At 40.1% G+C, this 72,089-nt stretch overlaps 3 protein-coding genes across 3 annotated transcripts in view; 1 reads left to right on the plus strand and 2 right to left on the minus strand.

The window, feature by feature from the left end:
* Positions 1-1,714: 1,714 nt before the first annotated feature.
* Positions 1,715-4,012, minus strand: LOC104600283 (pentatricopeptide repeat-containing protein At1g19720-like). The gene has a single exon (XM_010263148.2). It carries the CDS (start codon positions 4,010-4,012, stop codon positions 1,715-1,717), a length of 2,298 nt encoding a protein of 765 aa, XP_010261450.1.
* A 6,861-nt stretch (positions 4,013-10,873) lies between these two features.
* LOC104600284 (uncharacterized protein At5g41620) lies at positions 10,874-28,241 on the minus strand. The gene is made up of 3 exons (XM_010263150.3): positions 27,358-28,241; positions 19,804-19,929; positions 10,874-12,702 (listed from the first exon to the last, which is right to left on the minus strand). Exons 1-3 carry the CDS (start codon positions 27,694-27,696, stop codon positions 11,179-11,181), a joined length of 1,989 nt encoding a protein of 662 aa, XP_010261452.1. The 5' UTR covers positions 27,697-28,241; the 3' UTR covers positions 10,874-11,178.
* Positions 28,242-71,738: 43,497 nt separating this feature from the next.
* Positions 71,739-72,089, plus strand: part of LOC104600281 (F-box/kelch-repeat protein At3g61590-like) — a 3,417-nt gene continuing 3,066 nt past the window's right edge. Inside the window, exon 1 of the mRNA XM_010263146.3 lies at positions 71,739-72,089. This exon is cut by the window's right edge and continues 320 nt beyond it. The gene's annotated coding sequence lies outside the window, so the exon portion shown is untranslated.

Raw genomic sequence — 72,089 nt, forward strand, 5'->3', positions numbered from 1 at the left:
CTGGGTAAGTAACTTACCGAAATGCGAATAGGGCCTAGGTGGAAAAGTTATTTATCCATATAGTAGATGGGTATCACTTACCTTGATACATAGGAAAATAAACTTTCCTTAGTCTCCACATAAATATGAAAAAAGAACATGGAATTTTTGGTCAATAGGAACCAAAATCCTATTGGCCAACTTTCCCCCCTCTCAAAATCCCAAAAGAGAACACCCCCCAAGGTTTATCTACAACTCCAATTATAACATGACTTTGGTAGCTCATAGCTGCAAAAGACCCGATAAATGGTCGAATATATGTTGTGCCATGACTTGTGCTCCAGCCTCCAGACGGTCAAGGTGAATCCATTTCTTACTTTTGTTAATTATGGAAATACAACGGACTGGATTTTAGAAATAAAATAGAACAGTGTTATATTTTACATCCCAATTCCCAAATCAATTAAGGGTATCAATGGATTAGGTTTGGATTGGACCCTGTTCAAATCAAAATTAATTTGAGCCAATTGGACGGATCAATAAAATATATTGAATTTAGACCAGCCCATACCTAATAATGGTCCAATGTTCAAAGTATTTATTGGATTTGAATTGGATTGACTCAGATTAAACCAATATCTGGTCCATTGACATAAGATAAGAATATGGGTGCCAATGGATCAGGTTTTTGTTGGACCCAATCTAAATTAAATCTAATTCGAACCGTTTGGACAGTCCACAGCCGCATGATATTATTTATATATTTAACTATATATATGCATGTTTTATATCATATCATATTGTATAATGAATATAAATATTATAAACTGATACAAATATTATATCTTATGGAATTAATATAAAGTTTTATATTATACAAAGCTTAATTAAGATTTAAGCCCAAAGCGCGAAACGGCCCATACAGACACAAGCTATAGCCCTTATTATAGGCATATAACCTAATTAGTATCCTAAATAAAGATAAAAAACTAATGAGAATTGATGCATGCAGCTCAAGTGGGCCTTACTCATTTGGACCATAGGTCCAAACTTATATTCATTTGACCACCCAAACTTACTGAAGTTTGCCGCACCAAGAATGACGTAGACATAACTAGGTTGAACACCTCAATATCATCTCTATCAGAAATTGCTTTTGGATCCATCATCATCTATATCATAAACTGATGCCACGTGGCAACCCCTGAGACCGGGCATTTTTCAAATAAGCATCTGACTATTTGAGCAGTACTCACTTGTTATTTGTACGAAAGAAAGATGAGCTACTGACAATTTGACATGGATCCCAATTACTTGTCGACAACAACATACAAATTATACGACATACAAACATGTCCTGTCAGTGATATCAATTCTACGAAAGCACTACAGCTGTAAATATCATAGTGTCTGGTTTATTGGTAAGAGGGGCACCATGATGAAACCTCTCCACCATACCCTAACTTGAGACTGAAGAGTTGAGTGCTCCATATATATAACCGTGAACCGCCGGCAGATATATAATTTTCAAACTTTGTTTTCATTGTTACGTATTCATGTTGTACACAAGTAGATGCATAACATACAAAACTACATGCTATAGTTTCCTTTTGCAACCTCTCTGCTTTGGAGCTTTGCAGGAGGGGTTTGTCCACTGCCCAATGCTCATACATGATAAATCCCCAGATCATGGAATTCCAAATTAAGGTACAGAAGGTAGGAGCTTTTCTGAATATTAGATCATACTACCACATTCTAAATACATATTCATGAGAACAGCTTGAACAGATGGTTCCCTCTCCAGTCCAGTCGTAATTGAGAAGCCATGGATCTCTTTTGCAATCCCCAGCATTCCCAAGTTGGCACAAGCTGTTGAGGCAGCTATAAGAGAAATTGGGTCAGGTTGGACACCTGCCTGAAGCATTTGGGTCCACACTTCTAGTGCTAAATCTGCATTGCCGCACTTTATGTAGCCCAACATAATCGATGTCCAACTAACTACATCCGGACTTAAGTTAGTTGATCTCATTTCATGGAAAAGCTTGTAAGCCTCATGCATCTGCCCACATTTAGCTAAACCCGAAATCATTCCATTCCATAATACCAAGTTTGTTTTGGCGGTCACAGCAAAAAGCTTCTGTGCAGAATCCAAAGCATTTGACTTGATATACATCTCAAGGAGAGCACTGGTTACGTACTTGTCCTGAGTTTTCCTTCTTATAATCCATCCATGTATGGATTTTCCAATTCGAAGAGCTCCCAGAAGAGCACAAGCACGAAGAATGCAGGAAATTGTAATTGGATCCACCTCGAACTCACGGATTCTCATAAAGCGAAAAGCCTGTAGTGCCTTGACCCCTTTGCCATTTTTGACATGTGTAGAGATCAGTGTGTTCCATGAGCAGGAGTCCTGCTTGCATCTTGCGAACTCTGTTTGACCTAAGAGCTCCACTGCATCACTAAGTTGCCCTGCCTTTGCATAGCCCTTTAAGAGGCTGTTCCAAGAAAAAGAGTCGGGCAGAAGGCCAAACGACTGCATAAGGTCTACTATGCCCAACGCTCCATTCATATCACCTTCTTCGACATAGCAGTTGATCATCAGATTCCATGAAACCAAGTCCAGCTTCAAGGGTTCTGCTTGCAGCTGTTGTAGTAGTTCCTTTGCTTCCTTAATGTCTCCATTCTTAATGTATCCAGAAATTAAAGAGTTCCATGAGACAATGTCATTCTTTGATAGGAGGGGTTTAGCACAGTCTAGCCTCCCACATTTAGCATACATGTTTACTAGAGAAGTACTTAGAAAAGTTCCATTTGAAAACCCATTTCTGATCATATGACCATGGATTTCTCTGCCTTGTCTGATAGCTTGCAGGCCAGAACATGCCTTCAGACTTAGAGAATACATGAATTTGTCTAAAACCAAACCAGAACTTTGTATCTCTGAAAACAAATTCAAAGCTTCAGCAAAATAGCCTGAATTCACGTACCCTCCAATAAGGGTAGTCCAGGAGATAATATCGGGCTCCAGACCCACAATCTTCATCTGTTGAATGAGTTCCAGAACTTCCTGAAAATATCCATCTCGAGCCAGAGCAGAGATTAATGCATTACAAGAGATCAAATCTGGTTTCATTCCCATGGATTGCATCTTGCAGAAACAGTTCAATGCTTCTTTGGAACATCCATGGGCTGCATAGCCTGATATCATTGTGTTCCAAGTAATCAGATTTAATTTCAACCCCTCCACTGCTTTCATTTCCTCAATCAATCTAATGAATGCAGGAAACTCTCCAGCATCACTATAACCTTTCAACATAGAATTCCATGATGCAATGTCTCTGAGATACATCCTATCAAATAATTTACGAGCATCATCGATACGACCCCACTTCCTATAAGCGTCAAGCAAACAGTTGTTTACAAAAATATCAGATTCATATCCACTCCTATAAGCAAACCCATGAACCTCCCTTCCCAATCTAAAATTACATGAACCAGCACAAGCTTTGACAATATTACTTAAAACAAACCCATCTGCTCTCACATGGGTACCACTAAAATCACGAACAAGGTGCAAGGCATCATCGAACTGACCATTTCGACAGAACCCAGTCAATATCACAGACCACGTGTGCAAGTTCTTATCGTTAACAGCATCGAATACCTGTAATGCAGCATCCAGACTACCGCATTTAATGAACATGCCGATAATTTTCGTTCCCAAGTAACAACCCCTGTGCAAATCAGAACCCTTCATGTGGCGGTAAACCTCGTTGGCAAGAGACAGATCTCCTACGGAGGCAATTGAAGAAATCAAAAGCTCGTACATACGAAGCCTCTCTGGAGATAAAATTGGTTTTTGAAACAAATCAAGAGTACTAACAGCTTCTTTTAATCGATTCTCCGAGCAGAGCCTCACGATATTGGGAAAAAGTTCTCCTTTACCAGTGGGCTTGAGAATTCTGTGCGGAGACCCATGATGGGTCTGCAAATAAAGGGGGTTCCTAGGGGTTTTGAGGATTGCAGAGGCCATAAGCTCTGCAAAAGTTTGGAGCTTGAAACGACGGAAAAGCTGCACATTACGAAATTATCTTTGCTTTGTTGGAGGAGTTGGATAGGGAAGAAAACACAATATGGAAAGGATTTGAAAGGTTGGGAAATTGCCATTTGCGGATGAAGTTTTATGAAGCACCGGGTCACAAACTTCACCATCGGTCCATCACCTCACCATAACCTGCAAACGGATCGGATAAGATCCGGATATGGTAATATCCAAATCTGATTCGTATCCGTTTATATTTGGATTATAAGCGAATCTATCTCTCGGATTGCGGATTCGAATCGCATCCGGATTGAATAGAATTTATAAATTAAACTGAAAATAATCAAAATGTTAAATATATATTATTAATAAAATAAACCAGCTTTAATATTGTACTAACGGCCCCATGCGATGCATGGGATGGGGCACTCCTCCCTGTCCCTTGCCCCCGTAGTCAAGACATTCTACCATCTCTACCTCATCCCTGGTGGTGGGGCGGTTTCGAGACGAGGCACCCATTCCCTATTAGGGATAGGGAATCCCCAAATTTTCCCCACTCCAAGGCAACCACCTAAAAATAATCTAATTTGTGAATGTTTTATAAATAGGATTATGGGAATTTGGGGGTATTGTAGGAATTTGGATTATGACAAATTTGGGGTATTTTATAAATGGAATTGTGGAATCCTAAGATTATAACAATACGAGGAAAACTTAAAGATATTTTAAAAATCAATATTAAATCTATTGATAGTTTACTAATTTACCATTGGGTTTGGAGAATTATATGCAAATTCCATCCCTGATTTGGAGTAAACATATTTTCCCCATCCCCACCCTATCTCTTCACCATCCCTATTTAAAATTCGAGAAAACTTGCCCCGTTCGAGGTGGGGCAGGGTAGGGCCCTAGTTTTATAGGGAAAATTGCCATCCCTATAGTTCTAATAATTTTCTATAGTTAATTAACAAATAGTAAATAACGGTTCCGTTTCTAGGTAGATTTTTAAAACCTTGAATAAAAGTAACCAAATAGTGGCTTGCAGTTGCATGTGTACTCCTCAAAGGAATCAACTTACGAGCCTGTCCCTTGAAAATAATAGGGCAATTTACTTAAACTACCCCTACTATTTAGCTAATTGACTAACTCCACTCTTGTTGATTAGCTATTGTTTTAAAGTACTCTTAAGTTTTTTAACAATTATCTAAAACCTCCCTTGCCGTTAATTTTCCGTCATACTTCGTTCACATGTGACATCACATGAGTGGTAATCATTTTAAAATTCCTAAAATACTCTTATTATTAACTACCATTGTTGGAAGATGCAGCGGTGGCGGTGATTTTGGTAAAAAACAAAGTTGAAGGGAGTGGAGGAAACCCTGATCCCTTTTCCCTTTGTTTTTCATTGTAAAAGAACCCTATAGCAGTGGCGGAAGTGATTTTATCATCGAAAACTCTATGTTCCTCTCGAAGTCAGAAACCCTTGTGATGCCTTTGCCAGTAAGGGAGATGGAGATGATGAGGGAGATGGTGTTCCACCCCAAACCAAAATTGAAGTCATTTTGGGATTGCTCATCTGAACTAAATGCCCGAAGACTGAGCACTATTGTCGTGGCAGGAGATGGCGGCTAGTGCAACTTCCAAACGGCAAAAGTTTTGTGAGAAGGTGAAGAAGCTATTCTGAGCTATAAAGCATGCTTGCAGTTTTTTTTTTTCTTTGATTAGTCAAAGCTCTTCCAATATATACCTTACCGGCATTGTAGATAGGGGTGCTCATCGTGGGCCTTTTTTCAAATCAAAGCAGTGTATCGCTTCAAGGACAAGGAACAAGGAGGGGTGCCACATCCCGTGTATCGCCACTAGTTATAATTACTTTTGTACTTTTGACATTTTTTAAGTTATAACATAATTTTGTTATTTAATTTATTTTTTCTTTTTGAAATAATATATAAGATATGATTTAGTTATTAATATTATTTAATTGTTTAAATAATACCATTATTTAAAATTTTAAAATATTAATTATTTATTAAATTTAATAATCCATGAAATTATAATATATACTATTATTACATAATTATTATTCTATTCTTAAGATTTTTTTTAATTTATTACATAATTCTGTTATTTTAACTATTTAAAATTTAGTTGTGTTAAATATTTCATTATTTAAATATTTAAATAATATGTAAAATCTTTAATCTTTTTTATTTAAACTTTACTCCTTTAAAGTAATTATGTAATTTTAAATATTTTGTTACATAATTATTTATCTATTTTTAATATTTTGTTATTTAAATGTTTTTTATTTATGTTTTAAAACATTATTTAGTTATTAAATTGAACAATCCATAAAATTATATTTTATATTCTTATTACATAATTTCATTATGAATTTCATAAAAATACAAAATTATTAATAATTTTAATATTATTAAACCTACTGTAATTATTTTTTGTGTTTTTAATAAATATTTTAAAGTTATTAACACAATTTCATCATAATATTTAAATAATTATTAAATGTTTTAATTGAAGCTTTCTTTAGATAGATATAGATGAAAAGTGTGGAGAGGATAAATAGGAATTAGAGATAATTTAGGAGATACATAGGATTTAGGGAGAGAAAGAGATTATTTAGGAGAAAGTGGGGGATAGTTAATTTCCTAATAAAAATGAGATAAGCCATATTAGGTGGCAACTCCTAGTGCTTCTAGAGGGAATCTTGCACCTCCTCTAGAATTGTTCGTTTGGGTAATGGAGCAAGGAGAGAACTGTTGACATGGCAAGCTCTACTTTAGTATATATATATATATCATTGATAAAATATATTAAAAATAAATTTTATAAATTTGAACCAATGACTCTTTACTAAAAGCAATACATTCAAATCAACTTAGTAATTTTAGTATATATTAATGTTCGATTTGAATCAAATTGAATAATATGTACCGGATAGAGGTGACCAGTATTCGGTCCAACTATAACAGATCAATTTGGATCAGTCTTGATAGGATTGAATCATGTGGAACCTACCAAATCACCAACGTGGTATACATGGTAAAGGGTTTTAATTGAACAATGTAGAGAAATTATTGGTTCCTACTTAGTTGGAGGATTTGTATCCTATCAAAAGCATTTTTAGCTAAAATTTAGGGTTTTAAGGTTAGAAGTTATAGATTTAGGAATTTTGGGTTTGGAGTTTAGGTTTGAGATGCAACTTGCGAGTGCTCTATCAAGCTCCCAAATTGGTTGGTGCCACATAGAACAAGGTGTGTGCATATGTAGCAAGGAAATGGAAAAGTTGTCTATTATTAATAAAAGCAATGTTTTTGAACCGCCATTGACCCGGACAGTCAAACCATTTGGGACCAAAAATCGTCCAGGTGACTGGTTCCGTTTTACCCCAAACCCAGTCTTCAGTAAAAAATCGTTGAATTAGTCAACGAACCGTTGACCGTTGAATCGTTCGACCTGGAGAATGGTTTGTGGTTTATTAAATAAGAGCAAGATTCAAGAATGAAAAGATAAATCTCTCAGATCTGAGATCTGAGATCTACTAGAGAGAGAGAGAAATCAGTTGAGGGAGATCTGAGATCTGAGATCTACCAGATGTGAGAGATAGTGAGAGAGAGATATGGGAGAGAAGGATAAGAGTTTAGATGCCAGATCTGAGAGAGAGATTTGAGACCAAGAGAAATCTCAGATCTACATTCATTGCCGCCACTGTAGTTCGCCATTGTTGTTGCCGCTGCAGCCAACCTCCTCCTCCTCCTCCTCCTCCTCCTTCTTCTTCTTCTAAATCTCAGCTACCAACAATTCTCACACCACTTTCATTAGTCAAACCCTTTTTCTCTTCTATTTATATGCATCTTACTCTAATATTCCAATCTAATGGGTAAGATGGCATATCAACATTTATAATAATTAAACCGTTCGAACCTTTGACCCAGACAGTCAAACTGTTGACCCAAAAATCAGTGGCCAGAACGGTTCCATTCCTGGGTTGGTTTTTAAAACCTTCAATAAAAGTAACCAAATAGTGGCTTGTAATTGCATGTGTACTCCTCAAAGGAATCAACTTACGAGCCTATCCCTTGAAAACAATAGGGAAATTTCCTTAAACTACCCCTACTATTTAGCTAATTGACTAACTCCACCCATATTGTTTAATTATTGTCTTAAAGTACCCTTAAGTTTTTTGACAATTGTCTAAAACCTCCCTTGCTGTTAATTTTCCATCACACTTCGTCCACATGCGACATCACGTGAGTGGTAATTATTTTAAAATTCATAAAATACCCTTATTAATCATCACCATTGTTGGAAGTTGCAGTAGTGGTGGTGATTTTGGTAAAAAACAAAGCTAAAGGGAGCGGAGGAAACCCTAATCCCTTTTTCCCTTTGTTTTTCGTTGTAAAAGAACCTTGTTGTTAGCGATAGTGATTTCGTCGTCAGAAATGTTGTGTTCTCTGGAAGTCAGAAACCCTTGTGACGCCTTTGTCGGTAAGGGAGATGGAGACAACGAGGGAGATGGTGCTCCACCCCAAGTCCAAATTGAAGTCATTCTTGGATTGCTCATCTGAATTGAATGCCCAAAGACTGCAACTTCCAAACAGCAAAAGTTTGGTGAGAAGGAGGTGAAGAAGGTTGAAGAAGCTATTCCGAGCTATAAAGCATGCTTGCAATTTTTTTTTTTTTTTGATAATTTTCTAAAAGGTTCGCTCATGATACCCATAAAAATTTAGAATCAATCAACCAGTATCGTAGAAGTGGTAACCCATCAGGTGGAATTCATCAAAATTCATTTGGGGGGAGGGGGTTGATTAGTCAAAGCTCTTCCAATATATACCTTACTGGCATTGTAAATAGGGGTGCTCACCGTGGGCCTTTTTTCAAATCAAACCAATGGTACCATTTTTTGGAAAGCTGGTAATCGAAACTGAACCAAAGCCAATTAGTTAACCGCTGGTTTGGTTCATCAGTTTTTTGATTTTTGGTTTTCATTTTATTATGTATAATAAATATTATAATTTACAAATATATATTTATAATATAGACAATATAAAATGTATATAAAAAAATATATATATAATATACATAAATATATATATATATATAATATAATATAATATAATATATGTATATTAGTCGATTCAGTTAACCACTGATTTTTTATATTGGTTAATTGAAACCGAACCGATACCTTCGATTTTTCCAAAATACCAAATCAAAACTGAACTGGTTGGTTCAATTAACCAAAATTTTTTATTCGATTTTATTAGTTTGATTCAGTTTTTTGGTTATTTCTTGCTCTCTCCTAATCGTAGATTTATCCTTTTCTCCATTTTCATTTCCTAAAATTTACATAGCCTGGGCCTTTTGGCCAAGAAGGCCCAAGCCATTCAAATTGGGCTGGACCTGTTCAAATTTTAACAAATTCTTAATCTACTCGCGCTAAGTTCCCTATCCATTTTCCTTTTTTAAGTTATATGTTGATGCCCTATTATACATTCTCTGATTCTCACTCATTTCCATGGATCCGCTTCAAATGACACAATGCTCAAAATGAGTGGTGTAGGGCATGGTTCAAAGTATCAATATGATTGTTACATAGATTATTACATACATACAGATATACAAAAATAAATAGTAATTATAATCAGTATTTCTATTATTTCATATTCACATAAAGGGCCCGTTTCGTTTGCTTCCTGAGCTAAAATTGGAATTAAAATCATCTGGAATGAGATCTCATTTCTAAAAGAGGAGAAGGAAATGACCATTCCCTTAAATGGGAGAATGCCATTCAAACAAGAATGGGAATGGGATTCTGATTCCACCCAATCAAATGGTTGAAATCAGAATGGGTCATTTCAATTCCAATTCCACATCTCTATTCCTACAAACTAAACGGGCCCTAAATTTCTTCTCTATTTATAAGTTAGACTGTTAAGAGTTGCGCATACCTAAAGAAAGGGATGCACTATGGGAATCCAGGACTGCCATAATTCTTAATCAAGACAGGTCCAACATTGAATGGTTCCTAACAATAGCTATCGCTGTGCTGAAAATCAATTCTTTCCGACATTTTGGTTCAATTAGATTTTTAACCACCTGATTCTATTTGTAGATTTTTTTTTTTTGAAAGTAACTTTCCTCTACCATCGGTTTAAATGCAATATTTTAGAGGGTTAAAGTCTTTATGTATAGACTGACAAAAAAAAAGTCTTTATGTTAAGATCATTCTTGGCCTGGCTAAGGCTGGGGCCTAGGGGTGATTTGGTTGATCATTTCTAACCTGGTCCAACCCAGCAGAAAAAAAAAAGGAATAATCAAAAGCACCAACTCGGGTGCATTAGATTAGACTAAGCATATCAATTAGAACCAAGCTAAGTTTTTAAGGAGATAAGTCCTTATGGCTAAAATGCCCTTATGAATACTGCTGAGTTTTTAACTGCAAAAAGGAGATAGGTCCTTATGGCTATGTTTGGTTTGAAGGAAAAAGTAGGAAAACCTATACAAGGTTTTTAAAGGCCTCTCCCTTTCCCTACTTTTTACTTCAAACCAAACAGCTTAAAATAAGGAATGCTTAATTTTAACCACAAATAAAGGCTGGCACTATCGCATTACCTTGTCAAGAGAAAAAAAAAAGTCAGAAACCTCTGTTCTTTGATTAGCAACTCAAAAACCTTCCCTGTTTCAGCTCTCAAGTTGATTGAGTGAAGCATGGATATAAAGTCTACATGAGGGAAGAAAAAAAAGAGTTTTACATGTCTAAGGATTGCAAAATCAATAAAACACACAATGAGGAATCAGTGAGTTAGAACAGTTAGTCAAAAAAAAGAGGGATTTATAGGGAAGTTGGGCTTTAAAACAAAACAAAGACATAGAAGAGCATATTAGTGGTAATTCAAATTCCAGCTGCACTGGGATTTCCACTTTATCCGTGTAACCATGCCATAGCAATGCATTTCTAACATACACAAGGAAATTCCCAAAAAAAAATAATATATATATATATATATATATTTAAGAAAAAGATCCTGCATAAATAGAAAATGCATCACTACAGGCTGCAGCATTCATCCGTGTACTATGGTCACTATACACAACTGAGGATCCAAGTCTAAGTTGAACCCACTTTTCCAAATAACCTAGGAGGAACCTTTGGAAGAAGCTTTTAGACGAGAGTGCTGCCCCTCCAACCTTGCTTCAAGCAGCTTTTCTTTCAAGGTATTCCCTTTAAAACCTCTTGGCCATTTCGAAGAAAGCTCTGATATCTCAAGATCTGGGGATGCAAATCTGGAAATCCATTGTTGTACTGGACTAGCATGACCCTTACATATAGATTCACTGCATGGTTCTTCCTTACAATCATTTTCAGGTCCAAATTTTCCTCCTAGCAGTGATGGATTTCCAGTCAAGTTGTCAACCACATTGTTTGAGTTGGATCTACGAATCTCATCTCGTTTACTCTTTCTCTCTTGGTTTCCATCTTCTGTATCTTCACAGATTTCTGACTTACGGGAAATGCTTATTTCTACCAGGCTTGCATCTTCACCCACCTTCATGGACTCCCCATCCATGAGGGTGGTATTTCCATTGCATGATGCTGCCCAAGGCATTTGTTCTTCAAGCTGCACTTGTGAACCTTTGGTCCTTTCATGGGACCCAAGTTTCTTCTTATTAGGATAGCATTTTGTTGTTTTGTCAACATCTCTCAAATTTTCTTCTGCATTGGGCTTAGAGAAACCATTGTTTTTCTTGTTGCCAACAACTTTGTTTAGTTCAAAACAATGTGAGTCACAACTCACAGAATCTTCATCACCTACATCTTGGGGTGCACTTGTAGCCTCATTCAAGTGAATGGACTCAAGAGAATGGCGATGCAAGGTACAATTCGGATCTTTTGCAAATAAGATATCATTGCTCTTAGAACTTCCAGATCGTTTAGCTTGAAGGAAGGTCTCTATCTCAAAGCTTAACTTGTCAACTATTGTGTTCTTTTCAGCAAGACCCGACTGAACTTCAGAAAGCTTCATCTGCATCCTTTCATCAAGCCATGCCTCAGAAATATGAAGTATCAACCGATCATGGCCATTCCTGTCATTATGATCCATATCAAACTTGTGTTTAAGGGACCGCACCTCCTGATCATAGTCTCCTATTCCCCTAGCAAACTCATCACACAGATCTTCCAATAGTGCCCTTGCTTTCCCCTCTCTTTCTAGCTCTTTCAGAGCTTTTGAGAAGGCAGTCTTCACCTCAGAGAGCTCTCGAGCTAGTTTACGGTGCAGGTTCTCTGAGTGCTTTCTTAACTTCCTCTCATCTTCTAGCTCATCCCTCACAGACTGAACTGCAGCCTTGATGCGATCCTGCTCCTTGCTCTTTCTAACTAGTTTTTCCTCTACAATTTGTTTCATTAGTTCATCCATTTCATGTCTATCTGTTTGCTGTTCTTTTAGCAACTCCTTGATCCGGGTCCGAGCATGGTCCAGCTCAATTTTCAGTGCTTTTACCAATGATATACTGGATGCATGCTGTTCCTCCAGGCTCCAGATCCGGTTCAATACTTTTAGCAACTCTGTAGAAGTTTTAAGACTATACCCTGATTCCCCAACCCTTCCCTTAATGTCCAAAGAACTAGTAGGAGTAAGAGGAGGGTTATAAGCCGCCACCTACAAGGAAAAGGTATAATGAGTTATATATTTGGTACAAATAGGGTGTAATTGTTAGACATTTGATGGTAAATGGTAAAGATTGCACGGTTGCAAGATTTTGGTAAATCCATTTTATGGATGATGATAGAACTATAAAAGTTGGATACATACATTCAACTATGTTTTTTTTTGGGAAAATCTCTTAAAATACCCCTAAGTTTTAGGAAATTGACTTACTCTACTCCTACTGTTTAAAGATTGCCTTAAAGCATCCTCAAGTTTTCTGACAATTGACTAAATCCTCCCCTGTCCATTAGTGCTCTATTACAATCCGTTCACATGTGACATCACATGATGTATAGAATTTTTTAAATCCCAATATTACCCTTTTGTGGTTGATTTTTCCCTCCATTATTCTTCAAAGTTTCAAAATAAAACAGAACAGATCCAAATTTTCAACAACACCTCTACCATTACAAACTTGGAATGCCATTAATGGACCATCCCAAAGCTTGGGCCATCATTATTAGTCAGGCCCAAGGGGCATTTATCCAAGGACGACAGATAATTGATCAGACCCTAGTTGCCAATGAAAGTGTGGAGGAGATGAAGAGGTCTAAGCAAAGAGGCTTTGTCTGTAAGTTCAATCTTGAGAAAGCCTATGGTTTGGTGGATTGACAGTTCTTAGTAAAGGTTTTGAGGAAGTGTGGGTTTGGGGAAAGACGGTGTGGTTGGATGTTTGGTTGTGTTAGCTCTTGTCACTACTCCATCTTAGTAAATGGGGTGGTAAGGGATTTTTTTCCAGCTAGTAGGGGTATTAGACAAGGGGATCCACTTTCACCTTTTCTCTTTACCTTGATAGCTGATGTGTTCAGTGAAATTATCACAAGGGCTGATAGGGAAGATGTGATAAAGGGATGGAGAATAGGCACAAACCAAATTCCAGTAACTCATTTGCAGTTTGCGGATGACTTAATGATCTTCTGTGGTGGTGGTGGTTTTAGTGAGAAGGTGGGAAACTTGAAAGAATTGATTAAAGCCATTGAAGGAGTGTCCAATTTGAAAATCAATTTAGAAAAGAGCAGAATTGCTGGAGTCAATCTGGACTTTGAGAAGGTTGAGGCTATTGCAGATTGTCTTCAGTGCTCCATTTCTACTTGGCCTTTGTCCTATTTAGGGCTGCCTTAGGGGCAAACCCTAGGGAGAATAGGTTCTGGACCACAGTTATAGAGAAGTTTGAAAAGAGATTAGTTGTGTGGAAGAAAAATTACATCTCTTTGGGTGGGAGGATCACCTTGATAAGAGCTACCCTTGCGAACCTACCTACTTACTACCTCTTTGTCTTTAGGATACCATCTAGGGAAGCGAAGAAATTGGAAAAATTAATGAGAGATTTTCTTTGGGAACCGGGAGAAGGTAAAAAAGACCACTTAATCAGTTGAGAGGTTGTGGGTAGAAGCAAAGAGGAAGGAGGATTAGGGCTTGGGAATGTGCTTAAGAAGAATTCAGCCTTGTTAGGGAAGTGGTTGTGGAGGTGGCCTATGGAGATAGGTTGTGGCATGAAGTGGTGAAGAGTATTCATGGATGCTCAGAGAGTAGATGGGATGTTGGTGCTTCAAGGAGGGCTAACCTAGCAACACCTTGGAAAGCAATTCACAAAATTCTTCCGCAGTTCCTAAGTTGTATAAGGTATTATGCTTGTTCTGGTAACTCTATTCGGTTTTGGGAGGACATTTGGGCGGGAGATCTTCCCCTAAAAGACCTTTTTCCGTCCTTGTACTCTATTTCCTTGTATAAAAAAGAGGTGATTTCAAAATTTCTTCCTTCAATTTTAAATTTGTTGTCTTTGTCTTGGGACTTTGGTTTCCGTAGAGGGTTAAGGGAGGAGAAATTGATTGTTTGTTTGCTCTTCTTGGTCTCCTCGATAAGGTTTGGTTAGATCCTTTGAAGCCTGATAAGAGGATTTGGGCCATTCACCCTAATGGGTCTTTTTCTTATGGCTCCTTTTTTAATTTTCTGTGCCAAACCTCCTCTCGACAAAGTTTCCCTTCCAAAGAAATCTGGTGTAGATCGGTTCCCCCCAAGGTTATGGCTTTGTGTTGGGAAGTGTCACATGGTAAAGTAAGCACGATGAAAAACCTACAAAAGAGAAGACCCTTCCTATGTATTTCTCCAAACTGGTGCACTCTTTGCAGATCTCATGGTGAGGACTATTATCACTTATTTTTATCTTGTAGTGTCACTGCAGAGCTTTGGGTTTGACTTCTATCATTGTTTGGGTGTAGATAGGATATGCCAACAGAAGCAAGTACAATCTTTAACCCTTCTATGTTCTATTGGCCCCATAAAAGAGGAAGGAAAATGTGGAGGTGTGCACAAGCAGCCTTGTTATGGACAGTTTGGGAAGAAAGAAATGCCAGGATCTTCTAGGAAAAGGGGAGAAGCAGTTAGGCCTTGAAGGACTGCATTTTGTATAAGGCAATACATTGGTTAAAGACTCTGGATTTGTTTGATCATTTCTCCTTTACTGACTATTGGAGGGATTGGTTATCATCAGTAGCAAGTTGTTACTCCTCAAAGATAAAGGTAACGACAAGTTGGGTCCCCCCTTCTCATGGTTCTTTGAAGCTGAATTTTGATGGAAGTAGCCAGGGCAACCCGGATCCCTCTGGTTTGGGAGGTGTACTGAGGAATGAGCCTAGAGAGGCTGTTTTACTATACTCTGGCCCTTTAGGTGTTGGTAACTCTATTCGGGCAGAGCTATTAGCTGCAATACAAGGAATAATTCTTGCAAAAGAAATGGGTGTGGAGCAGCTTTTGGTTGAAGGGGACTCTAAGACAGTGGTGAACTGGTTAAATAATCCGAAGAATGTCACGTGGGACTACAAGAATGAGATAAAGAAATTCAAATGGCTGACAAGGAATATGTCTGTAACAGAACAGTGGGTTAGGAGATCAACTAATGCATTTGCTGATGTCTTGGCAAAACAAGGGACAAACAGGGAAACATTGTTCGGGGTGCAACTATAATTTGTCTTTTGTAACAGTCATGCACTTCTTGATGTAGTTTTTGTGTTTTCTGTATGGAGAGGCAGCACCTCGCACCTCCCTAAGGGGATTTTCATGTAACCGATCTTTGAATTAATAGAATATGACTCTTTACTTATCAAAAAAAAGTACCCCCCAAGTTTTCTGGCAATCGACTAAATCCTCCCCTGTCCATTAATGGTGTTCCATTACAATCTGTTCACATGTGACATCACGTGATGTATAGAATTTCTTAAATCCCAATATTATCCTTTTGTGATTGATTTTGCCCTCCATTGTTCTTCAAAGTTTCAAAATAAAACTCAACAGATTCAAATTTTCAACAACACCTCTACTGTTGCAAACCTGGAACGCCATTAATGGACCATCCCAAAGCTTGGTTTGAGCATTTGTTGATACCTTCTCAATCCCTTTTTTGTGTCTCTTGGTTTGAGCATTTGTGGGCTTTGTTTACAAGTTTGAACTGCATTTCTGGTTTCAAATGCCATTTGATGTTTATCATTCAGCACTGCTGATGGTAAAGCTGAATTGTAAAACTGGAAGAGATGATGGCCAGGGGTGTGGGATGACAAGTTTGGTGCCTGCATTTCCGTTAACAGCAGGTTTGTTCAAATGTTTCATTTTGAAAATTTAAAGAATGATGAGTAAAATACCTGGGGGTACTTTTAAGGCAATTTCTAAACAGTAGAGGTAGAGTAAGTCAATTTCCTAAAACTTGGGGGTATTTTAAGAGATTTTCCCTTTTTTTTTGGGTAATTATACATTCAAGTATGGTTAGATGGCTAATAATCTGACAAACAGATATATCTGCTTGACAAGGGACTTTCTCAAGTAAGAGGTCTACTTGAAGGCTTGAAGCTCCAAATGGAATCTGACAAGAAAATTTTGAGTAGACTTCCAAAATATCTCAGTAAATTATATCTTCCATGGTCATAAGCAATTTATTGACAAAAGGAAGAATGAGTGAAATGCACAAGCAGAGTACAAAATTGTTGGTATTTGTCAATTTAAAAATAAAATTATTTTTTTTCAAAGAATCTATTGGGTTGATATGTGTGACACTGATACTGGAATGAACATATTCCCCAGTGAACACTACCAGCACAATGTGGAGTACAAGAAAAAAGGACTGCCAGGTGCACAAGGCTTCCACCAATGCAGGATCTGAGGAGGGACAGATTTTCGCAGCCTTACCCCTACACATACAAAGAGGTTGTTTCCAAGATTTGAACCCTGGTCACTCAGGTTGCAATGGAACAACCTAACCATTGCACCAAGGCCCACCCTCACTATGTGGAGTACAAGATATAGTACTATAACATAAGTTGGTGCTAATATTGTAGATATGTGGAATAACAATGTTATTACCTACCTAACTTACATGACTACCACTTTGAGCTAGCTCAATATTCATTTTAAACATGAAGTTAAATATTAGTTTTTGTTTGTGTAATAGATTATTTGGTTGATCTATTACAACCATTTTAAACATGAAGTTAAAATATTAGCTTTTGTTTGTGTAATAGATTATTTTGTTCATAGGATAACTTCAGAATGTATTCTTCTGTCTATAACCTTAGTTTCTTAACTTTGTTTAATGATTTTGAATGAGATAATAATTTAAAAAGGTGCACCCATGCTCCTTTTATCATTTCATAAAATATCAATCTATATTTTGCATATTTTACAATGTTTTGACCATGTCTATAATTTTTACAATATTTCCATACAGTATTTCTGACATTTCCAACATGTTTCTAATATTTGGGCTATCAACATTTCCTCCAAAACTGACATTTTAAACCTTGCCTAAGAGTCCTTATCACCTCTAGATGGGGGTCTATAATAAACCTTTCAAAGATTTAAGGATGCAAATGGATTGGGTCAAATTCAAATCCATTAAGGATGTCGGAAATTCAAATATGATCCGATCCGATTTAATTTCTGTAAAATTTAACAAATTATTAAAAGGAAACATCACAGATCTATATAAAGAAAACAAAAGATACAACAATTTTTTCAAATATTTTTATCATATATATACATGTCTTTTTATTAAAATTTGTAGAGAACATTAATGTGGACCCCACTAAGGTGGTCCCCACTGTTCGTATGTCCGCAATAAGTTATGATTAGGATGAGTTCTTTATGATAAGATTAGAACTAGTCTTTTATAAGATTAGGATTAGTCTTTTTTCAGCCTTATCTTATCTTATCTTATCTTGCCATGTAAGCAATTCAGTCCTTTTACAAGTATGATACTATGTATATAAATTTAAGAGGGGGGCAGCTGTTTCAAACATCAACCCAACTCTCTTTTATCAAAATCTCTCTCTCTCTCTCTTTTCTCCCTCTTATTTTCTTATTTTTTTCTTCTCCTTTTAAATGTCTGTTCAATCTTGAGCGACTACTAAATTTTCATGTTGCTTCCTCAAATGTTAAGAAGACTTATGGACCTAAAGTCTTTTAAGTTCACAGCCCCTCAAGCAGAGAACATGGTCCAGAAGAATTGGGATTGCAAGAATGAGAACCAATAGCATCAATGCAGACCCGGGCTCCAAACAGGTAGACTGGACTTAATTTGAACTGGAATGTCCCAATTCATTAACAAAAAGAAAGAATGGGTGAAACCCACATGCAGAATACAAATAAGCAGAATAGATTGATTAAACAAAAATAACAGGAAAATGAATCACGAACATAACTACTGCCATAAACATTGGAATCCCATGAATTAAGAAATATTGTTACTTCCCAAATCGATGACCAACAGAATAACAAACTTCAATCATGCAAAACTTGAAATTTCTGAAGCAACTCAGTAAATTATATCTTCCAAGGTCATAAACAATTCACTGATCAGCAAACCAACATATTGCTAGTTCCTGCCTAATCATGCTCTATCATCTACTGGACAAAGGAAAGACTAAACTATGCTGCCATATATTACTCAAAGAATCAGCAAATCAACATAATTTGTTTTTCCTAATTGGATGATCAACCACAAAATATATTGCTAATTCCTGCACACAATTTCCCCCTCATTTTAGTTTTATTTCCTAGACAGAGAATGTGGTTATGCTACATACTCCTTGCATGTAGGAATCAAAAACAGAAATTCTGGATATAAAGTCATATTTTCCTAACTTTATTGGACTAGATCAATGTTTCAGGCTAGGGGCAAACTGGGAATGGCAACGAAGTATCCACATTTCTCCATAACATCACCAACTTGCTTGAGAGGGCAAAATAAGTAATGTATGTCTACATGGAACTCATTTTAGATGACTCCAGCATCAATTTTCAACCAAAGGGTCGCATTTTGTATAGGTTGAGCCAACACAAGCAAATTTGAGTGCAATGGAAAAAAGAAAAGAAAAGCATACCAAACTTGTTTTTGTCACACTGGACTTGATTTAGTTAATAAAACTAATTTTCGAATTGTAATTTGGAATTCCCAAAACCCTTAATATATATCATTTCCAGTGTTTTAAAAGGTATGGAAGGCGTGCCTCCAGACAACGCACCCCTAAAACGCCTTGAGGTGTATGCCAGAGGCGTATGGCTCAGGTGCAAGAGGCATACGCCTCATACACCTTTTTCATGAGGCATGCTAAAGGCGCCCCTCATGCACCTCATACAAAAAGACAAAAAAGAAAGAAAAATAAATGAAAGGAAAAGAAAAGGAAGGGAAAGAAAAAGAAAGAAAAGTAAAAAAGAGAAAAGAAAGAAAAGAAAAAGGGAAGGGAAGGTTCATATGCATCTTCATTCTTCTTAATATAAAATATTTTTATTAAAAATAAAGTAAAATGAGATCCTCTTTCCTCTTCTTCCTCCTCTCCCCCCTTTTCCTCCTCATCTCCGTCCTCTCAAGGAGGCTTGTGTTCGGGAGGCTTATGCCTCTTACGTTCTGAAGTACACCTCACGCCTCTAGGTAGTGTAATGCCTCTTGTCACACCTCCACATTTTAAAACAGCCATCATTTTTTTTTATCAAAATTCAAAAGACATTTACCTATGAAAAGGAAAGAATGAAGAAAATAAAAAGTAAACAGCATATGTGGATATTTACCTCCATTGAACTACAATAACTAGCAGGAGATAGAGGCTGTAAAGCACAGGCGTTCATTTCAATTGATTGATGGTGCTGCATCAATGATACTGCAACATGCCTCCTCAGACTACTAGCACTTTCTGGCTGTAAGAGAAACAAGCTAATGATTAGTTATATGAACCTTTTCTTTTCTTGAATGATGCATAACCTTAAAATACATTTATTAGTTGCTTCCAGTAGGGTAGTAGGTTCATATGCAACCCAAGAACAGCAAGACATCAGCTAAGCAGTAGTAAACCAGGTTGATTTGGGTAAGGATGATTACTTGTGTCACATATTACAACTTCTTTCGAATGAACTAAAGCTGTATTTGGTTGCACACAAAATGAAAGAATAAATGATTGCCTTGGAAAATGGTATTACGACGATGAGTCATATTCCTAATTGTCCTGGTGTTTCACTTAACTCTGAAAAGAAAACTGAATAGTTGAGAAATATACAAGTGTCTACAAGATATGAATCAAGAAAACAAAAAATAACTTGTGGAAAATTAAAAGAAATGTCATTTTCTTAAAATTAGTAGTTTAATATTTACTTTTTCAAAAATGTTCATTTTCTGCAGCCACTTTACGTGCAACCAAATAGTGTCTAAAAGTACATTAGAGAGATCTGAGAATTAATAGTCACATTTTTCCATGTCTAAAGAGTTGCAGAGATGCTCTGATTCCTAAACACTTTAATTCTTTATGTTTTCACAGTTTTACATGCACATGGAAGAATTCACCCTTTGAGATATATTTGAAAGGTTTTTCCCAGACTTGAAGTTTGTAAATGACTATATAGCTATCTCATTTTAAATTTGTGATCACCAGACCAAAGTTCCTTTAATGAGATGCATGTCTACCTTTTAACAACAGTTGGTGGTGGTTCCACTATAATGTCCTACATATTATAAATCTACAGGCTTGGGTCCCCTAAAGTGGTAATGCATCAACCCAAGTTTGAAAATGCCCACTCAACTTGATGTTGCGGATGCATTCGTTGGGAAGAAATACCGCCGCAGGCAGCAGAAACAGCAGTAACGAAGTGTCCACACAGGAGTCCACATAGGATTAGGCCACAGCTTATTTCATCTTATCTTTCACAGTTATCTTATTTGTTTTTCTCATTTATCTAGTCCGATAAGGTTTAATAGGGAGTCTTATAGTAGGAGTTTGATTTATCTAGGGAGTCTTATCCTTCCCAAGATAGGGATCTTATCTGTAAGAAGTCGAATCCAATAAGGAGTATCCCTACCTCTTGTAATATCTTATTTAAGGAGCTGGAATTAAAGAATAAAGGCATCAAATTTTCGGTCAAGAAAGGAGTAAAGGAGAGTTAGGGTGATCTCTTGGACAAATCACCATTAGGGCGCCAAGATAAGTTCCTCAAGGAAAGGGAGGAACAAGGAAAAATAGGAGGTTCTCCCCGTGGACCGATCCGTGACACGATCCTACGCCCGGGCCCATAACATCTTGGTATCAGAGCCTACCGTCATGGGAGATCTGGAGCAGCTATCATCCAGGGTCCACGAACTAGAGCATAGGCTCGTGGAAACCAGCGTGGAGGTTCGTGAGGTCAAAGACGATGTCCGGGAGCTGCGACGCTTGCTGGAATCATATTTCTCGAACAGGGAAAGGAACTCTAAGGGAACCGCTGACCAGACTGGGCAGAGACGTCCGACGAACAACAGACCGCCGCCCCGGCAGCCACGGTTGTTCCCAAGTATAGCCGACTAGAATTTTCGTGTTACAACGGAACCGGAGATCTGTTGGGATGGTTATATCGCTACGAACAGTTCTTTTGCAACCAGCGCACAGATGACAGAGACAAGGTCAGTTTGGCCGCCTTCCACCTAACGGAAGAGGCACAACTCTGGTTCTACCGTCTGGAGCAGGAAGAACCCGGGCTTAGTTGGGGACAGTTTAAATCTTACTGCCTCCTCAGGTTTGGACCTCCGTTGACGAGCAACCCGCTGGGCAAATTAATTAACCTCAAGCGAAGTGGAACCGTGGCTGAATACCAACGACAATTCCAAACCCTTCTCGCCAGGGCAGCCTCGGTACGACCAGATCAGCAAGTAGATATGTTCACCGCGGGGTTGGCAGAACCCCTAAGGGTGGACGTGGAGATGCAACACCCTCCCAACCTGGTCACAGCCATGAACCTAGCACATGCCTTCAAGCGCAAACTGCAACTCACCCGTGAGACCTTCAGTGTAGGTCAGCTGGCAACGACCTGGGCACCTTCGAAGACAACCGGAGTGTCCCTTTCTTCAGTATCCAGCAGGGAACAGAGGCCACCTGCCAGTAACACTTCCAGGACGGCATCAAGCATGGGGAGCAGCATGACAGCACCACCCATTAGACGGTAGTCCCGAGCCAAGATGGCAGAGCGTCGTGCAAGGGGGCAATGCCTTAACTGCGATGATTTGTATTCCGTCGGGCACAGATGCAAGAGTCTATTCTGTCTTCTGGTAGACGAACAGGAAGAGGACGAGGATGAACCCGCAGCATCAGAACCCGAGATCTCCCTTCACGCAATCACAGGGATAAAAACCTCACAGACCATGCAACTGAGGGCGCAGGTAGCGGAAAAACCAATATGCATCCTCGTTGACTCAGGAAGCACGCACAACTTTGTCAATGAGCAGGCAGCACGCCAGTTAGAGTTACCTATGGAAATCAGGCCACAACTACAGGTAGCCGTGGCAAACGGGGAAAGAGTTCACAGCCCCGGAATCTGCAAGAACACCAAAATTCAGGTCGAATCGGAATCCTTCTTTGCTGATCTATTTGTGTTGTCCTTCGATGAGTTCGACATCGTCCTAGGAGTCAAGTGGCTGATCACTCTAGGACCAATCTTATGGGATTTCAGCGACCTAACAATGAGATTCCACCTGAATGGAAAACCAGTTACCTGGCAAGGAACCAGGATAAGGGCAAAAACGCAGTTTCATACACTTCAGGGCGAGAATATGCGCGCAGCAGATATGGAGAGGCTCCTCACGGATTTCTCTATTGTATTCCAAGAACCCAAGGGGCTTCCACCCTCCAGAGCTTGCGATCATCGGATCCCTCCGATAACTAGATCGAACCCCGTCTTCGTCTGGCCCTATCGCTACCCACACCGACAGAAGGATGAAATAGAAAGGCAGTGTACGGATATGATGCAGCAGGGAATCATTCGTCCTAGCCGCTCCCCCTTCTCCTCGCCGGTTCTGTTGGGTACCCAAGCAAGATGGGACTTGGAGATTTTGTGTGGACTACAGAGAGCTTAACAACCGGACAGTCAAGGATAAATTTCCTATCCCCATCGTAGATGAGCTATTGGACGAACTCCATAGAACCCAATACTTCTCAAAATTAGACCTCCGGTCAGGTTACTTTCAGGTCCGAATGACTTCCGAAGACGTGGAGAAAACGAACTTCAGAACACATCATGGCCATTTTGAATTCATAGTCATGCCATTCGGCCTCACCAACGCTCCTTCCACATTCCAGTTTCTGATGAACGAGGTATTTCAATCCCACCTCCGCAGATTTGTCTTAGTATTTTTTTTATGACATCCTAGTTTATAGCAAGTCGTGGGTAGAACACGTGCAACATTTGCGGACCATTTTTGAACTCCTGCGCCAGCACAAACTCTTCCTTAAGCGATCCAAATGCTCCTTTGGGGAACGCCGGGTCCTTTACTTAGGACATGTGATCAGCGGGCAAGGGGTCAAGGTGGACGACTCCAAGACTCAGGCTATCAAAGAATGGCCCAAACCACAGCCCGCCAAGGCTCTCCGCGGGTTCCTAGGGTTGACGGGTTACTACCGCAAGTTTGTACAAAATTACGGACTTCTGGCAGCCCCACTAACCGATCTGCTCAAGAAAAATGCCTTCCATTGGGATAAGGCAACCGATGCAGCCTTTGCGAGTTTAAGAGAAGCCCTCTCCTCCACACCAGTCTTGCAGTTGCCAAACTTTGACCTCGAGTTCACAGTTGAATGCGATGCATCCGGCTCCGGCATAGGCGCCATACTACAGCAACAAGGGCACCCGGTCGCCTTCTTCAGTCGCAAACTGGCGGACCGCCATCTTAAATTACCCACCTACGAACGCGAACTGATTGGGTTGGCCAAGGTAGTACAACACTGGCGGCCATACTTATGGGGAAGGTCCTTCGTCGTCAAGACGGACCACTACAGCCTTAAATATTTGTTGGAGCAATGGCTTACCACTTCGCTGCAACAGCATTGGGTCAGCAAACTGCTTGGTTTTGATTTTCGGGTGGACTACAAGGCGGGATCCTTAAACCATGCCGCAGATGCCTTGTCTCGCCAAGAAGAAGACAATATGCTCCTTCATGCGATTTCACAACCCCGAGTCACCCTACTGGAATACATTCGGCACACGCTGCCACAATCACCGGAATGGAGAGACCTTGTTCAAAAGATACAGTCCGGGACAACCGACTACAATTGGTCCATTCACGATGAGCTAGTACTTTACAAAGGACGTATATACCTTCCGGTTGATTCTTCCTCCATCCCCACAGTCATCTCCGGTATACATAACTCCACTCACGAGGGCATTCAAAAGACACTACATCGTATCCGAGCGGATTTCCATTGGCCAGGAATGAAAACTTCTATCCGGGACTTCATCAACAACTGCCCCACGTGCCAACAACATAAATGGGAGAACCTACATCCAGCCGGCCTTCTTCAGCCCCTCTCAATTCCTACGCAGATTTGGGTGGATATATCCATGGATTTCATTGAGGGACTACCCAAGGTGGGAGGGAAGTCGGTTTTGTTCGTTGTGGTGGATCGTTTCTCTAAATATGCCCACTTCATCCCTATGGCACACCCATACAGTGCCATTTCAGTCGCCCACATTTTCTTTACACATTTTCTGTCTACATGGATTACCGGAATCCATCGTCAGCGACAGGAACCCCATTTTTACCAGTACCTTCTGGAAGGAACTATTCCGATTACATGGTACGACCTTGGCCTTCTCCTCCGCCTATCATCCTCGGACAGACGGCCAAATGGGAACAGTCAACAGCACGATCAAAATGTACCTCCGCTGTTTTGTAGGGGACCGACCGCGACAGTGGGTGGATTGGCTTCCCTGGGCCGAATATTGTTACAACACGGCCTATCACTCGTCCTTGGGCATGACACCCTTCCAAGTAGTCTACGGCCGAGATCCTCCTCGCTTGCTATCATACGAGCCTGGATCGACTCGACTGCACGAGATTGACCGTTCCCTCCAAGAATGTGATGCCCTCCTGGCTGAAGTCTCTCTCTGCCTGCAACAAGCGCAATTACGCATGAAGCACACCTATGACCAGCATTGACGGGAGCTAACGTTTGAACCAGGTCAGTTTGTGTGGTTGAAGCTCCAGCCCTACCGACAACGATCCTTGAGACAGCAGGCTGCTCCCAAACTGGCTCCTAAATTCCATGGACCGTTCAAGGTTTTACGGCGGATCGGCCCAGTTGCATACCAGCTTGAGCTACCGGTGAACAGCAAAATCCATGATATCTTTCACGTTTCCTTGCTCAAGCCATTCACAGGAGATCCACCAGACCAGGTACCCGCTCTGCCGCCCCTCAAAGACGACAAGCTCATCCTCCAACCCCGGGCCCTCATCCGCTCCAGAATCAATCGGGGTGTCCTCGAGGTCCTTGTGGAATGGGACAACTTTCCATCAGCCGAAGCCACCTGGATGCCCTTCACTGAACTACAGGACACATATCCCGAGCTTGAGGACAAGCTCGTAGTCCCGGAGGGGTGTAATGTTGCGGATGCATTCGTTGGGAAGAAATACCGTCGTAGGCAGCAACAACAGCAGTAACGAAGTGTCCACACAGGAGTCCACGTAGGATTAGGCCACAACTTATTTCATCTTATCTTTCACAGTTATCTTATTTGTTTTTCTCATTTATCTAGTCCGATAAGGTTTAATAGGGAGTCTTATAGTAGGAGTTTGATTTATCTAGGGAGTCTTATCCTTCCCAAGATAGGGATCTTATTTGTAAGAAGTTGAATCCAATAAGGAGTATCCCTACCTCTTGTAATCTCCTATTTAAGGAGCTAGAATTAAAGAATAAAGGCATCAAATTTTCGGTCAAGAAAGGAGTAAAGGAGAGTTAGGGTGATCTCTTGGACAAATCACCATTAGGGCGCCAAGATAGGTTCCTCAAGGAAAGGGAGGAACAAGGGAAAACAGGAGGTTCTCCCTGTGGACCGACCCGTGATGTGATCCTACGCCCGGGCCCATAACACTTGACCTTAAGATTGAGTGTGTTCAGGTGAAGCCAAAATTGAGCATGGCCAAGTTGTGCCCCTACTTTCAATTACAGATTGCTGAAAATTTTCCCCATGCTAGAACTTTTCCTTTTAGCCTCAAAAAACATTATCCGTAGTTTGGAATGCTAAGGTAATATATGGTTTTCCTTCTTGTTGGTAATATGCAGTTTAGGAAGTAGTTAGCCAAATCATTAGGGCAAAGGGGTAGACTCAATCAACCAAGTTCTCAATTGAAGACAATTTGAACAACTTGAGGAATCACAGACAGTTGAGAACAGAAACCTCTACAGGTCCAAGTGCCAAATTGGAAACATTAAAAACCATAGTTTGCACCATCCTGAGGTAGAAATTGAAATTTTAATTTCTCAACCACAAAGCAGAAAACAGTTATTCCATCTAGTCCTCTACTTCCCAATGTAATAAGACCAAAATCTACAATTTTTCTTATCAATTGGGCATCAAAGATAATTACAGTACCAGTCCTGACAGAGAGACTCACTAAGATCAATAAACAACACAAAGGGTATCCTACAAGGCTAGAAACATCAAAACAATTAATAAAAGGAACAAAACTAAGAGACCAAAGCCATGAAATGAATCATAGAATTAACTGATATGATTTCTTTCTTTAGAAAATTGTTGTTTTTATTGTTACACCAGCCAAAACAACAGCGGCAACCATAAAGACAATAAATTAAGCATCAAAATCCCTAAGAACTCGAAGACCAGAAGGTAAAGAACATGTTATCTTAAGAGGCCAATTTTTCAAATATGGAAAAAATAAATAAACCAAAATTAATAAGCGGAACTAAAATGAACAAAATGCAATGAACCCGCCACCCGAATAATAATAACAATAATAGTAATAGTAATAATAATAATAATAATAATAATAATAATAATAATAATAATAATAATAAAACAATTAACCTTTCTGTTTATTTTATTGAACAGGAGGGAAAAATCATAAAACCAAGAAAGACTACAAGACATGCAATTAAAGAAAAGTAAATTCAAAATATCAATCAATAAGAATCCTGCAAACATACTTCCCTTTCGTTAAGCAGACGAAATGGAAAAAACCACAAAACCCAGATAAATCCAGCAACCCAAGAGACCCCAAGGAATTAAAAGAAAAAGAAAATAGAAAATAGAAAAGAACAACTAACGCAATCAAAACAGCCTATAAGATGAAAGCAAGTGAATGAGTGAGCGTTCAACCTGGTCTGGCGGACTATGAGAAGGATCGACCAAATGCATAGGAAGCTCAAGATGCTTGTCCTTGTGGTGGCGAAGCCTAGCACCTCCCTTGCTCATTCTGGGAAGCGGGTGGTGCTGTTGAATCTCCCAGAGGTTAGCACCAAGCTTTCTAGCAGAGACGGTGGAGGGCAGCGTGAGGGGGCCTTTGATGGTGTTATCCTGCGCATCCTCCAGTTTCCAAGCGGGTACTGGAGTACAAGGGCCCCCTCTTTTCCCTACCAAAATCCCGCGCTTCAACTTTATCCCTAAAAATTCCTGCTTTTCTGTTTCTTCCTCTCCACCTTTTGCTATTCTTTCCATCTCTCTTCAAACTTCAAACTGCTTCTCCTCTCTCACCAGTCACCACCTCTTTCTCTTCATTTCTCTTACATTCTGATCTTTATTTATTGTTCTTCGAATCTTCTCTCACTGTGACGAGAATTTTATTCTTTTTGCTTCAAAAGTTCAAACCCCCGAGGCCCCAGGCGCAACCCCTTTTCCAGTTTTTCTGTCTCCTATCCTTGGAAAAGTTAAAACGAGAAATCATTGATGATGGGATGATATGATGGCATGTGTTTAGTCTCGAGTCTCGATTCGGGTAAACGAATCTTTAATTAGCTCTTCTAATATTGAAACCGATTAACCGCTTTAACTCTGCAGATTATGGAGTCTTGGGATACCCTCTGGTCTCTGCTGGACTGTGACTCTCGCTCTACCGACGGTACGGTGTGCAATGTGGCCAAGCCAAGGTCCCTTCCCTATATATATAGAGAGAGAAAGAGACCGAGACAGAGACACTCCTGCTCCTCGTGATGTGAATAGTGAAGAGGAAAAAGCCGACGGAGCAATCAAACAGAAGCACCTCAGCACGGAAAATCTGATATGCAATTGTCAAATGATTTAAATCCAATTTGGCATTTTGGGTACTCCCTCATACCTCCATCTCCACTTCCACTCCATTCAAAACCATAAACAGTAAGCCACATATTGTGGTCCAAGGTCTAAGGATTTGTGTGTTCTCCACTCGATCACTCCCATGCCTAGTTGTTGTATGTTCCCAACGAAAAGTTTTTATGAAAAATCGTGAACGTGAACTTATGTACTGAATCTACTCTAGGGCTGAGGGCTGTGTTGCTCTTTTGTTACTACTTACTAGAATTTTTTTTTTTTTTTTTTTTATTCTCTCCATCAAGTTACAAGCTTCATGGTGCATTTAAATTAGAGGCCCATCTGAAGTTTAGCTTTAGGCCCATTAATCAGTAACTGGGTCAGGTGTATCAACAAGATACTGTGCAGCTTTTATCAATTCAAGTGTTCAACTTCATTGGATGCCCATCAAATAATGGTCCAAAAAGTACATGTATGAATATGATGTATCCAACGGTGGAGGACCAAATGGGGATTAAGGACTACATCCCTTTTCTTTCTTTAAAAGTTCTCTCTCCATATCATCCACCGTCTTTGTCTCCTTGCACCTCCTTTTCTTCTAAGAAGAATGTTTGAATGATCTGGGCCGTCCAATTTGAATGTTTGATATTAAAATCTATCATTCTCACGGATGGGATCAACCAACTGTATTACCTGATCAATATGATCAAGTCATTAACTGTTGAGTACTTCAATTGTAGAGTAGGGGGAATAGACCCACAAGCCACAAGAGACAACAAAGTGAAGGATGCTGAGAGTGGTCCAGTTGAGTCCGGTCCATGAGCTGTGACTGAAAGCACGATCATAATATATCACCCAATGAAAATCTCCTAGCATTATTTGGTTTGTTGATGGCTGACAAGGCAAATCTAAACCCCAGTGGGTGCATATCATCACTGTCCTACCCCTACCTGTAGGGTCCAATACACCCATAGCTAGCCTGAATCGAGATGATTCCAGCAACTTCATGAGCCACTACCCAGTAGCACACTACTGGTCCCAGCTCTACCCTTGGCTAGGTTGGGGTGGACTGAATATAAGGGTGGTTAAGGTTGCATTTGAGAGTGTTTAATTATATTAAGTTTTATTGGGCAAAACACTTAAAAAAAATATGAATTGGTGTTTAATAAAAAGGGAAAATTCTCGATCTTGTACTTTGAGTTTAGTGTCATTTTGGTCTCTTAACTTTAAAATGAGACAATTTAAAATCTAAATTTTTAAAATGTATCAATTTAATTAATATCTATCGTTAACCAGTTGTTAAGTGGCATTTAAAAAGACACAAATGTCTTTCAAGTGTCATCTAATTTTTTATCAACAATTCAAACATTGACAAAAAATGAATAGTTCTAAATCTTTTTCTCTTCTATTCAAAAAAGTTGGGATTAGGACTGTTCATGGGTCGGGTTGGTCGGTTTACTGATGTTTTTCCAACTGACCCGACCTGGTCGGATTACTTGAAATTGAAACCGAAATTGACCCTGTGTTAAGCAAAACCGACCTGATCGGTTTGAGTTGGTTTTAGTCAGTTTCAGCTCTACTTAGTGGTGACTTAGTTGTTGTACAACCTACTTAGTGGTGACTTAGGTTGTAACTAGGATAGAGACAACTTAGTTAAGTAGGAACTAACTAGGTTGTAACTACTAAGTAGGAACTAACTACTAAGTTGGTTCGGGTCGGGTCGGTTTCAGTTTTCGCACATGAAAACCGAAACCGAACCGAATCATCAGTTTATGATTTTTTATAACCCGAAACCGACCGATGCTGAAGAAAACCCGGCCGACTCAGGTTGGGTCGGCCCGGGTTGGTTGGTTTGGCCGGGTTGGGTCTTCTTATGAACGGCCCTAGTTGAGATCACGTCTCAATAGGCATTCTGGTGACCCCAATTTTCTTGAATATAAGAGATAAGGATTTGGGATTGTTCATTTTTTGTCAACGTTTAAATAGTTGATAAAGAAAACTAGATGACACCTGAAGCGAATTTGTGTCTTTACAAATGCCAGTTAATGATTGGTTAACAATAGGTATTAAATTGGCACATTTTGAAAGTTCAAGTACTGAATTATCGTATTTTAAAGTTCCGGAACCAAAGTGGCACTACGCCCAAAGTACATGATATATTCTACACTCCAAAATCTGAGTGGTGTAGAATATCATCTTGATTCTTGATCATGGGATGATTCCAAAATCAAGAATAGAAAAACAAATGCCAACAAAATGAGCCCATGTTGAATAGACACCACTGTTAGCACTCACCAGATTAAATAAGTGCCTCATAAAAAAAATTGCCATTTTTTTTGTCGCAAAAGTAAAGAAGTCTTTAAAGTTTAAACAGTGGAGTCGTTCATAGTTGCCACCAAAAGTTAAAACCTGGTTTCATGACTTCTTTATTTCCTATAAAAATGCATGAAATAAAAAAAAAGAAGAAAAAAACTACAGACCTAAATATGTCAATAGGCCCATTACAGTTTCTATCACAAAAGAAAAGCACTCAGTAAAAGAGGAGAAACAAAGTTTACTGCAACACCTCTCTGCAAGTGATCCTGCTCCATATAGATTATGGAGCGGAAACTCATGATGGTTAAAAAGCTAATGATTATGATTATGGTTGTAGCTCATTATGGTTAAAAAGCTAATGGCTACTCATGTTCAGTGCTGAATAAGAGACGAACTGTCAAGTACTCAAGAAAGAGGGATAGATGTTTTTCTTCTGTTATTGAGTAAATTTATCATCAATCAAGTAAATGAAACATGTGTTAGTTTTAGAAGTTCCATATTAAATTGGTTAACATTCTTCTACTCTGATTAAATTCCATATTAAATTCTATTAAGTCAGTAGGCTAGTAGCAAGCTGAAGTTGCTTTGAAAGTAGAGAGTTTGAGAGCAGAAAAATCACGCATACCTTGCACTCCCAGGGGGTGGAGCTCTTATATAATGGAGTCCTCGCGGGTTTCGCGGAGTGGTTCCGGGATCCTCGTCATGATAAGATCCACTTCCGCGTTAATGGGGGATAACTGATAGGGTTTATCGAGTCTGCCCGAATCAGTCGGGGGAGATAACGCTGGCTGTTACACGGCGTGATCCCGTGAAGTCCGGCAACCACCGAAGGGATTTTCGGGATCACCACGTAGTGGCGTGCTGGTATCCCCGGACCGATGTCTTTAAGTCCCGAACTGGGTTAGATGCCGGAGTGCCTTGGCATCGGGCTGTTCTTGTTTGCGATCTGGTACCGAGTCGATCTCGTCCCAAGGTGAGCTTGTTCCAAGGTCAATTTAGCTCGGGTGGTTGGGTACCCAAGCTCAATCTGCTGTGGACTCGTTAAGCTGAGTTGTCATCTTTTGATCAGGTCATATCAACGTGTCCCCCTGTTACGAGGTCGAGCCTAATCACCCTTCATCAATTGCCCCCCACTCCCCAAGCTAGGGGTCCAGACCTGGTGCGGGGAGTTCATGATGTGACAAGTGGATTTGGCTCGAGGTCCAGGCCGCTTTGTCGGATGAATCGTTGGTTGGACCAGTTCGGCTACTCGTTTCAACCAATGATAACCCGGGTCGCGTCTGGTTTACGTGCAGGCGTCACGCGATCTACAAACTCCGCAGACGTCAAAAAGCGCGCTAAACTGATTTTAACATCGAGGGTCGCGCAACCGGTTTTCTTAGGAGCTGTCGGATCGCTTTGATCTCGACCATTGATTCTCCAGTACAGTGGCTATAAATAGGGGAACCCGAGACTCATTTTCTTTGCCATAATTTCATTAGCCTTCGGTCTGAGGTTGCGTTCAAGCTCCTTAGCTCGGGTCTTCCAATTCATTGTTACTTCTCAATTCGGTCTTTCTCCTTGGTGAGTCTTCCCTAGCTCTCTTCTTCGATTCAGTTTGTCTTTTTCATGTCTAGTTTCAGTTTCGACAGTCTTCTAGATGAGGCCGAGGTGGGTGCCTCGGCCCAGGTCGATAGTCATACTGAAGCTACTTCGGGTTTGGAAGCGGTTCATGGCCCTCCCAAGGTGCAGACACCTCGGGAGGCGCGAGAGGCCTCTGGTAATCTGGCATCCACCTCGCACCGAGGTCGAGTGCCAGACAATTTCGGCCCATCAACAATGACAGCGGACAGGCTCCAGGCCTTAATAGCTCGGTACAATCTCCCGAGCGACCTCATTTATAGTCTTCTGCTAGGCAACTTCCCCTGGGAGCATGATCACAACGAGATCGTGATCTTTGAGGAAAAACTCGTAGCTGGTCTTCGTCTTCCGTTGCACCCCTTGATTGTAGAAGTCTTGAAGCTTTTCAACATTACTATAGACCAACTGCACCCGAACTCAATCCACAACGTAGTAGGGACCATCTCGTTTTTTCATGACTATAACCTGCCACTTGACCTCAATATCTTCTCTTCAATCCTGTCCATAAAGAAGAATGCCTCCTGTGTCCTTCCCGAGCATAGGCGGACCTATTACTTATCTCCTCATCCGGGCTACAAGCTTTTGCAAGAGCTCCCAAATAGGGTCCCGACCTGGAATAGGGGTTACTTCGTGGTCCGAAACACTGAGGGATGGCCCTTCCCAACCCATTGGAGGGTAGCCATTCAAGATCCCGGTATCAGACTGGACCTGAAAACAAGGGAAGTGCTCCAATCTTGGGCGGAGCTCGGCCTCAACTTTGCGGACTACATGGCTGAAGACAAGCTTGTGCAGGCTGGCCTGAGTCCTGGTTAGTCGTCTCTGTTTGTGTTTTTACTTTATTTCTAATAATGTTGTTGATGTTTTGTTTTCGTTGCAGCTCCCATGAAGCTCGCTACAGATCAACTCCTTGGCCGGATGAAAGGGAAGAAGAAGCAAGCTGCCAAAAGAGCTCGTGTCGAATCATCGTAGGCTACTGTGCCTGAGTCTGAACAGCCCCCTAATGTGCAACCTTTAGTAATCGATTTGATCGAGGAGGAACCGTGGAAGGACTCCCCACCTCACGCGCCCGAGGAGGCATCTTCGGAGCCCGCCCTACAACCGCCGCTTCTTCGGGCAGTGAAGAAGCAGTTCGGAGCATCTTGACTCTGAAATGTAGTCTTCTCAAGAGAAAAAGCGCAGTGTATGCCGAAGAGGTCGCTACCTGGGCTGAGCTACCGGTCTCTCGGCTCGGAGCCCCACGTGCTACCCCTATGCCGTATTCGGTGGGGAACTTCATGGCAAGGTGGAATGTGGAAATTGTAGCTTGTAGAGCATTAAGGGTCGACCTACCGAGGATGGCATTGTATGAAGAGGGGCAACAAACTACAATGAAGTCCACCATGGTCGTCACATTAATGTCACCGTCCCCGATTAGCAGGGGATAGGTTATCCTCCTAGTGGGCAGGAGGGACTCCCTAGAGAAGCCCATCAGGGGAGTGGGGGTGAGGCACTCTTTTTCGATGCCGAGCTTCTCAAATGCATCCTCGAAGAGCACATCAGCGGAGCTACCTATATCAACCAGAATTCACCGCATCTCGAAGTTGACAACCTCGGCTAAGATTACCAAGGCGTCATCATTCGGGGTTTGAACCCCCTAGAGGTCATCGCCGGCGAAGGTGATAGGCTGGCCACGCTTCCTTCTTGTGCACCCGGTTGTCGATTTCGTACAACCGTGCATATTTCTTGTGCCCCGAGCTACTCTCTCCTCCTGCGATGATTCCTCTTGATATGATGTGGATCACACCAGCAGGGGGACTTGGGGCGGCGGCCGAGCATTCTCTACACACTGTTCTTCTTGTGTCGGCTTATCACTTTTGTCAATGAACCCACTGAGGTACTCGCGCCTAATTAGTTCTTCGTGCCGTGGCCATGATCTCTATGGAACTCGCAATATTTGTTGCGAATCCTCTTGTTGCTTTTCATTTTCATCTTCTCAAGCCAATGAACGTAACTATGGTCACGGATTTGCATCAAGAGTTTAGACCGTAGTACATTGAGCGGCATGAAGTTCCAAAGGTCGACAGCGGTGTTCGTGGTCTATGATCGGGTCGTCGGTCCTTTGGGCCTAGTGTCATTTTGGTCCCCGAACTTTAAAATGCAACAATTCAATATCTGAACTTTCAAAACATGTCAACCCAGTACCTACCATTAACCAGCCGTTAAGTGACATTTGAAAAAGATTCAAATACCCTTCAAGTGTCATCTAAATTTCTTGATCAACTAGTCAAACGTTGACAAAAAATTAACAATCCCAAACCTTTGCTTCTTCTATTCACCAAAGTTAGGGTCACTAGAATGGCCACTAAGACGTGACTCCTTTGGGACTGTTAATTTTTTGTCAAAGTTTGAAAGGTTGATAAAGAAAATTAGATAACACTTGAAAGACATTTGTATCTTTTTCAAATGTACAACTAATTAACGGCAGGTACTGAATTGACACATTTTGAAAGTTCAGGTATTAAATTATCGCATTTTAAAGTTTGAGAACCAAAATGGCAATAGGCCCAAAGTACAGACTACTAATTGAAAATTTTCTTTCTATTAAGAAATTAAATGTAATCACTTGTTATGAAAGATATACATGGACATCTTTTTTAACACCAACTTATGCATCACACAGGATTGGCGGAACCAATGGCTGTGGAACGAATGATAATTTTTCATGCCGGTAATAAATACATTGGACCTGCACCTCTCAACAGTGGGGTCAAGAATTTACTAAAGTGTGGAATATTATCATTGTTTCCACAGCCAACTTAACAGCCACAATCAGAACTGCATTTTGACAATCATTGTTTTCCAACTTTTTCCACCTCAACTTTTATACTTGGAGAAGCTTTCTTTTATCGTAAAGCAGTGAAGACACTGGAGATGAATGCAAGGTTCAAAATATTGATATGCCCGATATGTCGATAGGGATATAGCAGGCGTTTCGATACTGAAAATAATCTCTGTCTGGCTTTGCTTAAATATGGCAGGTCAATTTAAGGGAAATAACCTGAAAATAATTTTAGGTAAAAATAAATAACTTTGTAAATATATAATAAAATTAATATACTTTTAATATTTAAAAAAATTGTTTTAATAGTATTAATACTAACATAATATATAAAGCATTCCCTATTATTAAATAATATAAAAAAATGCTATTAAATAATTATAATATGTCTATAATCCCTGTCTGCATTTTGCACTTGGTGCTGCACATTTTGCCACCTGATTACAAAAGTGGTTGCACCTAGGGCAGCATCGTGCTGCCTGAGATGCAAGCGCAGCGCAGGGGCCATGAATTTGGGTCACCGATTGAAAATCTTGGGAACGTCATAGTCATAGAGCTCTTATGACGTAAAGGGGCTTTTGTATTGAACTTTAAATCGAATTCCCCGATCACGGTCCCAAAGAGATTGGCATACAAGACCGGGGATGTTACAGTTTAAAGTCATCCAAAGAAAACTGGACAGCAGAGAATGACTGAGCCTTGGGCTTAGCTAAACAGTGGGCTGGGCTGCCTTATTTGTTTTGCAGCCCACTCTTTGTTCAATCAAATCACCTCCTGGCTCCTGGGCGGTTTGAAGTCAACACCAGTGAAAATTGGCCGGTTTTGAGACCGCTAAATCCGCCAACATATCAGAGCTACCAATGGCCAGGATTGATTTAGATCAGTGTTTCCCATTTAACCAGCCCCTAATTCAATCCCTGAAATCCACAAGAGGAGAAGGGTGAATCCATTTAGGGGCATTTGATTGCATTTTTCGGATGTCTGAATCTGAAAATGTTGTTTTTCAGATCCCACTCTTGTTTGATATTACATCTAAAATAGGGTCTGAAAGCTTTTTTCAGATCTGAAATTTTTAGACTCACGCCCGTCACTTAACACGTTCAGATGGATTTCAGACATGGCCGATAGTCAAAACTACCCCTCCCCATTCGACCTCTCTTTCTTGTCTTCATACATCTCTCTCTCCACCCTGTCTTCCGCCACCACCGCTGCAACTTGCAGTGGCGGTTCTCTCTCTCTCTCTCTCTCTCTCTCTCTCTCTCCGCCTTGTCTTCCCAACACCGTTGCTACAACTTGCAACGGCGGCTCTCTCTCTCTCCCCCTGTTTTCCCAGTTCTCTTTCTCGCTCTCTCTCTCTCTCTCTAGGACTGTGACCGGGGAATTCAATAAAAATCTTTCTTTTAAAATAAATAATTCAATAATAATTTCAATAATTAGCAATCATTACTATTTTATAATTTATAATTAATTATAAAATAGTTACTGATGTAACCGGTTCCAGTCACGTATCATTTTTTCGTGGTGTCAATTTTTTGGCTAAGTACCTCGTCATCTCGTTTGCCCCCATGTGGTCGGTGACTCAAAGGTTGAAGTGGAGCTCCCTAATGGCGAACTGCCTGGTGGTGAACTACCTTGATGAGCTGCTTGGAGGTGAGCTACCTTGATGAGCTGCTTGGAGCTGAGCTACCTTGATGGCGAGCTCCCTAGTGTAGTGCAACCCAACTGCTACCGACAGGAGGTGATCCGGCTACCAGTAACGATGGGAAATGAACTGGCTACTCCCTACTGGTGATGATCTACTCATCTTTGTAAGCGGCGGGAGCTGAGGGACCTACGAGAACCAAATTAGAGAACCCGTGGGTGTTTACTAGGTGAAGTCACTCTGATGGCTAAGTTAGCGCAGTATAGTAGTAGAGAGCTTGAAGATGATAAGAGAATGAGAGAGCTAGAGAGCAGAGGTTACCCATCCCTTTTTGCCTCATACCTTTGCCCTTGGGGGGTGAGGTCTTTATATACTGGAGTCCTCATGTGTTAGGTGGAGCAGTTCCTGGATCCCAACTGTGATGGGACTGGGGAGTGGGTGAGCTATTATAGCCGTTACAAGTCACAATCCCGTAAAATGCGGGGTACGGTGGTGAGCTCCTTGAGGTTGTCAGGTTGGCGCCTATGTCAGGCTGCCAGGTTGGTGCCTGGGCCAGGCCGCCAGCTCATGCTAGGGCTAGGTTGCGCCAGGGCCAAGCTGCCAGCTTGTGCCAGGGCCAGGTCGCGCCAGGGCCAAGTTGCCAGCTCGTGCCAGGCCGCATCGGTGCTAGGCCGTGCCTGAGCCAGGCCGCGCCTAGTGGGACACCATCAACTTAGCAAGGCAAGTTGTTGTCAAAGTGGTCCCGGGTGTCACCTAATTGTTCTGAGGTGCCAGGCTACATGATGGCGAGCTGCCTAGTGGCGAGTTGCCTGTGTGTTGCAATGATGGCGAGCTGCCTAGTGGTGAGCTGCCTGTGGCGAGCTCGAGCTGTCTACCTGTCAAGGAGCTGCACTTAGTTGGCATGAGGTGCCAGGTGTCACAATGTCATTGGAGGGCCAAATCATCCCTCATCAGTTACATAATTAATTAATTAATTAAAAGTAAAAATTAATATAAATAATTAAATAATAATTATTAAATAAGTAAATAGATAAATAATTAAAAAAAGTAAATACTAATTACTTAATTGAATATTTAATTAATTATTTTTTAATAGTAATAATTAGAATCTAACTATTGTTGTTGTTGTTGTTGTTGTGGTTATTATTATTATTATTATTATTGCATATGAGGCCCTTGAGTTACAAGGAAGAAGTTTTTTGTGTTATGGGGGTATCATTGGAATACAAAATAAAACTTGCTATTAACAAAAAATTGTAAGATTCCTGTTAAGAGATAAGAGTTAAGAGGAAACAAGCATGCCCTAAGGTGATGTTTGATAAATCTGAAAGGTCAAAAAGATATTAAAAGTGTTTGAAATCTAAAAATAGACATAGTTGCTTTTCGACTTTTTAGAGGCTCAAAATAAAGAAGATTGTTTGTGTTGGATCAAACCTTCAGTATCTAAAATTCATTGATTTTACTATTTTACCCCTAAAATAGACTATTTGGTAATTTTAAGTTCAATTTGCATTATTTCATAAAAAATGATTTATTAAATTCAAAATAATATTGAAAAATATGAGTAAATTATAAAAATAATTTATTAAAATAAGAATAAAATTGAAAAATACATATCAATTTATAAATTAAAATTATTATTAAGTGTTAAAAAATATTGAAAATAGTAATAAAGACCATGAAGCAATAAAAAAATTAATAATCATCAAATTAATATCTTAAAACTATTAAAATATTTAATAATTAGTAAAAATTAAAATAATTAATACTTAATACAAATATAATTTATAAAAAATAAACAATAATTTATTAAAATAAGAATAAAATTGGAAAGAACCGTCGTTTCTACTGAGAGTTGCAATGGTGGTGGCTAGAAGACAAGAGAGAGAGAGAGAGAGAGAAATTGAAGACACACTACTACTGAGAGTTACAAACATGGTGGCGGGAAAGAAAGAAGGTCTGAAATGTAGCATCACCGAGAGCAACATCGACATTCTCTTCGGACGGATCTGCAGATCTGTAAAGCAAAGGATGTAGAGAACATCAACAAAGAAGAAGAAGAAGAAGAAGAAGAAGGTCTGAAATGTAGCATCACCAAGAGCAACATCGACATTCTCTTCGAATGGATCTGCAAATCTGTAAAGCAGAAGATGTAGAGAACATCAAGCAAGAAGAAGAAGAAGAAGAAGAAGGTCTGAAATGTAGTATCACCGAGTGCAAATCTATGAAGCAGAAGATGTAGAGAACATCAAGGAAGAAGAAGAAGCTCTGAAATGTAGCATTACCGAGAGCAACACCAACATTCTCTTCGGACAAATCTGCAAATCTGTAAAGCAGAAGATGTAGAGAACATCAAGGAAGAAGAAGAGGAAGAAGAAGAGGGGGGGGGAGAGGGAGAAGGGCGGAGGGAGAAGTTTGTGTCATGTCATCGAATGGAGAAGAAGAAGAAGAAGAAGAGAACATAACTTCCCAACAGCAAATCTCCTTTCTCGAATCATGGAGGAGTCGAATGACCTAAATTTTTGTCTTATATGAAGGGCATTGTGGGTCATTTCAAATTTCTATGGAGGTTGTTTTGTCTTTTTCCCATGTCTGAAATGCCTCTTAGCGCATTAAGCACCTAGGGAGCCTTTTTTCTATTTAGATATGAAATGGGCTTTCAGATCTGCTAATCAGACCCAACCCAAACGTAAGTGGCATCTGAAAAGCAACATTTTCAGACTTTAGAAGACTGAAAAGTGCTATCAAATGCCACCTAAGTGTCTCTACCGCATATTATAGGGTTGTTATTCTAATATTTATCTACCGTTTGTTTAAATTTTGATAATAATTAATTAGGGGTATTCACAAGAAGAACCAAACCAGTTAAACCAATCCGATCCAACCCGATCTGGACGGTTTTTCGAAACTTTTGGTCGGTCTCGGTTTAGAAATATAAACAACCTGACAAATTGGGTTGGTTTCAGTTTTTCAGTCTAAAAACTGAAACCAAGCCGAACCAAACCAACTATGGCTAATAGAAGTCTAATACTTCTTGATGTAGCGCAATCTAGCTACTCCCTGCTAGAGGTGATCTGGCTTCCAATCAGACGACAAACTAGATTGATCTGCAAAAGGAGGATCAGAGAACCCGGGGTGCCTTGGGACCGAGGTGGTCCTGATGCGACCTTGTACCGAGGTGACCTCGTCCGAGGTGACCCGTGCCGAGGTGGTTTGAGTATCAGAACTCGATTTGTTGCGGACTTGGTATGTCGGGCTAAGCTATCATCTATTAGTTAGGTCGTGTCCACGTGTCCCCCTATTACTAGGTCGGGCCAAATCACCCTTCATCAATTTCCCCCACTCCCTGAGCCAGGGGTCCCGACCCGGTGCGGGGAGTTCATGACGAGTCCAGGTGGATTTGGTACGAGCTCTAGGTGGTCTGTCGAGTAGATCAATTGGTTGGACCTGTTCAAACTTTCAGTTTAACTAGCAACAGCCCGGGTTGCATCAAGTGTACGCGCGGATGTCACGCTGTTTATGGACTTCGCGGACGTCAAAAACTCGCTCAACCGATTTCGTCCTCGGGCGTCGTGCAATCGGTTTTCATGAGAGCCGTTGGATCAAGAAGATCTCAACCGTTGATCACCTCGTAGTTGAACTATAAATAGATGGCCGAAGGACCCCTCTTCCTCGCCAAAAATTCTGTGAGTGAGCTCTCCCAAGATCGCGTTGGAGTCTTTCAACTCCCTACTTCCTTCTTTGTATTCCGAGGTCGTTCTTCTTTTGGTGAGTTCTTCTTTTCTTAGTTTGTTCTCCCTTTGTTGTTCTTGTTTTAATCATGTCTAGTGCTAGCATAAATAGGCTCTTAGGTGATTCTACTGAGCTCGAGGGTGCCGAGGTGCAATCCTCGGCTCCCGCTGGCGAGGTCAGCTCCCGCTGGCGAGGTCAGCTCCTCGCTGGGTAACTCCCCTCTTTGCCCTTTAGAGGAGACTTCCTTACCTGGAGTTGGGCCATCTCGGCCTGGGGAGCCCGAAGCTTGGGAGGAGGGACCGACCTCCAGAGAGGATGTCCCATCTTCTACTCGGGGTCGGGATCTGGATGACTTCGGTCCTTCTACCGTGACCTCGGATAGGTTATTGTCTTTGGTAGCTCGCTACCGTCTCCCTGATAGCTTAGTTTTTAGCGTTCCTTTAGGTAAGTATCCTTGGGCTCACGATCACCATGAGCTCGCAGTTTTCAAAGAGCAGCTCATCGCCATACTGCGCTTCCCGCTCCATCCATTTATTATAGAAATAGTCAAGTTTTTTAACATTACCATCGACCAACTACACCCAAACTCTATCCGTAACATAGTAGGTACTATCTCCCTATTCCACGAATACAACCGACCTCTATCCTTAGACGTCTTTAGTTCGATCTGCTCAATCAAAAATAATTCCACTTGTCTGTACGGGGACGTCCGAAAAAATTACTACATTTCTCCTCGGCCCGAGTTTAAAATCCTGTTCGGTAGCTCGAACAAAGTACCGCCCTGGAAGAGAATATACTTTTTTGTTCGGAATCTTGAGGGATGGCCTTTCCCGACTCACTGGAGGGTGGCTATCAAAGATCCCGGGGTGACCTCGGCCTGGAGATGAAAGATTTCTTGGCAGAGGAGAAGCTTGTGCGAGCTGGACTGAGCCCTCCTGGTAGGTCTTCACCTCGGTACTTACTTTAAGTTTTCCTTAGTTTGCGACTAACCTTTTCTTTTCCTCTTGCAGTAGCCATTCTGGAGGTCGATGTTGAGAACCTTCTCCAAAGCTAACAGAGAGGGAAGAAGAGGAAGGCTTCAAAGAAGTCTCGCCAGGAGGCCGGTCCTTCTACCCCCGTTCCATCCGAGGTCATTGTGTCGGAGCCGATCTCTGCCGAGCTCCCGGAGGAGGAGGTCCACCCTTAGCCTCCCGTTGTGGACCTGGATGAAGACCAGGAGGAAGGTGTTCTGCCTCACGAACCGGAGAGCACTTCCTCGCTTGAGCCTTAGCTCCCAAAGGAAAGTATAATGACCCCTCGACTCGGGCTGCTCAAGAGCAAGGATGCCGTTTTTCTTGTCGAGGTTGCAGAGTGGGCTAATATGCCTACGAGTCAGCTCGGAGGCCGGGCTGCCAGCTACTACATGGTGGTAAGTACCTTACTTTACAGTTCATTTCCTTGTCAACCTTTTAAATGTACTTACCTCTGTTTCCTTTACTAGGTGAACTCCGTCATTCATTCATTGGTCTATCAGCCCGAGGTCTGCCTGAAGCAAGCTCGGGAAACTGAGGAGAAGGCACAAAAACTTTACCACAAGCTGGACATAGCTCGGGGCGAGGTTCTTCGGGCCAAGAAGGGAGCTCGAAGCCAACAGGAGTTGATCCTGGCGCTGACCGAGGAAAAGAGGAAGCTTCAACGTGAGATCGAGAATCTTGAAGCAATGATCCAAGAGCGTACTGAAATCTTCAAGACCGCCATTCGAGAGGTGCGAGCTAAATAGAAAAAACACGCCACCAACCGCTTCAAGGAATCTCTAGAGTTCCACAATCTTCAGGTCGAGTATGGATCGAGCTCTTACCGTTCCGGCTTCAAGTTGTGCAAGTATCTGATGCGGCAAAAGTTCCCTGAGCTTGACCTCAGAGTCGTTTCTATGTCCGATCTTGCCCCAGAAGTGGCGAAGGCGGCAAATGAAGAGCTCGGATCTTCCGAAGAGGACAACGATGATGAAGTCCCAGAGGTGGGTCCATCAGATCGGGAGGACGCGGAGGAGGAGCGTATGGAGACCGACCTGACTGGCAGTCTGGATGCATGATCTTTGCTTTTTTCTTTAGACCGCTTTAATGTACACCCAGAGCCTCTGAACTTGGGTTATAATGAAAGTTTTTTGCTTTTTTCTTTTCTCTTGTACTAAACATCTTTACATCAAATAAAATGAAAACATTTTGACTTTTTTCTGCAAAATTTTCTAAGTGTGAGCAATTTCCAAACTGGCGAACTAAACCAGATAGAAGTAGGCATATCTAAGAAAAATTTTTCTAAGTGTTGGTTACCCCGAACTGTCGAGCTACTGAGCAAGACTACTAGTAGGGGAAACTTCGCATAATGTACGCCGAGGTGAGCAGACATTGTAGGGTATATACCCGACCTGTCTGCACACATGCTACTTGCTTAGAGGTCGGTTGTCCATTAGAGCTAGTGGGTCCAACCTATTATTATATGCTGAACTAGGCTAGACGTTGTAGGGTTTATACCTGAACTGTCTATGCCGAAGAGGCGACTAGGACTTGTCTGCCCATGCCGAGGAGGCGACTGGGACTTGTCTGCCCATGCCGAGGAGGCGACTGGGACTTGCCTGCCCATGTCGAAGAGCGACTGGGACTTATCGTAGTGCCAAGGTCTTGTGTCAGCTCGGCATCAGGCCCTTAAGCTTCTGGGAGTGACTCGTAGTCCTCTCTCTAGTTCGACGACCACAGGTAGTATCATTTCAGGTTGTCGATGTTCCATGCTCGAGGTACTTGTTTCCCTTCCAAGGTCTCGAGCTCGTATTTACCTTCCCCGAGTACCCGTCTTCCTCGGTACGGACCTTCCCATTTCGGTCCGAGCTTACCGACACCGGGCTTAGGTACCATAACCTTCTAAAGAACCAGGTCACCGACACGGAAGTGTCATTTCTTGACCTGGGTGTTATAGTACCGAGCCACTATCTGCTAGTAGGCTGCAGTCCGAATGTACGCTAGGTCCCGTACTTCTTCCACCAGGTCGAGGTTGGTATGGAGCTCGTCATCGTTTGTCTCCTCGTTGTAAGCCTCTAAGCGCAGTGTTGGCACCTCGATCTCTGCTGGGATCACCACTTCCATGCCATAAGTGAGGTTGAAGGGGGTCTCACCCGTGGCGGTCTTGACGGTAGTCCGATAGGCCCATAACACACTAGGTAGCTCATCCACCCACAGTCCTTTGGCTCGGGCTAAGCAAACCTTCAGTTCACAGAGTATGGCTCTGTTGGTAACTTCTACTTGCTCGTTTGCCTGGGGGTGTGCCACTGAGGTGAAGCTTTGTTGTATTCCCATCTCGACACACCAATTTTGCAACTTGATGTCCTCGAACTACTTTCTGTTGTCGAAGATGAGTACCCGAGGTAGCCCGAAGTGACATACTATATTCCTCCTGAAGAAATTTTGTATGTTGCAGGCTGTGATCGTCGTTAGGGGTTCTACTTCTACCCACTTCGTGAAATAATCCACTACCGCTACCAAGAATCTCCTCTGTCCTGTCGTTGGCGGGAATGGGCCAAGAATGTCGATTCCCCACTGTGCGAAAGGCCACAGGCTGGTGAGGTATTTGAGGTCGACGGCAAGTCGGTGGTGGATGTTGGCAAGCCTCTGACACTTATCGCACTTCTTGATGAGCTCGAGTGCGTCTGCCTTCATTGTAGGCCAATAGTACCCTTGTCGTAGTGCTTTCTGGGCGAGAGCCCTGCCCCCCAAGTGTCCACCACACAAGCCCTCATGGGTGTCACGGAGAATGAGCTCGACCTCTAAAGGTCACAAGCAGCGCAAGTAAGGGAGCGTGATAGATCTCCGGTACAGCTATCCGTTTATAATGACGTACTTAGCCACCTGGTGCTCTACCCTTCGGGCATTGCGATCTGTAGGGAGGGTTCCGTGAAGTAGATAGCTCAGCTTGTACTACAGGAGAGACCTCTCCTGCCCCCCCCCCCCTAAGATTGCTAGGACGAGGTAGGTAAAGGGATGAGAGATCCATTGTATGGACGCCCAAATCATGCGGAATAAACGGGCGAATTTCAAAAATTTTTCTCTCCCTTCAACTGGGAATTGCATTCCATATTTAGAAAATCATATTTTCAAAGATCATTTCTGAACCATAAACTGAACCAGATCTGAACCAAAAGGAGTAGGAGAGGATTATACCTGATACGGAGAAGTAGTATCCCCCAACGAAAGTGTTCACGCCAAAAGAAGGATCCAAAGACTGCTTCCACTGAAGATGGCACAGTGCAGGATGGAGCAGAATCAATAGTATTCTTCTCCAAGAATTTTGTCCTTCGCAAGAAACAACAGGATGGCACGTGAGCACAGCTTCCTATCAATTCTTTCTTAAAGAACTGATGTCAAGATCGAATCTTGACTTCTCCCACAATTGGAGATCGAACTGGCAAACAGGGCGGCAAGAACAAGGAGGCAGCAAGAAAGAATTCTGTAGGGTTGCTTAATTCTTTCTTCTGTGTTTTTCAGCACTAAAGAGGATGTGAGTATCTCATTCATCTAAAGGTTGTCGCCCCTTCCTTCTTTTGTAAACCCAAAGGATTAGCTCCTAATCCAATTAGGAGCTGCTTATCCAAATCATATTTGGATCAACCCCCTCTTTAGGTGATAAGGATAAACCCTTATCTTATCTGCAGATTAGATTAGCTTTCTCCTAATCTCATTAGGTGGTTTCTAGATCTGAATCACATTCAGATCCGGACTCTCTGAGTGGATAGGGTCTTGACCCCTATCCTATCTGCTAATCCATCTCAGAATTCGCCCCATAAGTAACTAATTAAATAGCCCAATTTGAAATGGGCTTGAAGCCCATTAAGCTTATGTGCTCACTTAACCTTCCTAACTGCTGCCCAGTTGGGCTTCCTTGTATGGCATGAGACCCAAGCATTGATCTACACATCAACCACATGGGTTCGGCCCAGCCTTTGTTACAAGGCCGGAGTCCCATGCTTTCCACGTGTTTCTCAAACACTTTCTGTGATAGTGGCTTTGTGAATGGGTCTACCACATTCTCCGCTGATGCTACCTCTTAACATCATCCTCCCGTAGGTCCAGTGTTGTCACACAATAGTGGAATGGGTGATGTGCTGAATTCCAAATTCAGGAATGAACACCTTCATTCATAAGGCAGTCTCACTTACGGCAATGCGTTCGGCTTGGGTTGTGGACTGTTAATTTGCTACTCAGGACCCCTGTTTGCTGACATTCAGGAAACAACACACGATCCTATCGTGAAAACATATCCAGATGTAGATTTTCTATCATCTGGATCTGATTGGAAATCGGCATCTGTATACCCTTTGATCTGTAGTGAGCTACTATCGAATACTAGACAAAACTCTTTTGTCCTTCGAAGGTATTTAAGTATGTTTTTTCACAGCAGTCCAGTGCTCCTGCCTAAGTTGGCCTGAAATCTACTTACTACACTCACTGCCTGAGCAATGTCAGGATGAGTGCATAGCATGACATACATGATGCTCCCTACGGCAGAGGCATAGGGAACGTCTTTCATGCCATCAATCTCCTCAGAAGTCTTGTGAGATATCTTCTTGGAAAGAGTGACTCCATGCCTGAAAGGAACATTTCCTTTTTTGGAGTTTTCCATGCTGTATTTTTTGACTATTTTGTCAATGTAAGCAGATTGGGATAATCCTATTATCCGCTTCGATCTATCTCTATAGAGTCGAAGACCCAGTATATAGGAGGCTTCTCCAATATTTTTCATGGAGAATTGCTGTGAAAGCCATACTTTCACCATAGTTAACATTCCTACATCATTCCCAATGAGTAGAATGTCATCTACATACAGAACCAAGAAGGTAACCTTATCTCCACTGTACTTCCTGTAGACACAGGGTTCATCTGGATTCTGCTTGAAGTCAAACGATTTGACAGCATAGTCAAAACGGATGTTCCAACTTCTAGAAGCTTGCTTAAGTCCATAAATGGATCTATTAAGTTTACATACCATGTTTTCCTGACCTGCAACAATGAAGTCTTGTGGCTGCTGCATATAGATATCTTCAGTAAGATCTCCATTCAGGAATGCAATTTTGACATCCATCTGCCAAATCTCATAATCATGGTATGCTGCTACAGCTATCAGGATCCTAATGGATTTAAGCATGGTCACAGGCGAAAATGTTTCCTCATAGTCGATACCCTCTTTCTGAGTGTACCCTTTCGTCACTAGACGAGGTTTGAAGGTCTCAACCCTACCATCGGGGCCCTTCTTCCTCTTGTAAATTCATTTTCAACCGATTGCTTTTACCCCGGAGGGCGGATCTACTAGAGTCCAGACTCCATTGGTCTCCATTGAGTCCATCTCTACTCTCATGGCCTCCACCCACTTATGGGAATCTATGTCCAACATAGCTTCCGCGTAAGTCATGAGATCCTCCTCACTAGTCAAGGTTTCCACCAGGTAACTATCGTGGTCATAACCATAACGGACTGGTGGCCTGGATACCCGAGTGGATCTTCTAGGTTGGTCACTACTTGGAATTTGTGGGACATCTCCCACTGCTCCAGAGCTCTCCTCATCAAGAACAACTTCCTGACGATGGGTGTCCAGGATGTAATCGGTTTCCAAGAATTGCGCATTTCGACTACAGAACACTTTTTGCTCACTTGGGTCATAGAATAGGTAACCTACAGAGCCTTTTGGGTAGCCTACAAATAGGCAATGGCTGGTCTTGGATTCCAACTTGTCTGCACTCGTTCTTTTAACGTGTCCTGGACAACCCCAAATCTTCAAGTGTCTAACACTTGGTTTCTTTCCGGTCCAAAGTTCATATGGAGTATTTGGAACCGATTTGGTTGGAACCCGATTCAGCACGTAAATCACAATCTTTAATGCGTAACCCCAAAAGAATGTGGGTAACTCTGAGTGTATGAGAAGCGACCGGACCATATCCAATAATGTCGTATTCCTCCTCTCTGAAACACCGTTAAGTTGTGGTGTAGCAGGAGGAGCTAATTGTGATACTATCCCATTGTCCTTTACGTAGTCCTTGAATTCGTCAGAGAGATACTCGCCACCTCGATCTGATCGAAGGGCTTTAATTTATCTCCCTAACTATTTCTCGACCTCTTGTCTAATTTCTTTGAACTTTTCAAAGGATTCAGACTTGTGTCTCATTAGGTACACGTAACCATATCGTGAAAAATCATTTGTGAAGGTGATGAAATACACGTGTTGATTGTGTGTCCTAACACTCAGGGGACCACATACATCAGTATGTATTAGGTCAAGTGTGCCTGTACATCTTTCAGGCTTACCGTTAAATGGTGTTTCGTCATGTTGCCTTGTAGGCAAGGCTCACAAGTGGGAAGACCTTCTACATTTAGAAAATCCAAAAGACCATCCCTTACCAACCTTGTGATTCGGTCAACACCGATGTGGCCAAGTTGGTAATGCCACAGACACGTGGGATTAACTGTATCACGAGCTCTCTTCTTGGGGATTTCAGCCGACGTAGTTTTGGTTATGTTAGTTTCTAGAGAAGGATGTAGAACATAGAAACCTTTCTCTAGTTCCTCGTATGCGATGAATCTGTTATTTCTTTTAATAGTAATCGTATTACTAAAGAAGACAGAATAACCATCTGCACATAGTTTTGAGACAGAAATCAAATTTCTCCTTAAATTTTGTACATAAAGACAATCTTTCAGTACAATTGTTCCTTCTCTAAAAAGTAACTCCACGATTCCTATGGCCGCGGATACAACAGTTGTAGTAGTCCCCAAGTAGAGCGTGACTTCTCCTTCACTCAGCCTTCTGCTTACCTTGAACCCCTGTAGTGAGTTACACGCATGAGTTGAAGCCCCGGAGTCAATACACTAGGACGCAAAAGCCACCAATAAATTGGTTTCTATAACACAAGTTTCAAAATTACCTTTCTTGGATTCCAGGTAGGCAGGACAGTTCCTTTTCTAGTGGCCAGTCTTCTTGCAGAAGTGACAGGCATCCGATGCTTTGTCTTTCTTCTGCTTCTTGCCCTTAGTAGCTTTCTTCTAAGGCTTCTTTGCCTTCCTTCTTCTCTTTCCTGTCTTGCTAGTTTCAACAAGAATAGCTACGGGCTCATCCTTTTTAATCAGTTCTTCAGCTCTTTGCAACATATTGCTGAGCTCTTGCAAGCTGACATTCAACTTGTTCATGTTATAGTTCATGATGAACGGATTAAAGGAAGGAGGCAAAGAATTAAGGATAGCATCTATCTGGGTTGCAAGGTCCAGCCCGGATCCAAGAGCCTCCAGTTCGTTGATGTATCCCATCATCCGAAGACAATGGTCGTGAACTTGTTGGCCCTTGGTTATTTGTGCGGTCATGAACTGTTTCAAGACCTTTTGTCGAGTAGAACGATTCTGCTCTTCATACATTGTCCTGAGACTATCCAATATGTCCTTCGCAAGTTCAATCTGATCGAACTGCCTCTGTATTGGGTTGTCCAAGGAGGCAATGATGTAACACTAGGCAAGGGAGTTTTTCTCCTCCCATTCCTGATAGTCTCTCCTTCGGACCTCAGAAGCCCTATCACCCGAATGCTCCGGGGCAGGATTCTTTGCCACTTTATCTAACTTTTCAGAAGCTAGGACTAGCATAAGGTTCCTGTACCAGTCGACATAGTTTGGACCCTTCAACTTGTTGTTATCAAGTAATTTTGCAAATGATCCGTTTGCCATTTTCTGATAAAAGAGCAAACATCAGTCCACAACCATATTTGATTCATGTTCATTTCATAGATATAGATTTTAATCTGCATTCCATTTCCATTTATTCATCTCTGAGATTTCCCTCATTTCTCAGTGACGGAGACTACGGGTTGTCTCTGGAAATGTGGGAAATCACATAGGGTGCATGGAGCTAACTGTTTCAACTGCATAACCCCACCACCTTTCTGTGAAGGATCATATCCATTCATCATATGAGTTTCCCTTTGGCTTCTATCAGACAAGGTTCAGAGCCATTTTCAGGTAAACCTTTCTATCCAGTTAGTACTTACCCATCATATTCGTGAACGCCAAGGTACCGTGAGAGAGTTCCCATTTTCTGGTGAAACTCCTTCCACATCGGTCTATGACGCCCCTATCATCTTATGAAACACTCAGACAAGCCCAACAGCAAATGGATAGCCCATTTTCTGGTGCGTTTCCTCATTACTGAAGGACCCATCCTCATGCTAATGATGGAAGGCCTTTAGAGAGTTCATCAAATGAATCTCCCTATCACATGCATTCATATTAGCTGGAGGGAACAATTAATTATGCCCTAGTTTGATCTAAGTCAAACCAAAGTGGCTCCCACTATCTTTCACAAAGCCAGATTTCGGTGGGCCTAAATCGGCTAGGGTTCCGCACATAACCTCTTGATGAGGTGTGGGGCCTACCACTGAGGGAGGTCATCCAATGACCAAAAGGGACACCATGGCAATGATGTGCATTCAGCCAAGGTGTGCGCAAGAGCTACTGTCGATTGAGCATGGGCCAAGCACTTATGGCCCATGTACGTAGCACATCACACATCCAAACATCTCATGCATGGATAAATTGATTCAATCAATTAATCATCTTTAAGGCCCATTTGAAGCCCATTTTAAATCCATAATATTAACCATTAATATTATCTAGGTATATGGGCCAAATGGTTCAGCCCATATAACTTTACGTGTTAAGTGGGCTTTTAGCAGTTTTAACTATTTAAAACTAGGCCTTTACAGGTTGGATCGAATTAACCATTTAATTAAATATCAATCCTCATGCCCATTAGTGGGAAAATTAGGGCTGATCTTCAGCCTTGATTAAACCCTAGATTCGGTCCAAACAGTTTGAACCAATCTTGGTTCGAATGGGTCTAGGGTTTGATCTTTAATTAAATCTTTAATTCAAGAAAATAATATGAAATTAAATACTGATAAAAAAAATCAAGAATCAGTCAAACAGGGCTGTTCGCACAATCCATCATGCAAAACAGAGGTTAAATCACAGTTTGCAGTTTCATAAACTGCAAATCGCAGGTTGTAATTCCCCCATCTGCGAAATCTCCTTCTCTACGAAATCTCTTTTTCTGCGCTGCCATCTTCGATCCAAAAATAAAATAAACAGAAATCCTAATTTCTATTAATAATTACATCAGATCGAATACCTATACATTCAGTCTAAAATATATATATATATATATATATATATATATATATATTACAGACCAAATGTAATAAAGCAATCCAAAATCTGCAAAATCGCAGGTTCCCTGCGCAAATCAAGATTTCGATCTCTTGTACGAACAACCCATAAATCAAGAAAATCATAAAGAACAGTTCTAAATAATAATCAGATTTATATAAAATTAATTTCAGATTATTTGCCCATTAATTTTGGGAACAAATTTCCCAAATCCCATATTTGCGCAAATCGGGTAGAACGCCTTCTGCCCATTTGCGCAGGTTTAGATCTGAAACAAATTGGTTCAAGATTTGAACCATGGCTCTGATACCACTGAAGGGAAGGGAGATCCATTGTATGGATGCCCAAATCTTGTGGAATAAAGGGGCAAATTTCAAAAATTTTTCTCTCCCTTGAACTGGGAATTGCATTCCCTATTTAGAAAATCATATTTTCAAGCATCATTCTTGAACCATAAACTGAACTAGATCTGAACCAAAACGAGTAGGAGAAGATTATACCTGATACGGAGAAGTAGTATCCCCTAATGAAGGTGTTCACGCTCAAGGAAGGATCCAAAGACTGCTCCCACTGAAAATGGCGCGGTGCAGGATGGAGCTGAATCAACAGTATTCTTCTCCAAGAATTCTGTCCTTCGCAAGAAACAACATGATGGCACGTGAGCACAGCTTCCTATCAATTCTTTCTTAAAGAATTGATGTCAAGATCGAATCTTGAATTCTCCCACAATTGGAGATCGAAATGGCAAACAGGGCGGCAAGAACAAGGAGGCAGCAAGAAAGAATTCTGCAGGGTTGCTTAATTCTTTCTTCTGTGTTTTTCAGCACTAAAGAGGATGTGAATATCTCATTCATCTAAAGGCTGCCGCCCCTTCCTTCTTTTGTAAACCCAAAGGATCAGCTCCTAATCCAATTAGGAGCTGCTTATCCAAATTATATTTGGATCAGCCCTCTCTTTAGGTGATAAGGATAAACCCTTATCTTATTTGCAGATTAGATTAACTTTCTCCTAATCTCATTAGGTGGTTTCTAGATCTGAATCACATTCAGATCTGGACTCTCTGAGTGGATAGGGTCAAGACCCTATCCTATTTGCTAATCCATCTCAGAATTCGCCCCATAATTAACTAATTAAATAGCCCAGTTCGAAATGGGTTGGAGGCCCATTAAGCTTATGTGCTCACTTAACCTTCCTAACTATTGCCCAGTTGGGCTTCCTTGTATGGCGTGGGACCCAAGCATTGATCTACACATCAGCCACATGGGTTCGGCCCAGCCTTTGTTACAAGGCCTGGCCGAATACACTGCTATGGACAGTGTACCCCCTGAAACCCATCAAATGGGCTCTATGGGCCCAACACACCCTAAGTGGTCCCTGGGCCAAACCACCTTGTAACACCCAGGAACTGTGGGCAGATGCAAGATTAGCCCATCAGGTATTACCCTCAATGGTATTACACTTAACCTCTCAGTCCATAATTATCATACACTGCCCGACAAGAGAGGACCTCTCCCTCGGCTGCAAGGAACAGTGTTGCAATCTCTATTTATATGGATCCCGTGAATTAAAACTTTTTTGCAAATATTTTAGAAACCATAATATATATACTTTTATATCTCATATAAAATATACTTTTCTAAACAAATCTCAATGATTGAAATCGGCTACCGGCAGTCTTGGTTTCCATCAGTGAGAGTGCATCCCCGATCATTACATTTGTTCGACAACGGGGCTGATCCTGTCACTATGATCACCCACTCAGATGAATTCTCAGACTGTCCCAACATAACCAGGTTTTGACCCCCGCTAAGGATCTCACTAATTGGTACATTAAAGATAGCCCAATCTGACACCTAGTGCAGTATCATAATCGAGTCTAGGGGTCGGGTGTAACTTTTCAGTTTTGCCCATCAATCTCCAAGGTCCAGGGCAATACTGGAAATCTGGTCCAGTTCATAGATTCAATTAATTCTACACTATATGTGCCTAGGGTCTCACCCTGGCAGCTAAGACAGGCCACCCCAACCGACTTGGTGGCACCACAGTGTCAGCCTTATCAGGATAGGTCTCCCCAGACCGACCCACTGGCTGTGAACATTCTAAACTAACACGAGTCTCATTAAGTGTCCAGTTTAAGGGTATTACACAGAAACATACCAAGGGAACATGAATCAAATATGCACTTTTATTCATTTACAATAAACTCATAAAGTACATCATTCTGATTGAAGCTAAGGGCATACAAAACTGTCTAACAGTAGGTCCTCTATGTGCACGGTCCGCATGGTGTTACTGCTTGTGCTGGCTAACTGGGACAAGGAATCAGCCTCAACGTTCTCGGACCTCGGGATCTGCCTAATGAAATAAGATTGGAAGCTGCATAGCACCTCTCTGACCTTGGCCAAATAAGCAGCCATGGTGGGGTCGCAGGCTTCATACTCGCCGCTGACCTGGTTGACCACGAGCTGGGACTGGGAGTCATTGCAAATGATGAGGTGTTTACCCTTTACTTCCTTCACTAAGGTGAGCCCGACTACTAATGCCTCGTACTCTGTTTCGTTGTTGGGCACTATGGACCCGAACCGGAGCGCGTATTCCAGTTTCTCCCCGCTTGGTCTGTATAGAATTATGCCCGCTTTGCTTCCTTGCTGATTGGACGAGCCATCGACGTAGAGGATCCATGGCTCCTCGTCCCAGGTCGGACCTGCTCTAACCGGGATTGGTGTCATGTTGGTTGATGCTTCCTCCGTGTGCTCGAGCTCGGCCAGTTTGGGGGTTGCGGTGCTGAACGTTCATTCTTCCATGAAATCGGCTAAGGCTTGGGCCTTAATCGCCGTCCGAGGTTCGTACTGGATGTCATACTCACTGAGTTCGATGGCCCATTTCGTCAGTCTGCCAGACACCTCAGGCTTGAGCAGGATCTCCGTCAGAGGCTTGTTGGTGCGGACAACGATGGTGTGGGCTTGGAAGTAGGGACACAGCTTCTAAGCTGCTATGACTAGCGCGCACAACAGCTTCTCGATCTCCAGATACCTTGTCTCAGCATCCTACAAAACCTTGTTAACATAGTAGATGGGTCATTGGACCCGATTTACCTCTTTTATTAGTACCGAGTTGACTACCTCGTCACTCGCGGAGAGGTACCACTTTAAAATATCTCCCTCCAGGGTCGGGTCAGAACCAGGATACTAGCTAGGTAATTGTTTAGCTCATCGAAGGCGAACTAACACTCCGCGGTCCATTCGAAGTCTTTGCTTTTCTTTACGGCCTTAAAGAAAGGCAGGCAGCGATCTGCCAACTTAGACATGAAGCGGCTATCCTGTCATTCAGTCTCTGAACCTCCTTTAGCTTGCGAGGTGGTTTCATATCTAAGATGGCCTTTATTTTCTCGGGGTTGGCTTCGATGCCACTTGTTGGGATTTAATTTCATGTTGTATTTACACAAAAATTCAAAGACACTTTTCAAATCATTCAATAAAAATTTTGAAAATTGGGTCTTAACAACCATATCGTCAACATAGTATTCAACTTTGTTGTCGATTAACGGCTCAAAAATCCTATTTACAAGTCTTTGGAAGGTTGCCCCAGCGTTTTTTAGTCCGAAGGGCATAACCTTATAACAATACAGTCCGAGCTCGGTTATGAAGGCCGTTTTTTCTTCATCGGCAGGGTCCATCCTAATTTGGTTGTATCCCGAGTACGCATCTAGAAAGCTCAACAACTCATGCCCTGAGGTTGCGTCCACTAGGCGGTCAATCTTGGGCAGCGGGAAACAATCCTTTGGGCAGACTCGATTCAGGTTGGTATAATCGACGCATATGCACCATCTACCGTTGGCCTTTTGTACCAGAACTGGGTTAGCTACCCAGCTCGGGTAATGGACCTCCCTAATGAAATCGGCCGCTAAGTTTCTCGACCTCCTTGTCAACTATCCTCCAGTGCTCCGGGGCGAGGTTGCATTTTTTCTGTCTAATGGAACTGACTAAGGGATCAATATTTAAGTTGTGAGTTAGGACTTTAGAATCTATGCCGGGCATTTCTGCCGCGGACCATACAAAGACATCTAAATTTTTAAATAAAAACTTACCAGATGAGAGCGGAGCGGTTCCTCGATCGAAGCGTCGATCTAGAGAGTCTTAGTTGGATCTTCTATTGAGACTGGGATGTGAACTGTCTCTTCTGTTGGTGTAGCTCGCTCCTCGACATACTCCGTAGATTACTCGAGCTCGATGTCAGCCGTTAACTTGGCTTTCCCCTTGAGGGTGGCAACGTAGCATTTGCGAGACTCGAGCTGGTTGCCTCGCACAACCCCTACTCTATAGTCCGTAGGGAACTTCATCGCCAAGTAGTAGGTAGATACTACCGCACATAGGGTGTGTGTAATGGGCCGACCTACTATGGCGTTGTATGGGGATGGAGTCGTGACCACTAAGAAAGTGCGCTCGAACCTTACAATATTGGGCCACGTGCCGACCTCCACAGGTATTGAGACTCGCCCTAGCGGTCTGACCTCTTCACCGCTGAAGCCTACCAAGGGGGTATCTGTCGGCTTGAGATCGCTTTCTTGGAGCTAAAACTTGTCGAAGACGTCCTTGAATAGAATGTCGGCCGAGCTGCCCGAATCTACTAGGACGCACTTGACTCTGAAGTCATTTCTCCTCAGCTTTATTACCAGGGCATCATCATGAGGATATTGGATCCCGCGTGCATCATCTTCCGTGAAGTAGATGGGGTCTTCAAGTCTGGGTCGCTTTGATGGATTCTGCTCCTCGTTTTCTAGTTCACGAACTGAAGCTCAACCTGCTGCCGAGGTGCAGCTCGCAATGATGGACCCGCCAGTAATCATGTTGATTACTTCATGGATCGGCCTTTCTTTTGGCAATTGCCTTGACGGCTACTCACTCTATTTGCTCTTGGACTCGGGAGAATTTCTTCTTTGCTCCCCCTGCTGGTCTGTTTGGTGATCTGCTTGGTTCCTATCTTCTTTTTGTATAAAGTTTTTTAGATATCCGCGACGGATAAGCTCTTCGATCTCATCACGGAGATTTCTACAACTTTTGGTACTACGACCGTGGTCTTTGTGAAAATGACAATACAAATTCCAGTTTCTGGTGGCGGGTCCCCCCTCAACCGAGGTGGCCACTTGACATAGGAGGAGTCCTTGATCGCCATAAGGATTTCTCCTCGCTTCGCGTTGAGGGGTGTGTAGCTTGTCCTTTCAACCGGCGGAGTTCTGGAACGCCGACCTGACTTATGAGATCACGAAGGAGATCGGCTTCCAGACTTGTTTCCTCCCCTAGTCGAGGACTTGCTCTTTCTTCGTTTATTGCCACCATTACTTGTGTTGTCACCTTCTCTCTTTCTCTTTTCTATCAGATTTTTAGTCTTTTGATTCATCTCCTCCTCGGTCCCGATGAACTGATCGATGAGCTTGAGAAATTCGGTGATGTCTTTAGGCTTGTTGGTCACTACATGCCACTTGAACTCCCTGTGGGTTATACCTTTCTTCGCTGCCGTGAGCCTCACAGTTGGATCTAGGTCGGGGATTTGTAAGCAGGTGTCATTGAAGTGTTTGATATAGCTACTGATAGACTCCCCTTCTCTTTGAACTACATTGAGGAGGCTTTCTTGGGACCTCGGGCACTTTTTGCTAGTGATGAAGTGCGAGGTAAACAACTCTACGAACTGCGCCCAACTTCTGATTGTTCCTGGCGCGTGGTTCCGGTACCATGTGCGAGCTACTTCTTTGGATGTGGTGGAGAAAGCCACGCACATGTAGGACTCGTCAGCCCCGGCTAGGTGCATATGGGACTGGAAGGAGTCTACATGGTCATTCGGGTCAAAGGATCCGTCATACTTATCGGGAGGAGGCATTTTAAAGTCCTTTGGCATCGGGGTTGCCAAGAACTCAGAGGACAAAGGGGATGACCCGGAGAGGAGAGGAGCGGTCTTTGTGGCTGCTGAGCTCGCCTCCTCTTTACCCTTTACTTGATCTGGCTGGCTGGGCCTAGCGAGTTGGCTATTCTGAGCTGTGGTTCGGCATGCCTTGCGACGCCTTCGCTGCTGCTTCTTTGTCGGCTCCGCATTAGTGTTGCTGACCTCTGTATGGTCGGGTACTGTTCTGGCGTGGGGTGGCTCTGGATGCTGAGGCTGGCTGCCATGTATGGAAGGGCCTCGCCTTGAGTTCGTGGCCAGAACCCCAAACTGGTTATCTGCGAGCGAATCTTCTTGATGCGAAGGCCGAGGTAGAATAGCCCTTGCGGGCTGAGTATCTCCTAATCTGCTTCCAAGGTTGCCCTGTGAAGCGGGCGGAGTGACCTGTCTGTCCCTCCTACCGCGGGGTGAGACCTGGCTCCCTAGAGGAAGTGGAACCTGGGAAGTCTCGCCTCGGCGGGTAGAGCGAGTGTTCTGTAGACGAGGTTGATTCTGTTGTACTGCTGGGTGCCGGGGTGGAACCGGCTGCTAATTTTGCTACAGTGGAGGAAATTGTTGCTGATACTGTTGCTGGTAGAACTAGTGGAGGACTTGTTGTTGATAGTGCTGGAACTGTTGGACCTTAATGGCCCATACACAGTGTACCAGGTTGTCGAATTGGGCTTGCCCGACTCTAGGGGAACCATAAACGGTTCAGCGAAGGTCACACCAACTACAGGAGGGAGTGGCGCATTTACTTGTGTAGTCGCTTGGGGCATGGTCAGCGTTAGGACCTCAACCATAGTAAGTAGTATGGTGAACTGACCGATCCAGATAGACGGGAACTGAGGCTGCCCCCCGAAGACATTCATTTCATTGTTTTGTCCGACGTTGCTGGAAGATGTCATGGATTTCTGTGTTGTTGATGGTGGAAAAGGCTTTTTTGTAGCGTTTCCCACAGATGGTGCCAAATGATGTAGTGCGATCTAGCTGCTCCCTACTGGAGGTGATCTATCTTCTAGTCAGGCGGACTAGATTGATCTGCAAAAGGAGGATCAGAGAACCTAGGGTGGCTAGCCCGACGAGGTCGCTCTGATGCTTAAGTTAGCAAACTTGTTGCGAGCTGAAAATTGTGCCCTCGAGGTTGGAGCCTTTATATAGTTGAGTCCTCGTGGGTTTCGCGGAGCAGTTCTGGGATACTCGTCACGATGAGATCCGTTTCCGCGTTAATCAAGGGATAACATTGCTAACTGATAAGGCTTATCAATTCCGCCCGAACCGGGCGGGGGGAAGATAAGGCTTACCGTTACGAGGCGTGATCCCGTGAGGCTCAGAATCTGATGGAGAGATTTCCGAGGTCGCCATGTAGTGGTCTGAGCCAGTATCCCCGAATTGATGCTCTTTAGTTCCAAACTGGAGTGAACGTCGAAGTGCCTTGGGACCAAGGTGGTCCTGATGTGACCTTGTACTGAGGTGATCTCGTCCAAGGTGACCCGTGCCAAAGTGGTTTGAGTATCCGAGCTCGATTTATTGCGAACTTGGTATGTCGGGTTGAGCTTTCATCTATTAGTCAGGTCGTGTCCACGTGTCCCCCTATTACTAGGTCGGGCAAAATCACCCTTCATCACTTCTAGTTTTGGAATACAAAACAATGGGACTCCCTTCACTTTTAAGACTTTATACAATACTTTTTACAAATATGGACAATTGAACTCCACTTTAATTATTACTTTTTTTTTTTTACATTAGTCTTGAAGTTGGATACGATTGGGCTCCCCTTCATTCATTACTTTTTGTAATAGCCTTGAAGTTGAAGAGACTTACACAAAAATGACAACTATCTTTGAGTTTGGGGTAGCATAGACGTAGCACTCAGCAGCCTATAATGACTTAGAAAAAGATGGTGTTTGACTCAAACATGCACTGAGCCAAATCAACCAATAAGATCCATATACAAAATAGATAAAGGAGATTAAAAATCAATAAATCACCCTTGATGAGAAATTGACCATCCCCAAACCAACTTGACCAAACCAAAAAACGGGACCCTTCATGTTTGGGTCAGTTTTTCTTTATAACCGGCCGGTTTCAGGTTACTTGTCTATCAAACCGACTAGGTCGGTTCGGTTAAGCAAAAAACTAATAACCGACCCAATGCGAACCATGAACATCCCTACTGTTAATCCATGATTATCTCAATACATCTGTTGATATTTAGGTTGTGTTTGGTTGCAATGTAAATAAATTTACATTGATGTGAAATTGTGACGGTGCAAATGATTTCAGTGTAAATTCTGACATATTCTTGTTTCAAAATTTAGCTTATTTTGTTTGATTACATTACAAATGAAATAAATTAAGACATGAAGCATAATAAAATAAAACCCAAAATAAAATTAAATGAGAATTTACATTTTTTTCATTAAATTGCACTCCCATACATCTGTATTAATGCAAATAAGATTGCATTGCAACCAAACACAGCCTTATGAAATATTATGGATGGTATCATGGTAATCATCATCAAATATTCAAACACGTGACTAACTGTACTCACTAGCAGTGGCAGTGAAGGGATATCAGTTTGCCTTTGAATCTCTAATTCTATACTTGGCCCAACCCATAAACCCAAATGAAAGAAAAGTGAAAGAAAGAAATCCAATTCGAGAGTCAGGAGATACAAAATGAAACCAGGAAACTCTTCCACACCAAAACTAGAATTGGGTAGACACCATTAACAATTGCAAACTTCTCATTTTGAAGCTTCAACCAAGAGTAGAATTCATCTGCAAGAAATCATTTTATAATTTCTTCACTATTTCTGATTCTTCTTTGGATGACATTAACAAGTGATTGCAGACGCTTCTTAATGATTCAAAATATCATTCATGTCTTAATGATACAGAGAAGAGCATCCGTAGGTTTAAAATAGAGAAAAATTAAGAAAATTCGGAAATTATGGGACTGATCAAAGAAAAGGAAATGATAGATGATCTCATGAAATTATGGGACAATTAATCATGTGCTATCACATGCAAAGGGAATGTGAGGATACGCTAATGGAATTAAAGGGCAAGAATTAAAGATAGGGGTGAAATTGGATCGAAGTTTAATTAAACAGTTTGGGCTAAAGTTAAGTTAGGCTCAATTCAAGTTGGATTTTAATCGTGTTCAATTAGGCTCAATTCAAGTTCGATTTTAATCGTGTATATGTGTATTTTGAACATTCATCGGCTCTGTTTGATTACACCCTTCTCAGATCTCTGTCCTCTAGTCTTGAAGAATCAGATGGTATGCTTGAAGAAGAGGATTTGGTTTTCACTTTTCCCCCTCTTTTTTCCTCCTCCCTGTATCTTGAGCTCATCAGTAAAATGTATTTTATTTTATTTTATTTTTAATAGAAAAATTAAAGAAACAAGAGGCTTAATGACAACGCAAACACGTTATCCAGCTAAGAAGTTTGCATGGGTGAGCTCTGCTCTCTCTTTCCGGTGCATGGATGATGTGGATTGTAATATGAATGGAAGTGCACGTTGGTGTGAACAAAGTATGTATTTGGTATACTTTTCATTTATTAAATAAACGTTTGTATTTGATTTTTCTTGAAAACAAAGAAAAGTATTTGACGTTTATGGACAACTAGTATCCACGGTTCGGTTAATCGAACCATAGCCTTTTTTAGTAAACTGAATCGGTAGTATCGGTTTTTTCATTTTGTCAAATCAAAACCGAATCGGTACCACCGGTTAATCGGTTCGCCGGTTTTGGTTTTTTGACCGGTTCGGTTCTTCGGTTTTTTATATATATAATATATATTATATAAATATATCTATATCACTAGATTATAAATAATAAATGATATATAATATTATAAATATTTTAAAATATAATATATTTGTAAATAGATCATTATAAATATAATATAAGTATATATTTATATATAATGAATATATATTTATATAAAATACATAGAAAATATGTGACATATATTACAAATATTTATAAAATATACATATAAATATATATACCAGTCGGTTCGATTAACCATTGGTTTTTTTATAGGTTAATCGAAAACTGAACCGGTCCTTCGGTTTTTCAAAAATTTTGAACCAAAACCGAATCGACCGGTTCAGTTAACCGCATTTTGCGGTTCGATTTTCTCGGTTCAATTCGGTTTTTCGGTTTTTCATAGACACCCCTAAGTGGAACAGTGAATAAACAATCAATTGTTGGGGATGAAGTTTCCCCTGCGGTTGATGTGCAAATAAATCAAAACTCACTTTTGTGAATATCAATGCATATAGATGAATATGATGGAAAAATGCTGATTTGACTATAACATGACAATATTTTGATAAACACTTATCACAAAATGCCCATAGAACAAAACACACACAAAAGCAAGTGCATCAGAACTGACATTTTCACGTATATTTATTAAAACCCAAAATCTGCCTTTCATCTTATCTATCTATCTATCTCTCTCTCTCTCTCTCTCTCTGTATATATATATATATATATTAAAACTAGTCCTGCCATGTCAACATAGCTCTCCTGCAGGAAACCCCCTTCCCAATTTTTTGTTTTTTTTGAATTTTTTATTTTTTTAATTCCACATAATTACCCATTAAACCAATAAGGAAATCACATATACCTAACTATTTCTAACAACCATAAAGTTTTTCTAATGTTTAGCCAAGTGGCACCACTTTCCCCCACTTCCTCCTAAATTGTCTCTAATTCCTATTTATCTTCCAAATTTATCTCTAACTCCTATTTATCTCTTATATTATCTCTAATTTGAAACAGAGGTTCTCTCCTAAACTATCTCTAATTCCTATTTAACCTCTCCCCCACTTTTTATCTATATCTATCTAAAGAAAGTTTCAATTAAAAAAATTCGGAACTATTTAAATGTTATAACAAAATTATATACTAATTTTAAAATATTTATTCAAAACACAAAAAATTAATAGATTTAATAATATTCATATTATTAATAATTCAATATTTTTACAAAATTCATCATGAAATTATGTAATGATAATAAAAAATATAATTTTACGAATAATTCAATTTAAATGTTATTCAAGTAATAATAATTTAACATTAAAAAATAAAACATTATTTAAATATTTCAATAACTAAAAATATTAAACAAAAATATTAAAAAAAGCTAAATAATATAACAAAATATTTAACATGACAAAATTTTAAATAATTAAAATAACGAAATTATGTAATAAATTTAATATTTTAATAGAATTCATAATAACGAATTATGGATAATAATTTAATATTTTAGAAAATTAATTATATCCATATTATAATAGAATTAATAATATTCATATTATGTAATAATAGTATAATTATAATTTTATGGATTATTAAATTCAATAAATAATTAATATTTTAAGAACTTAAATAAAAATATTATTTAAATAAGTAAATAATATTGTAAATAACTAATTTCACTTATATCAATTAATAATTATAGAAAATAACTATCAACAAAATTGTAATTATTTGTAATAATATTACAATAATAGTGTATATTCATTATATATTTATATTTACTATAGTTAATATTTGTTTTATTTTCAGTAATTATTTATTATTTTTAATAAATATTCTTTCAATAATTATTTTTAAATGTATTTTTATTTTGTTATTTAATATAAAATTATCAATAATTATTGGAGATTAAAAAACTATTGTTTAACTTTTGAAATTTAATTTATCATATTTATTGTATTTTTGTTATAAATTTATTTTTAGTAATTATATATTTTATAATTTATAGATTAATACTTATTAGAGATTAAACTATTATTTAAGATTACACTATTTATTGACTAATTTAGTATATTTTCGGTATTTATTATATTTTTGTAATTGTTGTATTTTTATTGTATATCTATAATATTTTCATTATAAACTTATTTTCAATTATTGTGTATGTTTGCTATAAATTTTCAATAATTATTGGAGATTAAACTATTGTTATTTATTAGAGATTAGACTATAAATTTAGTTGAAATTATGAGTGTTCAATGATTGATTCAGTTCAGGCTGTTTTGCCAACCAAATCAATTAGGTCAAGTCTGCAGTTTGTCACTCGAAATCGAATGACCATTAGTGAAAACCCACCAACTCAGGTTGTATCGATTTGGGTCTATTTTTGGTTTAGTTTGCTAGTTCAAAAGATTTATACTTAAAAAATTAACTTTAAATTTCATAAGTTACAATGATATTATTAAAAAAATAAATTACAAAAATTGAATCTATGATATAAAATATTTTAGAATAACAAATATGGGAATTTTCCTACTTTCCCATATTACAAAATTAAATTTAAAATATAAAATATTAATATATTTATTAAACCAAAGCCGATATGAAATACTAGAAAATCAACTAACTCGGGTTGAGTTTGATCGGATTGTTTATTAAAAAGTTCAAATATAAAACAATTATATATTCTTATGTATTTCTATTGTTTAACTCACCATGCCTCTCCTTGCTCCATTACCCCCCAACATTCTCTTTGACTTTCTCTCCTCTCCCCTTCCCACCACTCCCATTAAGCCATGTCACCCAATTACCTAAAAATATTCCTATAATCTTTCTCCTAAGATATCTCATTTAAACCAATAGGAAAGTATCATGTTGCCTCACTCCCTAATGAATTTCTAAATTGTATCCCCCCAATCTATATCCATTCTCCCTCATTTAAAATTTTCATATTAATTAATAAATAGTTAAATACTGTTAACATTTAATCTCACTCATATTCAATGAGTATTAAATAGTGTTATTACCAAAAGTTAATAAATATGGTTAGTAAATTACCAAAAATTAATAAATATTATTATTAATTAACTCATTAACAATATTTTATAGAAATTGAAAACTCTTTAACTAATTTCTATAAAATTGAGAATTATATTTAACAATTATAAAAAAGTATAAAATTTTAGTTATTGTTATTATTATAATTAATAACCAAATACAAATGGGGGAACAAAATATTATAATGTTAGAAAATGAAACTATTAATTAATAAATATTTCAAAAATTGTCATAAAACTACATTTTCATAAAATAATTTTTTTTTTAAATTAGGAAAATTTATTACATTTGATAGATTTTGGAAAATCATTGAAAATTTATGTAATTTTCATTGCAAATTATTGAAAATTATTAAAGATAAATGACTAGGGGAAATGAAAAACTATAATTTGAACAAATAATTACACAAATTATTTAGAGAAATTAGTATAATATTGGAAAAAGGAAATTACTAGTTAGTTTATATTAGAAATTATAAGATAAATTAGTATAATTCTGTAAGTAAACCATTTAAAAAGAAAATAATTTATTTAATAAAAATTTAAATAAATTTGAATAAACTTTCAAAATTACACAAGTACAATAAATTTTCCAAAAATTTCGTAAAATTATATTTTTGAATATTAAACACAATTTAGTGTACTTTTAGAAATTTACCATGTGGTTGATACTCAATATATCATTTTGATAATTTCTATCATCAAATTGAATATTGGGTTGACAGGGACAGTGTTTTCAAAATTCGATCAAACCAGATGGTTAGATTGAAAAATTGGGAACTGAACACCGTTTCTCCTCAGAACCTCTTTTTGACAAACAGACCGTTTGACCCCAAAACAGTTCCCTATCCGGTCCAATTTAAAAACCTTTGACGGGGAGTGGGTGCCTTGCCTTGAGTGTGCAGCATGGCCTAGCCCAAGGCCCGACCAATAGACTAGCTCGATCCACGACATGGCACGGGCCTGTGCCGAACCGACCCCCCAAATTATCCTAGAGGAGGGAGGCACGACCCGGGACGCTCGTGACCCAGCACGGCACGACTCACACTTTGTGCGGGCCACATGCGGGTCGTGTTGTGCCGACCCAACACGACCCAATTTACACCTCTACTTGAACCCGCCCAATATTAGGGACGGGGCAGGGAAATTCGAGGATTCTCCATCCTTGATGAGGAGTGGGGTGCCTTGCCCCTGAACTCGATCAACATTGAGGAGTGATTACCTTGCCCTGAACCCGTGTGACACTGAGGACGGGGCAAGGATGGGGTGCCCTGCCTTGAATCCACCCCATTGTCATTCCTATATAATTGTTAATTATTAGTGGAATTAATAAAAATGTTAGCTTTTATAATTATTTTTATTTATTTTAAAAGTAATCAAAATTTTATTTAAAAATAATAAAAAGAACAAAAATTATTAAAATTATTACAAATTATTAATAAAACTAAATTTATTAAAAAATATCTATTCATATTCAATTAACAATTATTATTTTTTATAAATCAACATTAAATGAAAAATAAAATTATTAAATTTTTCAGATTTTTCCCATGCATCACATGGGTCCCTGCTAGTATTTTAGTAAAACGCATCCTATAGTTTACGATCAATTTACTTAATGCAACATAGATTAAGAATTATTTGTGTTGTTTTCTGAAAATGGTCAAATAACAATCTAAACCAAGTGAAGAAAAAAATTTACGAGTATGAACTAATGGTCGTTTATCCCCAAAGCATCCCTAACACCTCATATCAAGCTTTTAAAAAGAAGAAAACCTTGCTCCCCTCCCCTCTTACCGCAGAACTTGATTAGAGAAGAGGTTGAATGTGTATAATTGAGACTACTAATTTTAGGTAGGTGCCGTTTTCTAGTTTCCATATTGTCTAATAATAATAAATTTAGTGTATATAATGTACACCCTCAATTATGATAAAGAAGATATGCTAATTATGGTGATACTTGGTGTGCATCTGCATTTTACGATTAAAATCATTAATTTTCACTTCCATTTAATGCAAGGTTGATTGATTAGGTGTAATTTGGCAAATCATTTTAGAAACATCTTCAATTTAGATGGCCAAAAAATGTAATGAATTTTTGGAGTTTTATCTTTAAAGATGTAGACTGAAAAAAAAAAACAAATTGCATTAGACTTTCGAAATCACTCCGTCTCTACAAGTCGCACAACCATTCCCTCTCTCACATTGCTTGAGGTTCTATCAATATCTCTGTTGGGGTGACTCCCTTCGAGGAGTCCCCCTTTTCCTTTATCATCTCTTTTCTTTCTTATTTGTTTTTTCATCTTTTGGCAGGCGTTTTGACAAGGGGTCACTGGCTCTTGGATCTTGCATTGAGCTTTCGATACTAGTGGGTGTTGCTTTTCGTTTTGCCATCCATGGTTAAGTCCGAACACAGTTCTTCGGCAGAAACAATTCATGATCAGTTCCATTCACAATTGTCCGACGAATGCCTTTATGGAAGGCAGTTATAATATCTGGTATCGATTGTAATGTTTGGGGTTCTATCATCTTTTGTGAATCTACCCCAACCATGCTATAACGGGCTCTTTGCAATCTCTTTTGGGAACCTGTTTTGTTTTTTCCCTTGCCGTTTATTGTGGATTGGAGTTATGCTTTTCTACTTCTGTTGGTGATTTTTTAGCGTTTGTTTGATTGCAGAAGTTCTTTTATTCTCCTACATCAATTTCTATATTTTGTTCTTCATGAGAAATTGTATTTGGGTTTTGATTGGCCTTTTTAGCAAGTCTATGTACTTGTATCAATTTCTTGAATGAATGAAATATGTTTTAAGCCTTAATTTAAGATCTAAACCGTTTGCATCTTAATTAATTATAATCTATAAAACTGTTAAATGAAAGATTTTAAGAATAGAAAGATAGGGAGCTTCATTTGGTCATTTTGGACTAGCATGAGCTTTCTAGGGTGTAAGTCTTTCAGGTTTTAAAAAGCCTAAAAGAAAAGACTTGTCAAACAACTTATAAGTAAAGCAATTGAATATAGGGGTGTTTTATTGAAATTCACTCTATGGTAGGTTTTAATAAATTTGTGAAACTACATGCATGTGTTAGTAAATAACCCAATTAAGAAAAGCAGATCACTTGATGATTTGAATTTGAAAGCTGACGTGTCCTTTTTAATTGGGATTGGCAAAGAAATGCACTAACATGGCTGCAAGTGGGTCACCATTTTTCATCCAGAGAGCCCTAGTGCACACTAGGCTCTTCGGCTCACCTCTCATCAATCTCCATTGGGGCACATCCACCACAGCCTCGTGCAAGCAATGAAGCAGCAAACAGTGGGTATTGAGTGGCTCGGATGGGTGCGTGATCCACCAGGACCACATTCGGATCGCTATCCATCGCCAAAGTCCAAAGTCCAAAAGGTAAATTCATTCGTTTGGGTCCAATTTAAGGTGAGGCCGGAGTGTCGGACATTATTTTTAGACCAGATTGATGGACATGCGGTTGTTGCCACTTGTCGGGGCTGTCAAACAGGTTGAATTTCAATCACATCCATACTTAACTTTGAGCCCTATTATATGCTCTCTGCCTTCGGTTTCTTATCTTATTGGGTTCTTGAATATGACAATAAGTGGTTCAATTCCAGGTGGGAGTGCAAGTTAGGTTGTCTGATTTTTATTCACATTCAGCCCCATTCAATTTTTTTAAACGATTCTCAATCTAACCCAAATCCAATTTCCACCCATAATACCATGACCCACCGAATTAATGGAGCACATCACATATGTAGAAATTGACAATTTTTTTTTTTTTTATATTTTCCGTTTCAAGATTGACAAAATCTTATTGAATGATATCAGATCTAAATCTAAAGCTTTATCCTGATAAACCAATCTGGTGTTGGATCTAATTCTTAAAGGGCTCTGTGTCTCAAAACAATGGTTTCAAATTTGATCTGATTTGGTTTCAAGTTATTTGGTTCTTAGGCCTCATTTATTAGGTAAATAATAGAATGACATTTTAAACTATAAAATATTAATATAAAAATGGATAAAATTGTCTCATTGTGTTTTATAAAATTTCCTTTTAGGTAAAAAAAGTTATTTATTATCTGTTGATGGATAAGTTTTATATGAGGAAATGGAGTTTATTTTACCATGGGGCCTATTAGTAAATAGAAAAAGAATATTTTAAAGTTGGTCAATAGAAAAAAATACCCATTAACCAATTTTCCCAAATTTATTTACCAATAAATGAACAAAGCCTCAATGCGAAATGAACAATACCAAATGAACAAGTAAACAACCATTAGAGACTTGAGAGAGCCCTTTAAATCAATTTCATTGAATAATGCTTAGAGTACAAAGAAGAACAAACAACTAAGGTGGCGTTTGATAAATCTGAAAAGTTAAAAAGATATTAAAAATGTCTGAAATCTGAAAAGAGCTATGATGCTTTTCCAATTTTTAGATATTCTGAAAAGATAGGGTTGTTTGTGTTGGATCAACCATTGAGCATCTGAAATCCCCAAAATAGACTATCAGATAAATTTGAGTTCAATTTGTACTATTTCATATTAAATAATTTATGAAATTTAAAATAATATCAAAATAATACGAATAAAAAATAATAAATAAAACATTTAAAATTATTAAAAATAATTGATGACTAATAAAAAATATTAAGGTAATTAATACTTAATAAAAATTAAAATAATTAATAATTAAAAAGTAACATAATTAAAATAAAAATAATAATTATTAAGTAATAAAATAATTAATAATTAGTAATTTACACAAGTAAAACTTAAAATAATTACTAATTAAAAATTAAAAATTAATAATTAAAAAATAACACAATTAAAGTTAATAAGGATAACGAATGAATAATAAAAAATAATTAATCGGTTTTGGGCACTATTCATCATCGTTCTTGTTGCGAAGGCGAAACAGGGGTGGCGGTATTCCTATTCCCCCCTCCTCTCTCCAGTTATTCTCCCTCTAAACTCTCTCTCTCTCTCCCCTCTTTCCCCTTCTTCTTCTTCTTCTTCTTCTTCTTCTTCTTCTTTCGAATGCCCAGATCTGTTGTTCATCTTCTTCCTCTTATCATCAAACAGAGAGTGGTGGGGAACTGCAGCGGTAGCTCCAGTCAATTTGCTTCTATCAGCCGATCCCAGCAACAACAGTTTGCTCTTCCCGAAATTTCACCACGTTTGAAGCTGACGCGGATCGGTTTTGGGCACTGTTGATCATCGTTCTTGTTGCGAAGGCTGAACAGGGGTGGCGGTATTTCCCCCCCCCCCCTCTCTCCGGTTATTCTCCCTCTAAACTCTCTTTATTTCCCCTCTCACCCCTTCTCCTTCTTCTTCTTCTTCTTCTTCTTAAATCGCCCAGATCTGTTGTTCGTCTTCTTCCTCTTATCACCGAACAGAGATTGACGGGGAACACGTTTGAAACTGAGGCCTGTTTTTGTCTTTTAACACGATCTGAAATGCATCTGACCACATTAAGAGGCTGGCCAACCTCTTTCGATTTTAGATCTAAAATGGAATTTCAGATCCATATTCAGACCGGATTCTAAACATGCATAACATCTGAAAAACAACATTTTTAGAGGTCTGAAAAGAATTATCAAACGCGCCCTAAAAGATCAAGGAAGAACTAAAGCGGGCTAAACGGTAAGACAGACAAATAGAAACAAAATAAGCAACCTACCTGACAAAACGGTAAATTCAGACTAAACCACCAAACAATAAAACAGATGATCGGAGAACCAAGAATGACCATTTAGCAAGACATTTGCAAATAAACAAGTAAGCAACCATTAGTTAAGGCAGCCCAATTTAATTGATCCATTTTTATTCCTTTGCCCAAATATTAGTTGACGGGAACACTCTCTTTAGCCCCTTGGCTAACTCTAAATGCTATCAATATTATAATCAATTGCTTGAAGTGGCCCATTAATGAAATGAAAGCCCTGCAATCAAAGGACAAGCGGATTTGATAAAGGAGAGAGGGGAAAAATGATGGGCGACCTAACTCTCACAAATGAAGTAATGAATTGAACAGCTTCCGACTTGTATTGCTCTAATAAAAATTAGCTACCCATGAGTCCATTTTTCAAATATAAAAAAGGACAAACAACAGTAGTCATAGATGTGACTCGGTGACTCACCCCATCTTCTCCCTTTTTCTTTCCCTTAAACAAAAGCAACGAAAATACAATCTGCAAGCCAGTAGCCATTGGTCTCTTGTGGAGTTTGTACTGGGAGCCTAACAAATGAAAGAGAGGTACATATTAAACAAACAACAATAATAATAAATAATGGATCGGAACTATGCAAGGGAGGGAGTTACGATGGTGGTGGGTGTAGATCTCGAGACCCCACGGAACGACTCAGGGAGTGAGTATAGAGTAAGATCACAGATTTACAAATTACTTTTTGGACTTTAGCTCGACATTCCAACAAACACCTCAGTGGGTGATAGTGACACAGACTACAGAGACACGCCTTTTTGTTCCAATTCCGCAATCTCTCTCCACCTATATTGCCACCACATCTGAAGTATTATTATTATTATTGCATAATTATTTTAGGTACTTTGGTTTGACATTCTCTACATCTTCAATTCCCCTCCCCCCCCCCCCCCCCTCCCCTTACTTTTCAGTTTTCATCCTCCCTCTCTTCTCTCCCTCTTTAAATTAAACTTCTACTCAAATATCTCTCAATTGTGTTGTCTCTTTCTTTCTCACTGCTTCAACACTACTCAATCTGAGTCTTTTCTGTGCTAAGGTTGATCCACTTTTCAGTTCAAATTTGCCATTCATCTCATGCCTATTCCCCTCTCTGTTTGTCTGTGGATAGAGACTATAAGAAGAGTACAATATATGCAATCGATTCGAAAAGACATGTTTGAACACATGGTATAGGGTGGTTTCTGCAAGTACCCTAGAAGCAGGTGGGGACAATTGGTCGGATAGGGCTGGCGTGGGAACTGCACAACCTGAGCTTAAACCAGGTGGGGTTCCTGTAAAAAGGATGAAATGGGTAGCCTGGTCTCTGTCCTTGGAGGCCCTGTACCGTAGGACAACTGTTACTAAAGGCCTGACCCATAATGGGTATACGGGTCGGGTCAAATGAAAAAAGGACACATGACAGAGTTATATATTAGATATAGTAGTGAATTATGAGTTGAGTGGCATTCATATGGCTTGTGTGGAAAGGGATGCCAATGCCTTAGTGCCATTTCCACTATACCCCAAAAAACCCAATTTTCCTTTTGCCTTTTTAGTAGACAGTATCAGGACACCAAATACGATGTGGGTAGGTCAGAACGCAGAGGCGGTTAGTTTTCAATAGAAGCTGTGGTACATATTGAGCTTCTACATACTCTAGTGGAGGAAATATCATTAAGTAGTATATAATATCCCCCCCCCCCCCTTCTGTCTGTATTATATAATTTAGGCTTTGTTCCATTTAGAGTCACGATGGATATACCTTGTGGATATGTTTTATTCCTTCATTCGTTTTTTTTTTCCTTTGGAGCTTTCTTACCTTGACAATGGTATAGAATAGAAAGTTAGAAACCCAAAAAATAAAGTTTAATAGAATTGCATGTGAGTATGTGAATGAGTGAGGCCGTCAGAATATTTCATTGTCGAGTCTATCCAAACTAAATACATCCGTATTATATATTAAGTTCAGGTTCAGGTTCGACTATAGAAGCTCTTTTTATCATGTGTATGGAAAATGTCCCTTCGAAAACACTAAATCATACATGACTGTGTACACAAGACAAGTCTATCCAAATTGAACTATTACAATGATTTGATATTATGATAGCTGTATATGGTGGATGTAATAGAGCCAAATTGGGTTTACTATCTACTTGAGCTCGACTAGATTCAATGATTCAGACCTCAAAACTCTACTGGATTGAACTCAATCGAACTTGATTTTCGGCCATGAATGAATTGAGTTCGAGTTTTTAATTCTTCATTGTGTAGTAAAAAGAAGAGAAAAATGGATAGTAAAAGAAAAGTAAAAGAAACAGGGAAAAGGATTCATTACTAAAATAGAGAGATCTCTTTTGCGTTGTAAGTTTAATATTAATTAAGAATGTTATGTTGCATAATTAATATTCAAATCACTTCCGAATTCTGATGGAGAAGCTTAATATCGTGACTAGTGTTTAGGTAAAGGAGGCATTTGAGGTGGCCACCACCACCAACATGAAATTTTGAAGACAGTTTTTAGCACATGTGGTTTGGACTTTGGAATTAATTTGGGGCAAGCTCGTTGGGGATTCTTAGAAATAGCTTCAAAAGCACAAAGCTAGATTGGGAAAAGGGCCCAAGCAACTGAGTAGTGAGTTGAGTAGGGGAGTGGGTTGGTTGGTAAAAAGAAAATTAATTAAAGAAGAACAGAAAAAAAAAAAAAAGAAAGAAAGCAAAAGTTGTTTTGATTTTTTAAAAGGAGATGAAAATGGGGTGATGAGCAAGACAGCATTATTTTTTCCTGTTCAGTGAGGCTAAAAAATCCAGAGGTCTCTCAGTCTCTCGTTAAAAGCCACGAAGCTTAAAAAACGCATCACCATCAAATGCTCTCCATAAAAAACCCAAAGTTCGCTCCCTCCCACCTCTGTCGCTCTCGTTCGTTGCTTCCCACTCTAATTCTCAGCCCTATAGGAAAACCACCTTCCGTTTTCTATTCCAGTTTTCCTGCTACTT

This window comes from Nelumbo nucifera, chromosome 1 (genome assembly GCF_055504915.1).
Source record: "Nelumbo nucifera cultivar China Antique chromosome 1, China Antique-T2T, whole genome shotgun sequence".
Classification (NCBI taxonomy): Eukaryota; Viridiplantae; Streptophyta; class Magnoliopsida; order Proteales; family Nelumbonaceae; genus Nelumbo; species Nelumbo nucifera.

Coding starts and splice junctions, on each gene's coding strand:
- LOC104600283 (XM_010263148.2), bottom strand. CDS start 4,012: ATGGCCTCTGCAATCCTCAAAACCCCTAGGAACCCCCTTTATTTGCAG.
- LOC104600284 (XM_010263150.3), bottom strand. CDS start 27,696: ATGGAAAGAATAGCAAAAGGTGGAGAGGAAGAAACAGAAAAGCAGGAA. Junction 19,930..27,357: donor CTCATAGTCCGCCAGACCAG/GTTGAACGCTCA, acceptor TTTCTCTTACAG/CCAGAAAGTGCTAGTAGTCT. Junction 12,703..19,803: donor GTTATTGTAGTTCAATGGAG/GTAAATATCCAC, acceptor TTTTCCTTGTAG/GTGGCGGCTTATAACCCTCC.